The sequence below is a fragment of the Hemiscyllium ocellatum genome, chromosome 22 (genome assembly GCF_020745735.1).
Source record: "Hemiscyllium ocellatum isolate sHemOce1 chromosome 22, sHemOce1.pat.X.cur, whole genome shotgun sequence".
Classification (NCBI taxonomy): Eukaryota; Metazoa; Chordata; class Chondrichthyes; order Orectolobiformes; family Hemiscylliidae; genus Hemiscyllium; species Hemiscyllium ocellatum.
The window spans coordinates 25,066,153-25,129,363 of NC_083422.1; the positions used below are offsets into that span (position 1 = coordinate 25,066,153).

At 40.0% G+C, this 63,211-nt stretch overlaps 1 protein-coding gene across 1 annotated transcript; it reads left to right on the plus strand.

Moving 5' to 3' along the window:
• The first annotated feature begins 19,025 nt into the window (after positions 1–19,025).
• Positions 19,026–53,680, plus strand: bnip3 (BCL2 interacting protein 3). The gene is made up of 6 exons (XM_060841947.1): positions 19,026–19,152; positions 42,414–42,594; positions 47,775–47,859; positions 50,289–50,395; positions 50,911–51,060; positions 51,646–53,680. Exons 1-6 carry the CDS (start codon positions 19,113–19,115, stop codon positions 51,689–51,691), a joined length of 609 nt encoding a protein of 202 aa, XP_060697930.1. The 5' UTR covers positions 19,026–19,112; the 3' UTR covers positions 51,692–53,680.
• Positions 53,681–63,211: the final 9,531 nt, after the last annotated feature.

Here is a 63,211-nt window from a genome sequence, read left to right on the forward strand (position 1 = left end):
AAGAGCCCAGAAATACCTACAAATTATAAATATATAAATTTGAGACATTGACGCTATTAAAGTGATAAGACTGAAAAAAACATATGTCAACTATAACCTCTGCACATCAAATGTTTACAAAATAACGATTTCAATTCAGTTTCCTCCCTATGATAATATTAATTTCAAACAGGCCTACTCCCTTTCTGGTTCTCTTTCAAATCACTGCAGTTTACCCTACATTGGCACAACTATACAACAGTACATCCGACACATAACAATTCTGCGTACAAGGTGAAACATCTTTAGTTCAAAAATTGAATCACTAACCTTAAATGCATGTTCCAAACTATAGTGCACACCCTGCTGTACATGGTAATGTTCTAACATCTGAAGAGATGCAATTTTGTATGCATTGCTATTTATTCTCCCAAGCTATACATTGTCTTTTTTACAAATGCATTTAAAAGATATTTTTCCATGTACACAGAATAGCATTATCCAAACAGAATGATCCGTCCTGATACTTCAGGAATTTATTTAAGGCCCTCAGCCTCTCTAATATAAAAAATGCTGAAGACTCTTAATGATTCATCAAAAACCCCTCTGTGCATAATTTAAAATGAATCAAACAAGATATCTGCTTACCATGTGCACACCCCCAAGTAAAAGAATCAGGCCAGCAGAGACAGACTGAGGATGTATTTTGCAGACGGGCTGCAGCTTCTCAGTGATTCTCTCTGAGCCTTGCTCCCTCCTGGGAGAATGAGCTCATTCCAAGCTGCCAACAGCCGCCCCTCAGCCATTGCAGTGTCACTGCAGATCGTCTACTGAGTGCAGGCACGTCACCAAGGAAGATCAGCTATAAAGCCAACCCATACCAGCCCTTCTCTAATTTAAAAGCTGAATGGGATATCGTTTATTCAGTTGTCTCAAAGTAAGAAATTTAAATGGAAAAGAATCTAAGTGTACTGTTGCAAAAGATTGAAATTGGGACTCCAAAATATCCTTTGCAGCCAGAAATCATTCCCAAATCCTAAAACTGTGAAAGTATTTTATCTACTTGAGAACACAGTGAAACAAATTAGAAGGTTACCATGGCATTCCAGCCAATTGTTTTCATTCACACACTATCTTTTCTGAGGCAGGATTATATAAATGCAGAAAAGCAGAATGTTGCAGTCTGCAGCAGAGACTGTGATCACTGGCATCCTTTTAGAAAAGCTACACCAAATTGATCATGTTTAACATGACCCCCCCAAGATGCTTCCACAGATAATCCTGCTTCATAGAGGTGCAGACAGGCCATCAGTGTTAAGATTATAATTACAAAAGCTCACAATATAATTAGTCAATTAAATGAAAATTATACACATGGCATCCAATTTGATATAAATCGCAATAGGGAAGCTTTGGGGAACACTGATCCAAACCTTACCATTGCTCTAAAATTATTTCTGGAAGAAATCAGCACAATGAATCAGAGCGAAAGAAAGCTAATGTCTAAATATAGAACATGTAATTTTACTGCAAAAGATCACTGATATCATCTGCACACTTAGACGATAAGGATTAAGCAGCATTAATTTCAGTTATCCACACCTGATTCAACAGTGTCTGACTGCACAGAGCAGACATTAACTGACAGTACCTCCATGGTGTCATATTTGTGTCAAAATGCACTAGCTTAATAATTCAAAACCTGAGCCGTTCAAGATTTAGTATCAGAAGGATTATGTTATTTTCGATTTATGAAATTGTTAACCTCTAAAAGCAAACGCTGATCCTGAAAACGCAAACTAATGTGCAGACTTTACCTTTCCAAATCTTGAGATATTAAAAAACATTTGAGATATACACATACAAACACACAGAAACATTATTAATATATGGCCACTAAGCAGTCAGGAAAATGAGCTGAAGATACCAAGTCACAAGGTCTCCAGAAAAGATAGAGAAAATGTAGAGGAGCAGGATTAGCCTAAGAGGTGAAAGATAAAATAACTTCAATAATAAGAGAGAGTAAGCAAGTAGCGGCAATATTACTGGTGGCATTAAGAAACAAAATAAAGAGAAATAGAATTAAGATTGTAGTGGGGGGGGGGTTCATGTGTGGATTACCATGGCAACTGTGATGTAGTAGGCATTTAGGTAGAGAGATTAGTCAAGCACATAACAAAGGTAAAGGAGTTTTAATGAGAGATTTTAATTTTCATATGGATTGCACTAAACAGACTGGCACATGTAAAAATATAGTAAATTGTTTGAGTGTGCTTGACATAGCTTTTTTTACAATATGTCCTGGAGCCAACAAAGGGTGTGCCATATCACACTTAGTAATGAATGATGAACCTGATTTAATTAATTAAGCCTATTGATGCATGAATGTTTATCTAATAGTGATTATAATGTGATTGAATTCAATGTAGTGCCACAAAGGAAAAGTGCAAAATAGCTGTAAGATTCTTGATTTAGGTGTGGTTAACTTCAAATATACTACTCACAACAAAATGGACAAATCAGCTAATGGGTATAATGACAGAATATCAGCGGATAGAGTTAAAAAAATGCAATATGATACAGAAATGTATTTGTATTCATTCATTGGATTTGGGCATTGCTGGCTTAGCCAGCATTTGTAGCCTGTTCCAAATTGCCCTTGAGAAGTTGACAGTGAACTGCTTTCTTGAACTACTGCAATCCATGTGTCATAGGTACACCCAGAGTACTATCAAAAAGCAAGTTCCAGAATTTTGGTACAGTGACAATGAAGCAATGGTAATACAGTTCCAAGTCAGGATGGTGCATCACTTGGGGGAGAATAGCAGATAGTGGTCCTCCCAAGCATTTGCACTCCTTATCCTTCTAGATGGCAAAGATTACAGGTTTTGAAGGTGCTTTAGGAGGAGCCATGGTGAATTACTGCAGTGCATCTTGTAGGTAGTACACACCGGTGAGATTTTGCCACCAAAAAAGTGCTTTGCCTGATGCAACAATGTTCATGTTTCCTCCCGCACTATAACAAACTGGACATGAATATTGTGGAATTGAAGAATCCAATAGATATTTATTACAAACAACTACTATGTACAAGCATTATATTCATCAAACACATATGTGTCTGAACTGACATTAAACAATTAGATTCAACTGAGGAGCACACTTGCAGTGGAGCATGATGTTTCAAGGGATCTGAGGTAAGCTGGAATATGAGAACCTTTATAGCCTTGGGTCACATTTTATGATATATTGGTGATATCATGAGTATATCTCTTACAGGCATATTGAAATTCTGAGCATAAGATATTATACAACACACAGTGCTGGTAATGAGCATCATTGGGAAGGGAGTAAATGTGGGAGGTAATAGATAGGGTACCAGTCAAACAGGTTGCTTTATCTTGATTGGTGCTGAGCATCCTGAGTATTGTTGCAGTTGCACCCATCCAGGCATGTGGATAGTATTCCATTACACTTCTGACATGTACCTTGTAGATGGTGGACATAACTTGGTGAGTCAAGAGGGGAGTTACTTGTCATTAAAAGGTAAGATCACTTCATACCAAAATAAAATATAATGCTAAATTAAGAGATAAGAGAAAACTAAAGGTGAAAGCATATAAAAAATGTAAAAAAAAGAGTTCAAGTTCTGACAAATAGGGGAGATAAGAAGTACTATAATAAGTGATGACAACAAGAGTGCAAAACTGAAACATGAGCTGAACCACAAAAAATCTTATAAGAGGTAAAAGAGTGGTCAGCAGTAATGTAGCCCATTAAGACTGACAAGTGATAGTGTCAATGAAAATTGAACAATGTTGAGTAGTTGAGGAGTTCCTTTGTGTCTTCATTTGGAGTTGAGGAGAATGTCAACTGGTAAAAAATGAGGTCTGCAGATGCTGGAGATTACAGCTAAAAATGTGTTGCTGGTTAAAGCACAGCGGGTAACGTCGAATTTCCTATTCCTTGGATGCTGCCTAACCAGCAACACATTTTCAGCTGAGAATGTCAACTGGACAACCCAAGGAAATTGACATCAAATCAAGGACTCAGCAAATTAATGTAAGCAAACTGCATTAACAAAGAAAATAATAACACAAATAAGTGACAAATATCCAGGAGGAGCAGCTTTCTTTCTATTTTAAGAAGTTGGTGTGAACATTGCAGATGCCTTGATTATGATTTTCCAGACTTCTCTAGATTTGAGAACCTGTCTTTCATTTGGAGATTTACAAAAGCCATCCTACCAATTAAGAAACTTGAGAGAAGGTAATCAGGGAATTATCAACTAAATAACCAATTATCTGTTGTTGGGAAATTACTAGGGTCAATGGGCCAAATCTTCCAATTTCTGGATTGTTGGAGACCACATGAATAACTGAAGATGCAGGACAGGAGCCTGTGGAAGTCCTAATGCATGGATCTATGCAGGATATGCTCAAGTTATTTAAACTTTTGATGCAAGATTTCCTTGCTGTCCAGGATCTTTTGTAAATGTGTCCAACTCTGAGTTGGAGTCAGAGACATTGGACAATTCCACAGTACTTACAGGATAGTGAAATGTTAGAAAGATTAAAATCTGGTTTCACATGTACGTAACTACATAGATGACTCCTTAATCAGTACCTGACCATCCCACGACTCCCCAACCCAACTCTACTACTACCATCCAACTGACTAAAACCCTACCCTCCCAACCAGATCACTCCCCACCCTGACCACTGAGCTAACTGATACCCAAGTTCCAACTAACCTCTATGCAAGCACCCACCTTGCTCTAGCTACTTGCCCGAACCTGCATATCCCTTTATTTAAATAGGCAAGTGTATCTCTATTCAAAGTGGCATAAACTGAGCCAAGTTTAAACTTTTGAATAAAATCTAAGTGAACAATATTGGATTATTGCATGAATCCAGTACAAATTCAGTTATGCCTTGCTCGCATGAGCACAAAATGCTTTGTGATTATATATCAAATGTTAAAAAAAAGATTTGACAAGATAATCCTGGATTAGTCCATAATCCCTGAGTGGTTAAAGTTGCTGATTCTAGTTACTATCCATTACTTAACCTATTAAATTATTCCATAAAGGTTGTGTCATTGAATTCAGTCTGAGGGTTGCAAATATTAACATAATAATAGCTAAAGCCCAAATTTGGTATGTCTTTCACTGAAAAACCCAATGGCTAAACATAATTGTCAACTATGTTTGACATAGTGAGATTTTGCCACCAAAAATGTGTTTTACCTGATGCAACATGCCTTCATGCAATACCTGTCAAAAGCTCTATGTTTTTTCTCCTTACTGTCAAAACTGTCAAAAAATACTACCATTAGAAAACTTCACACAAATATGGTTTCATAGCTAAATGTGTTCTCAACATCATAAAACATGCAGAATAAGAAATGTCAATGTCAGCTTTTGTGTAATGTATGCCATAGGCTGTGTTGAGGGAGGATATTCCTGGAAATACATCCAGGAAAGTTATTTGGGTGGAACTGAGAAATAAGAAAGGGATGATCATCTTATTGGGTTTGTATTATAGACCCCCTAATAGACAGAGGGAAATTGAGAAATTGTAAGGAGATCTCAGCTATCTGTAAGAATAATAGGGTGGTTATGGTAGTGGATTTTAACTTTCCAAACATAGACTGGGACTGCCATATTGTTAAAGGTTTAGATGGAGAGGAATTTGTTAAGTGTGTACAAGACAATTTTCTGATTCAGTATGTGGATGTACCTACGAGAGAAGGTGCAAAACCTGACCTAGTCTTGGGAAACAAGGCAGGGCAGGTGACTGAGGTGTCAGTGGGGGAGCACTTTGGAGCCAGCGACCATAATTCTATTAGTTTTAAAATAGTGATGGAAAAGGATAGACCAGATCTATCCTTTTGAAGTTCGAAATTGGAGAAAAGCCAATTTTGACGATATTAGGCAATAACTTTTGAAAGCTGATTGGATGCAGATGTTTGCAGGTAAAGGGACAGCTGGAAAATGGGAAGCCTTCAGAAATGAAATAACGAGAATCCAGAAAAAGTATGTTCCTGTCAGGGTGAAAGGAAAGGCTGGTTGGAATAGGGAATGCTGGATGACTAAAGTAATTGAGGGTTTGGTTAAGAAAAAGAAGGAAGCATATGTAAGGTATAGACAGGATAGATCGAGTTAATCCTTAGATAGTATAAAGGAAGTAGGGGTATACTTGAGAGGGAAATCAGGAGGGCAAAACGGGGACATGAGATAGCTTTGGCAAATCGAATAATGGAGAATCCAAAGGGTTTTTACAAATACATTAAGGACAAAAGGGTAACTAAGGAGAGAATAGGCCCCCTCAAAGATCAGCAAGGCGGCCTTTGTGTGGAGCCGCAGAAAATGGGGGAGATACAAAATGAGTATTTTGCATCAGTATTTACTGTGGAAAAGGATATGGAAGATATAGACTATAGGGAAATAGATAGTCACATCTTGCAAAATGTCCAGATTACAGAGGAGGAAGTGCTGGATGCCTTAAACGGCTAAAAGTGGATAAATCCCCAGGACCTGATCAGGTGTACCCGAGAACTCTGTGGGAAGCTAGAGAAGTGATTGCTCGGTTTCTTGCTGAGATATTTGTATCATCGATAGTCACAGGTGAAGTGCCAGCAGACTGGTGGTTGGCAAATGTGGTTTCACTGTTTAAGAAGGGTGGTAAAGACAAGCCAGGGAACTATAGACCAGTGAGCCTGACCTCAGTGGTGGGTAAGTTGTTGGAGGGAATCTTGTGGGACAGGATGTACATGTATTTAGAAAAGCAAGGACTAATTAGGGACAGTCAACATGGCTTTGTGCGTGGAAAATCATGTCTCACAAACTCGCTTGAGGTTTTTGAGGAAGTAACAAAGAGGATTGATGAGGTCTGAGCAGTAGATGTGATGGACCTCAGTAAGGCGTTCGACAAGGTTCCCCATGGGAGACTGGTGAGCAAGGTTAAATCTCATGGAATACAGGGAGAACTAGCCATTTGGATACAGAACTGGCTCAAAGGTAGAAGACAGAGGTGGTGGTGGAGGGTTGTTTTTCAGACTGGAGGCCTGTGACCAGTGGAGTGCCACAAGGATCAGTGCTGGGACCTCTACTTTTTGTTGTTTACATAAATGATTTGGATGCGAGCATAAGACGTACAGTTAGTAAGTTTGCAGATGACACCAAAATTGGAGGTGTAGTGGACAGCGAAGATGGTTACCTCAGATTACAACAATGGGCAGAGATGTGGCAGATAGAGTTTAATTCAGATAAATGCGAAGTGCTGCATTTTAGGCAAGCAAATCTTAGCAGGACATATATACTTAATGGTGAGGTCCTAGGGAGTGTTGCTCAACAAAGAGACCTTGGAGGGAAGGTTCATAGCTCCTTGAAAGTGGAGTCACAGGTAGATAGGATAGTGAAGAAGGCGTTTGGCATGCTTTCCTTTATTGGTCAGAGTATTCAGTACAGGAGTTGGGAGGTCATGTTGCGGCTGTATAGGACATTAGTTAGGCCACTGTTGGAATATTGTGTGCAATTCTGGTCTCCTTCCTATCGGAAAGATGTTGTGAAACTTGAAAGGGTTCAGAAAAGATTTATAAGAATATTGCCAGGGTTGGAGGATTTGAACTATAGGGAGAGGCTGAATAGATGGAGGCTGTTTTCCCTGGAGTGTCGGAGGATGAGGGGTGACCTTATAGAGGTTACAAAATTATGAGGGCATGGATAGGATAAATACGCAAAGTCTTTTCCCTGGTGCCAGGGAGTCCAAAACTAGAGGGCATAGGTTTAGGGTGAGAGGGGAAACTTATAAAAGAGACCTAAGGGGCAACTTTTTCATGCAGAGGGTGGTACATGTACGGAATGAGCTGCCAGAGGAAGTGGTAGAGGCTGGTACAATTGCAACATTTAAGAGGCATTTGGTTGGGTATATGAATAGGAAGGGTTTGGAGGGATATGGGCCGGGTGCTGGCAGGTGGGACTAGATTGGGTAGGGATATCTGGTCAGCATGGACAGGTTGGACGGAAGGATCTGTTTCCGTGCTGTACATCTCTATGACTCTATCTTAGTATATTGAGTTTGAGGAGAATGTTTGGATTAGCTTGCTGGCAGACCACAAACTTGGACAGGGATCATCAGAGTCTGCCCAAAATGGGCATTAAATCCATGAAGCAACATGCCAATTTGCCAAGGAAGAGCTAAATCATTTTCAAATTCATGCTTAATTTGTAGGTATCCAGCAGTTTTAGCAAGGTGGGAAATCAGTTTAGCGCAGTTCCAATTGCAGTGTTGAGCTGCCACATTTTTAAGGATGAGATGAATTAAGTATTAATTGTTAAGCAAATCCAATGTTAGATGGCAGAATTACTTTTGGACATTGGGCAATGAGAATCTATCAGTACAACACAGCTTAATTGATGAAAGTTCCACTCAATTTCAGAGAAGTACTTTTACTGTAGGTTCAGTAGATTCCATAGTACATTTCCTCCATTACAACAGCTCCTATACTTCAAAAGTACTTGGTGGATTCTAAAGCTCAATAAGGTGATTCCAAAATCATGAAAGGCTCTATAAATGTAAGTTCTTTTTTTAAAAAAGATATCTCCATTACTTACAATTTTAGCATTAAATCTTTTAGTGAATTGCCTGTAATAAGCCATTTGCATTCACAAACAGTACCTCAAGGCTAGAAAATTGAAAGCAAAGAGAAGTTCCCTTACTTCACATACAACCCCCGAAGCAATATAGACCTCAATTCTTAGCAAGCTGTATTAAACATAAGCTGATCGTTCTCACTTCAAAATCATTGAAAACCGAATGAACATTGCATAACTGTTTCATGCCAACATGCTTAATCTGCTATATTTCTCTTACCAGTAAATCAAGACAGGCCAGTTAGTTAGCTAAATATCTGTCATTGAAGATATAGCATGCAGTTTGGCAAAAGGGCAACTATTGGTGTACTGTATTTTGAATAAAAAGGCATATGATAATCGTTCAGATTAAAGCTTAATACACAGGATAATTCCTATAATGAGTGTGATATAGTAGTGTGGATAGATGATTAGTTAATGAAAAGGAAACAGAGAATTGTGTTAAATGGATAATTTTCAACTTGGTGGACCATAACGCATGGATTGCTGTAAGGATCATAGCTTGGCCCTCCCCTATTTTCAGGTTTTGTTAATTGTTATTATTATGAAGATGTAGGTATACTGTACCTTTACGAGAGCTAAAAGCTAGCAGTGACAGCACCAAGTGTTCTCAACAAGATACAATGTAACATATTCTCCAGCTACTGGGGTAGCTAAGGTAACTGGTTGCCTAGAAATGACAAAACAGATTTAAATTAAGCCAATCAGTTTAAATTGTGCTCCAAAAAAAATACTAAACTCAAATCCAGTTTGAATTGAGTATATTGACAATCTTAAAAGCCAATGACACAATCCAATGCTTTGGGGGTATAAGATCAAGGAAAATTGAACAATTGAGAGGAGAACTGCCAAGCTACCAGCATGTAAAGATCATCTGAAAAATAGCTCTCTTAAAAGTAACCTTTATCAATCAGTAACCTGTGAAGCAGAATCCCCAAGAAGAAGAAAAGAAGACAGGAATTCAGAGAAAACTGAAAGCTGCCTGGTTTTGAGATAAGAAGTTTTGTTTTGTAAATCTTAAACAGGGCTTTGATCAGACTGGTATTATAGAAGGGGAAGGTAAAAGATAGGTTAGAGGAAGGACATGTAAATACTCATTAGTTAATTATTTTCTGTTATACTTTAAGAAATAAAGTTGTTAATTTTTACAGTAAATAGTTCTTGGCTCCTTGAATTTTCACAGTTTACTGCACAGGATAAATCTTTTCTGGGTTGCTGCTTTAAATTAATCAGGAATGTTTACCCGTGTTGTAACCGTTTGGGGCTTGGGTCCGTGATTTGAACTGGTTTAGACAGATTTGGGGTTACAAAAAGTCCCAGCAGATTGAAACGTTTGCAGATTAGTGTCCTAGATCTTTAAATAAAATGCAGGTGAGACAATTTGGTGATTTGCGGTTGATTAAATTGAAAGTGAGAGAAATGGCTCTTAAAATTGCTAAAGAGGTTATGGGGCTTGAAGATGATTCTCAAATTTGCCAAGAAAGTTCAGAAGGAAAGAAAAAGGCCATTCTTTTAGAATTAGCAAATAATTTAGACCTGGGTTTAACGAAGGACAAAGGTAAAGCTGAAATTGTAAGGGAATTACTCAAATACTTAGGTGTATCAGAGAAACAGAAAAGTGCGGTAGAGGTAAAAAATCTTAAATTACAATTAAGTAAAATGGAGTTCGAAGATAAACAAGTCAGAGATCTCACACTTAAATTATGTATCAGAGGTGAGGGAGGGACTAAATAAAGTAGGTGAGTTAGCTAAACAGCACCTAAAGAGGGCACAGTATAGAATGAAGCAGGTGGCAGATAAAAAGCTCTGAGACTTGGATGTTTCCCAAGGGGATAACGTATTTTACTTAACCAGTGATAGGAGATCCCTTCAAAGCCATATTTAGTGGTTCCTATCAAATTGAGAAATGTTTGATTAGAAGATTAGAATCCCTACAGTGTGGAAACAGGCCTTTCCGCCCAACAAGTCCACACTGACCCTCTGAAGAATAACCCACCCTTCTCATTTCCCTGACTAATACATCTAACACTATGGACAATTTAGTGTGGCCAATTCACCTGACCTGCACATCTTTGTACTGTGGGAGGAAACCCACACAGACAAAGGGAAATTGTAAAAACTCCACACAGACAGTCACCCAAGGCTGGAATCAAACCTGGGTCCATGGCACTGTAAAGCAGCAGTGCTAACCACTGAGCCACCATGCCACCTTAAGTCAAGCGAACTATCTAGTAAAGATGCCAGATAGAAAAAAAAAGTATCGAGTATGTCTTGCGAACACGTTGAAACCGTATTATATTAGAGAGAAAGAACTGGAGAAACAGGTGTTAGTTACTGCCCTACAGAGTGAGGAATCAAATCAAGGTGATGTGAATTTTGATGTGCTTCAAAATAGATTTTAAAAACAAAGAAGTCTTTGATGAGTGGGATAGGTTAGCAAGCTATCTGTCTCAGGAGCATAGAATGCAGTTGAAAAATTTGTTACTGCAGTATAAGGACATATGTAAGAATCAGATGAGGAGGATTACTGATATTGTACATGAACTAGATGTAGGAAATACTGCTCCAATAAAACAATACCCCCTGGATTGGTGTTGGGATTCCTGCTTTTCCAGATTTATACAAACAATTTGGAGATGGGTCTCTGAATTTGCAGATGATAGTAAGCTAGAGAGAATAGTGAATTGTGAGGATGATGCTGAATGATTTCAGAGAGACATTTCCAAGTTGTCCAAAGGACAGACACTTGGCAGATGAATTTTAATGCAGAGGAATGTGAGGTAATGCATTTTCAAAGAAGAAATACTGAGAGACACTACAGGCTCAATGGTACATCTTTGAGGGGAGTACAGGAGCAGCAGGACTTTAGGGTTCATGTGCATGATTCTTTGAAGATATTCAGGCAAGTTGAAACAGTTGTTGGAAAAACTCATAGGATCCTTGGATTTATAAATAGAGGCACAGAATGTAAAATCAAGGAAGAATTGCTACACCTGGACAAATCATTGGTCAGACCACATTTGGAATATTACATTCAGGATGCTGAAGTTCTAGAGAGAGTTTAAGGGATATTTAGATACTTTAGATACAACGGAAATCGGGCTTATTCTCCTTGGAACAGAGAAAATTCAGGAGATGAGCTTACTGAAGTGTTCAAAATTATGAACAATTTTAACAAGGTAAAGAGGAATTTTTACTTCCACTATTTGGTATATCAGTGACTAGGGCTCACAATTTCAAGACTGTCAGCAAGACAGTTAGGAGTAAGATGAGAGAAACTTCTGTAGTCAGACAATTGTTAGGATTTGGAATGTGTTGCCTGAGAGTGTGATGGTGGCAGATTCTACAGGAAGTTTCAAAAGTGAGTTGGATATATTTTGGGTAAAAACAATGACTGCAGATGCTGGAAACCAGATTCTGGATTAGTAGTGCTGGAAGAGCACAGCAGTTCAGGCAGCATCCGAGGAGCAGTAAAATCGACGTTTCAGGCAAAAGCCCTTCATCAGGAATAAAGGCAGAGAGCCTGAAGGGTGGATAATCTTTCAGGAGCCAGGACAGACTCAAAAGGTCGAATAGCTTCCTTCTGTACAGTAACATTGTATGTACTTAGTGCATTTAATGCTGTGAATAAATAATGTTCATTATAGAGAATTATTTTTACAGTTTATTTATTATGTTCCAACAGCTGATTATTGAGATTATTTCACAGGCTATGGGTAGTTTTTACCTTCATTGCTTGGCCAGTAAAGTCGTACAACCTATCCATTGTCCAACACTATTTATTTAGATTAAAATCAATGGAAAGAACATCAGGAAATTCAACAAAAGACTGCAAACAGCTGTACCATTTTACTGTCCAAAGGATGAAGGTGATAATGTACTCGGACTCCTCAACCACACACCCCACTGTTAGACGTACTCAACGATAAGCTGGAGACATTGCTCTGGCTGGGCCATGATCATCAAATACTTGACAGCTGTATAACCAAAGACTTTCTGTACAATGCTTATGAAGGGCTTATGCCCAAAATGTCAACTCTCCTGCTCCTCAAATGCTGCCTCAGCTGTGGTGCTTTTTCCAACGACACATTTTTCAAGCGTAACTGTCCAGCATCTGCAGTCCTCACTTTCTCCTTGTTATGTACAGTGAACTGGCCATTGGTCATGATTACTTGAGCATCCATACTTCTAATACAAGGCCAACACCAAACAAGATGTGAAGATGGCCGACATTGATAACTGGGAGACAATTGGCGAATGTGGGAGGAAAGAACTTTGTGGATCTACTTCTCAAATGTGAGAGCAATTGGTGAAGGTAAACGGTAGACGAGAGGAGTATCACGTAGCTTTAGCACAGCTTGTCAAAAACCTTGACAGATCACTTTATGTTGAATAATTGTGGATTTTACAGTACAGGCAGTACATTTTGCAAGCCCATTTGACTGAGGGTAATTGCAGAAGAGGTAATATATTAAACACCTATTTCTTACACATGTTGTGGAAAGGTTCACTTGTGTTCTGCAGACCACTGTCAATTGCAATTAGTTAAAGAACACTGAATATTCTGGGTACGGTAGTCAATGTGTCAACAACAATTGCACTAGTAATACCTTTGATTTGTTGCACAAAAGGCATGTGCTCTGGTGATGATCCATTTGAGCTGGACATCATCAGATATTGAATTAGCTTTATTGTTACATGTACTCAAATGAGTACAGTGAAAAGATTAGTAGTCACCACTTATCGTGCCGTGTTGGGGACAATCCTTAGTTACATAATAGAGAAATGAAAAAAAGGTTACATTACAGCTATGCACAGTATGATCATAAGTCAGAAAAAAACAAGAAGCAATGTTAAAAAGACAAACATCACAATCTCTTTCCAAAGGCTCTCTGCAGAGGACCAATGCAGGGGGCCTCCATGTGGTTGGACTGCTGGCTGCCACCAACAAAAAGAGAAAAAAGAACAGATGGAGCGGAGGAGCTCTAGCTTGAGCATCCTACTCCACTGCCACCTTACTGGATATAGCTTGCTAGGTTGGCTTTGCTGGGCTCTGACTAAAATGAATGCGATCAATGGTATTGTAACTTTAAGATCAGTCTGGAATTCTAGGTGTTGCAACTAATGGGTTTAATACCTTGTAGTAAAAAGTGAGGTCTGCAGATGCCGGAGATCAGAGCTGAAAATGTGTTACTGGTTAAAGCGCAGCAGGTCAGGCAGCATCCAAGGAACAGGAAATTCGACGTTTCGGGCAAAAGCCCTGATGAAGGGCTTTTGCCCGAAACGTCGAATTTCCTGTTCCTTGGATGCTGCCTGACCTGCTGCGCTTTAACCAGCAACACATTTTCAGCTTAATACCTTGTAGGCAAAATATGTAAATCCATGTATATTGATAGCCCCCAAAAAAAGGCCTGCTGTGTCAATTGCATGAAAGATTTTACACATTTAAGCAAAGGAGCTGTATTGACATTGAAGGCAGAATGCATGGCATGTCAAGCCTATTGTTACCTTAGCATGAGTGGACTGCACCACATTGTGCCAAATTCCTGAGTACAGCACTTCTACCACAATTATTCTTGTCATTTAGTGCATATTGCTCATTCCTTTTGGTTTACATCACTTGGAAGAAGGTAAAAGTTTCAGCTTTTCTGACTGCGTTTCTGTGGTGTGTCAAATGGGCAGACATATACCGTCTGTCTGGGGCCTATAACCTGTGATGTTGCAGATATGTCTTGACTTCATTGACATGCTTGCATGCCATGAATGGAACTTTGGAAATGTACTTGACGTTGCTCTTTGTGTAGTACTTCTTCATATGCTTTTGTGTATGTCTAGTGTGTGTCACTGGCATATTGTTTCAATTTACCTGTAAGTATCTTTCTGAGGGGTGTTTTGGCTAAATTAGCTTCAGAGAAATCTCATTCCGTATGTTTGCATTGACACCTGCCTGAGTCGCTAGTTTCATCCAGCTCTTCCCAGTATAACTTGAACTCAAATCCATGTCCAGTTAAATTAATTCAATGTTTAAATTGTTGTTCTTTAATATGGAAAATGTTGCCAGGATTTTTGCAGCCATTTCAGAAATATCAGATTTGACACTTCTTAATTCTTCATTTCAAATAAAGGAGGTTTTTCTTCGTCTTTCATTATCAGCTATTTGTTGATGGAGGAGTAAAAATTGATTTGGTAATTCAATAATTGAAATTCTGACAGAATCTCAATGGAGTGCCAATACATGCTCATGTTTGCTTTCAGTCTTTACTCTGACTTTTAAAATACCAAAAACCTGTATTGTGTAGTGCATTTTTTGGGTTATTTTGTTAATGATTTCTTTTCTTGACTGTTGCTGCTTTTAAAGTAGCAGACTTGTAGGTTGAGATGAATTGAATTGAATTGAATTTATTGTCATGGGTACCGAGGCACAGTGAAAAGCTTTGTCTTGCGAGCAATACAGGCAGATCACATAGTTAAGTAGCATAGATTAGTAATTAATAGGTATCAGCAGCAAAAACAAAAACACAGGTACAGCCAAATGTTAAGAGTTTGTGAGTTCATTCAGTATTCTAACAACAGTAGGGTAGAAACTGTTTTGAAATCAGCTTGTGCATGTGTTCAGGCTTCTGTACCTTCTCCCCAATGGTAGAGGTTGTAGAAAAACATTGCCTGGTTGGAATGGATCTTTGAGAATGCTGGCGCTTTTCCTTGACAGTGGGCCTGGTAGATGGATTCTATAGATGGGGTGTTGGCCTTTGTGGTTGTCCGGGCCAAGTTCACCACTCTCTGTAACTGTCTCCAATCTTGAATGGTACAGTTGCCATACCAGTGAGTGGTACATCCAGACAGAATGCTCTTGATGCTGCACATATAAAAGTTAGCAAGGGTATTCGCTGTCATGCCAAATCTCCTCAGCTGCCTGAGGAAGAAGAAATGTTGTTGGGCTTTTGTAACCAGTGCATCCACATGAAGAGTCCAAGAAAGCTTGATGTGGATGACATTCTGCACTCGTTCCACCTCTGTGCTGTTAAAGTGTAGGTAGGCATGAATAACATCTCGCTGAAAGTCAATAATGTGTTCCTTGGTTTTGCCGACATTGAGAACTAGGTTGTTCTCAGTGCACCATTTTTCCAGGTCTTCCATCTCCTGTCTGTACTCTGTTTTGTTGCCATCTGAGATTCGACCGACTATGGTAGTGTCATCTGCAAACTTGTAAATGGCATTAGTCTGGTATTTGGTGACACAGACATGGGTACACAGTGAGTACAGTAGGGGGTTGAGTACACACCCCTGCAGGCTCCAGTGTTGAGTGTTAGTGAGGATGAAATATTAATCCCATTGGTCACTAATTGTGGCCTGTGGGTCAGGAAACTGAGGATCCGGTTGCAGAGAGTGGGGCTTAGTCTGAGATCATTAAGTTTAGTAATCAGTCTTGAGGGGATAATACTGTTGAAGGCTGACTATAGTCAATGAGTAGGATTCTTACATAGCTGTTCTTGGTGTCAAGAAGTTCTAGGGAGGACTGTGGTGCAAGTGATATGGCATCTGTTGTGGATCTGTTGGTCCGACAGGCAAATTGGAGAGGTTCAAGAGGAGTGGGAAGGCTGGAGTTGATTCCTGAGATGCTGCCTAACCTGCTGTGCTTTGACCAGCAACACATTTGCAGAGTGGAGTTGATTAATGCCATGACCAGCCTTTCAAAGCACTTCATGACCACCGAAGTTAAGGCCACTGGGTGGTAATCATTGAGACATGCTGCATGAACCGCCTGAGGCACAAGGATGATGTAGGCCCCCTTGAAACAGGCAGGGAAAGTGGACTGCTGCAGGGAGAGGTTGAAAATGTCCGAGAAGACTTTTCATTCATTAATTCCAAAATTGATATTCATTACAAAAAAAAAGAGTAGTAACATCATGTGTGTTTTATTTTGTTATTATGCAGTTCCCAAAAAACAACTTTGCATAATTGACTGCTGTCTGGACACAGAAAAGGCCTTATTAATATAGAAAATAATATGTTCTGTGGGTTTTTGTATCTTGTTTCTAGGATTGCTTTGTTAGTTGTCTTTACATTTGCAAAGTTTCTGTATTTTAAATCGGATCAGCTGTGGCCTCCTGTTTTTAAGCGAATACTCAAAACCTGAATTCTTGTTGAGGCAAATGCCTTCAAGTTGGCAAACAATACTATTTACATTGCTATTGTATCACAGATTTACACATAATCTGTACTGTGTGCACTGATGTTACTGTATAATAAAAAATTAACTCATTAACTGAACACATGACATGGAATCGATCAAACTAGGAGCATGGCTGAAGGTGGGCGCTTTATTTCAGAAAGTAACCTGTCATGATATCATGTAACAGTCTTAAAGATACACCTTTTGTCCAGTCTGAAATGAACACAACAAAAATGTTGTTTCCAATATAGAGGTGCTGCGTCAAATCTTTAAAGACTCAAAATAAGGACTAACCACATTATGTTTCAGTGTAACTTTAAGATATTCTGATGAAAGGTCATTTACCTGAAATATTAACATTCTCTCCACAGATGTTGTCTGCTGAGTACTTCCAGCATTTTCTATTTTTCTTTCAGATTGCCATGCAAAATCTGCAATATCCTGCTTTTCAATTAATCTTAACAATAGTTAGCTATTTTTCTATAGAGCCAAGGTTAAAGAACTATGAAAATATTGTTGGCCATTTTCTAATTTCCCTCAGTACTTGTTCATATTCAGAGTGAATAAAAAATATATAAAATATTACTGCAACTGCCCCATCTAGTGGTAACAATGGCCATTTAGTGGAAATGAAGGAAAGCAGAGGTATGTACAGGTACTGTTTCATTTTTGCAAGCTCAAGAATATGAATTTAGGACTTGTGCCTTGCACACATAGGGTGAAAGAGAGTTTTGCCTTGACCTTATTTCTACATTCACAGAGATTATTTTACCTCCTCTGGTTCAGTTTATTTTGTTTCCTTGAGAAAGTTCTTATTTCATTTTGTTTTCATTTGCAGTGGATCATGATTTTATATTATCACACACTGGGTTAAGGCAAGACAGTTGAGGATTATAGAGAATGGCCTTTCAGAACAGTGCAGTTTTCATCAGTTGGGCCGGTGCTAATCCGCATTCATTCAGACGGAATCACCTTAAACAACCCTCTCCTCATACAGCTCTGCCTCTGTGGGCCCCTCCCCTTTTTCTGAGCCCCCCACCCCGGACCTTACCATCCTGAAGTCCAGTCTCTGGGTGTCCCTTAAGTCCCTCCTCTGTAGCCTCCTTCCTAAAGCCCCTGGTCTTTAAGTTTCTCTCCCTGTAGCCACTCCAATCTGAGCCCCTCTCCCTGTAGTCCATGACTCCATTTACCCCTTCCCGTGTAGACACCTCCTTCTCTGCCACCACACTACAACCCCTTCCCTTTGTGTTCCCTAAAGCACCGCCACTTTGTCTCTCTGCACTCATTATAGCCCTTTACACTGTTCCACCACAGTTCTCCTCTTTCATATAGTCCCCTCTAGGCCCTCTAAAGCAGCCATGACCTTTGTGGCCTCTCCCTCTGCCCCACCAAATGGCTCCTCCCTCTGTGCCCCATTACAGGGTCTCTGTAGCCTATATCCTCATTGTAACCCTCAGTGCCTCTATATTTCCCCTCTGTGCTCTCTATATTCCCTCTTTATCCATCATATCCTTCCATGTATCCATATCTCCCCATAACCCATAGTGTATCTATAGCCCTTTATGAATCCCTATATCCCCCTTTATCTCCATTATATCCCCCTCTGTACCCCTAAATACCATCCAAACCCCTATATCCCTGTGTCTCGATATATCTCCCTCTGTATCCAATATATTCATCTCTGTACCCCTATACGCTCTGTAATTCATTATATTCCTCTGTGCCAAGATCCACCCCCCACTGCTGTAACCATTATATCCTGCTGTATCCATAACCACCTGTATCCAGATTCCCTTTCTTATCCATTATATTCCTGTTTCCATTTCCTCCTATAGCCATCATATTCCTCCTGTACCCATTATATCCCACAGTATTCACATCCAAGTCTGTACCCCTATGCCCCCCCGTCTCCATTACATTCCTCTATGTACCCTTATATCCTTCCCTCTGTATCCATTCCACCCCTAACCCCTGATTCCCCCCACCCCCAACCCCATATTCTCCCCCACCCCGTCTCCATATCGCCACCCCACCCCCATATCCCCCCTCCACCCTCTGTCCCCATATTCCCCCCAACCCTCTGTCTCCTGTCTCCTGTCCCCCTGTCCCCATATCCCCATGTCCATATACAGAATCTCTCTATCTCCTCCCGCCCCGCCCCCACATGGTGTTCCCCGGAAGTGCGTAGCGCGACTTCAAGCAGCTCCTTCCGCTCGATGCTGATTGGCCGCCGCTGGCCCTAGGATCGGGGATCAGTTTGTTTACATCGACCGGAGCCGGAGCTGGAGGGAACTTTCCAGAACCATGAGCGAACGGCACAGTAACCAGGAGGAGATCCTGCAGGGTAAGTGATCCCGGGCTCTCGCACCGAGCGGCTTGGTGCAGATAGACACGGGGGGAGGGGGAGAGGCCCCTGACCCTGACCCTGACCCTGACCCTGACCCTGACCCTGACCCTGACCCCCCCAGCCCCAAACCCTGACCCCCCCCAGCCCCGGGGAGAGACAGGCCCCGAACCCCCAGCCCCGGGGAGAGACAGGCCCCGAACCCCCAGCCCCGGGGAGAGACAGGCCCCGAACCCTGACCCCCAGCCCCGGGGAGAGACAGGCCCCGAACCCTGACCCCCCCAGCCCCGGGGAGAGACAGGCCCCGAACCCTGACCCCCCCAGCCCCGGGGAGAGACAGGCCCCGAACCCTGACCCCCCCAGCCCCGGGGAGAGACAGGCCCCGAACCCTGACCCCCCCAGCCCCGGGGAGAGACAGGCCCCGAACCCTGACCCCCCCAGCCCCGGGGAGAGACAGGCCCCGAACCCTGACCCCCCCAGCCCCGGGGAGAGACAGGCCCCGAACCCTGACCCCCCCAGCCCCGGGGAGAGACAGGCCCCGAACCCTGACCCCCCCAGCCCCGGGGAGAGACAGGCCCCGAACCCTGACCCCCCCAGCCCCGGGGAGAGACAGGCCCCGAACCCTGACCCCCCCAGCCCCGGGGAGAGACAGGCCCCGAACCCTGACCCCCCCAGCCCCGGGGAGAGACAGGCCCCGAACCCTGACCCCCCCAGCCCCGGGGAGAGACAGGCCCCGAACCCTGACCCCCCCAGCCCCGGGGAGAGACAGGCCCCGAACCCTGACCCCCCCAGCCCCGGGGAGAGACAGGCCCCGAACCCTGACCCCCCCAGCCCCGGGGAGAGACAGGCCCCGAACCCTGACCCCCCCAGCCCCGGGGAGAGACAGGCCCCGAACCCTGACCCCCAGCCCCGGGGAGAGACAGGCCCCGAACCCTGACCCCTAGCCCCGGGGAGAGACAGGCCCCGAACCCTGACCCCCCCAGCCCCGGGGAGAGAGGCCGTGAGCCCCGAACTCTGGGTCAGTGTCTCCATTCGAGAGCGGGGGTGATGGTCAGGGATTATTGCCCGCCCGCGGCCTGCCCGGTTAGTCCCTGGGCTGAGTCTCCGTGACCTCCTTCTGTAACTAAAGCAGCTTTAGTGATGAAGATAGTGCCGCAGGATATAAACCAAATCCTCACGGCACATCCGCGGATGCCTTTCCCCCTCATTCACATGGACAAAGCGGGTTGTAAACATAGCAGCTACTGACTGTAATTACAGCTTGTCATGGAGCATATCATGTCTGGAGCTTTACTGCGGAACGCTCCTCTCATAAATAAATTTTAGTTAGTTACTCACTGATGAAGCACGCAACGTTATATGCTGCCTGTTTATTCCTTACAGAGCTATTATCTATTTTCCCCTTGATTACGATATGGTCAGTTGATGTGACGTTTAAAATGGTAGCCTAATTGTAGAAGAAAACAAGAATAGCAAAGACCAAAGCATTCCTTTGTTTTCTACTCCAGATACAATGGTCTAGATTTTCTATCCCCTCCCTGCCCTATTCATTGGGGCAAATCACTGCTACATTCAACTTACCAAGGATATGAGCTCCTGATCCCAGGTGATCTTCCTTTGGAGATAGGGTTCCCAGTCTCTGACGTGTGCCAGCCTGGGATCAGAATCTTGCTACAAAAGGCTCCAAAGCTTGCTCACCTTTGACTGGTTGCTTGTGCCAGCATGTATACCAGTCTCAGATCTCACATGGATTGATGTACACCCAGTCTTATCTTTATTCCCCAGCACCCCACTGATTCTTCAGAATGCATCCTTAGGTGCTTTCCAGCAGATTGTTGTAACTTGCAGAATGTATATGGGCAGATTTCTCATTACATGAATCAGTGGCACGTCCCAGATGTACCACCAGTGAAATTATTTTGGACAGCATGTCAGCCTGAATGAACAACACAACACCAAACAGTGTACCCTTTCAGGGTTTCAGTCCACTTTGCAATTTCCTCAGGCTTTGCCTGCACCCCTTTTCCAATCTTGCCTCAGCTTGTACAGTAAGAAATAGTCACCAGCTTCCCATGATGACCTAAACATGACTATAACTATCACCTTGTATCTTTACTGTTTGTATCTGTGGCTGCTACCTCTTGATCTTGCCTCTGACCACAAGCCAGATGGTTATTCTAGCTGTGGATGTATCAGTCTTGCTCAGACTTTGCTTCTTGCCTGCGTTAAGGTTCTTTTGGGATATCCAAAATATATGCTTATGTGATTACTGAGATTTGTATATCAACATGGATTTGAAGCAGACATGCAAATTTTATAGATGGCAATATGAACAAACTGGGATGAATGACATTATTTGTGTGATACTGTTTGATATTGTTACTTTTGTAATGCTTAAAAAGCTGATTCATGCTAACTATCGTACTACTGGAATTAATTAACCAAGGAATACATTTAGAAAATTACCCTGCCAGCGTAGCGGCTAACCTGTCAGGAACACCTTTTGGAGATGTTGTCCTTGTCCCCAAAATTTTCAATCATTAATTTTAATGCACAGATGCAGGTGCATTTTATGAGACTCAACAGCAACAGCTCAGTTTCATAATATTGCCTCTGCAGTACAAACACAGCTTATTTTGAGTAGATGTCATGGAAAAGATTGCATACAGCTTGGCTTTTAAGCACTCTGGAACCAATGTGTCACAAGAAAGTTGTCAGCTGTTTCATGGGTGTGTCAATATAAAATTTTGCATATTGATTTGGAGCTGATCACATAACTATAGTGTGTGATCCTTGTCTTAAGATGAAACTGTTATGTTTGTATGCAAATGCCACTGAGTTGGCTAGACAGGTAGTTTGAACATTGTGGAGTTATTTCCTGTATTGACTGAACTTGTCATGAAGGACTGTTGTTCTCAACCTCTTTCTTTGCCTGAGATGTGGTAATCTTTGGGTTAAAGCACCACCAGTCATTTCTCTCTAATGAAAGAGCAGGTTTGGTAAGACTATGGTGATATGACTTACAAGTGTCTACTAATTTTACGTAATACAACTGAATTGCAAAAGCAAATTTTTCTTGCATTTCTGCCATTTTTTTTTGTTTTTCATTTTGTAGTTTTTCCTTCTAACTATCTCTCTTTATCATTTCATTTACAGCCTTAGACAAGATTAACAATTGGAGGAATGTTTTTAACCTTGGTCGGCTAAACACAAGCCAGATCAACAACACATGAGTATATTTGTTTTGTATAATTCTGGTTGATTAAAATTTGTTTTGTTTGATATACTTGGCCAACGAAATGTAAAATCACTTTTTCTAAGGGATATACTCTGTTTTGGTGCACATGTATAGCAGTCAGTACTATTGATTATTGGAGAAGCATTTCAGTTTGGATCCACTTGTTTGTGCGACAGTTAGAGGGGAATGTACAGATGAGCCCTTGTATATACAAGCGTGGTTCTTCCCTCTAAAACCTTAATAAAATGGGGGTTGTGGTCCTTGGTTTTAACATTACACTGCCTACAAAGAGAGGAGTAAATAATGCTCATTTCACATCACTCTGAGGATGTCTTGGCAACTTTCAGTGCCAAAAAGATTTCCTCTCTAGGCTGAATAGGTAGATGATCTTACTTGGAAAAAGTTGATATTTGGGATGGAGGATGGTGACAAGTTCACATGACAGAAGGTACATCTGTACTACAGTTTAAATCGTAAATTGGTCATTATCAGAAAAGGCAATTTACTGTGAGTATTGGCATTAAATCAAGTAAAAGTGAGGCAAGCACCTTACTCCTCATCCCCAGAAGCATGACTTGGGACTTCCCACAACTTCCTCAGAAACAAAAGAAATGAGAGAAGTATGATCACACCAGTATGTATTACTCACAATATGAAGTTTTGTAATCAACTGCAAATTTAGAAAGTTTGCACCAATTATTTTTACACAGATAAAACTAAATTATCATTGGCTCTTTGCTGATTGATTGTCTCGTTTGATTAGTTTAGAACATCTGTTCTTTGGTAACTCAGTTTCGATGGAAACTTCTTTATCTTATGATTTTTTAAAAATGTGCACCTGAAAAGTAAACAAATGTTCAAGTGACGTATTCAATGTAATATGCTGGGTCACCGTAAGGAACAGAAATAGTCTTTGTAGTAACTGTGTGAAAGGCTCAATTCCTTCCAGTGCAGGGAAAGGGGGGCTGATCAGAGAACACATTATACATAACTTGTATAGACTATTAATCACTGAGATCAACATGTTTGGGCATGTTAAATGAAAATATTTCAACCTGTAATCTGTAAAGTATGGTAGGCTATGCAAAGCAGTGTGGCAGTTGCTTTATTTTCAGTGAGGGACTTGTGTACATAAAAGTTAATGATTACTCTGTAGAGCAGTCTGAAAGGTCTGGATGAGAAACATCCAGGAAGTACATTCCAGCCTCTTTTGCAGGAGCTACTTTTTATTTTTTAAACGTTTAATAATTGCACAAATGTGTCCTAACCTATGCCCTGAGAGTTCCTTAATCCAGATCAGCTCCAGAGATATAGGTGATAAAATTAGTGTTTATATTATTGCTTTAGGCACCAGCTGTTAAACTGGGTCTGGCTTTACTTTGCCGCTATCTAGGTTTGAAATGCTAAATTTAGATGTACCAGAAGGGTTTTCTTAAATGAAAGTTGGTGACAAAAATCTTATTACTGGCCCTGTAAATGAAAGGGGACTAAATCCGACTGCAGAGTACCCATGTTTAGGCACAACATTGCTGCTCATATATGTGAGAATGTGTGTGGGGTGTGCGTAGGCAGGGAGGGGTTGGGTTCTGAGTTTTGTGAAACGAGAGATTCAGCTGAGCGCAGGTGGTGAAAGAGTTACATTCTGAGCTTTGTGAAGCAAGAGGTTTAGCTGAGCATGACTCTGATCAGGTAAGAGTGGGGTGCTGGAGACAAGGGTGATGGGTTAACAGCATGGAGGGACAGTTATTATGTAGAGCCATTTGGCAACGTTGGAAGCATTCAGTATGAGGTCAGTTTAACAAGGTGAAAAGTATTCATTATATGAAGCCAGTTATTCATTACGTAACAACAGATGGCTTGGTCTTTGCTAGTGATGCTCTCTGATTGTAACTGTTGCCCAATTGGTGTGTTTCCTTGTTTAGGTGCTCCTCCCTGTAAAGTGACAGTATGGTTCATTGGGAGGCTGTTGTTCCAGATAAGACCATGGACTCGTGTCTCTGTGCACATGGACAGTCGTTCTCTTTCCCTCCAGGGCCCGGAAAAAAGATGAAGGAGCTAAAGCTATACTGCGTCTCTGAGTGTTTTGCTTCGACTTGGGGCTGGAGGCGGGGATGGGACGGGATGACACAACATATGGAGTCCAGGGTGCACATGGGGTGGGAGTAAAAGAGGTGGAGGAGTGGCATTGCTAATCAGGGATAGTATCACAGCTGCAGAAAGGGAGATGATCAAGGAGGGTTTGTCTATAGTCACTATGGATGGAAGTTAGAAACAGGAAAGGAGCAGTCACTTTATTGGGAGTTTTCTACAGGTTCCCCAATAGCAGCAGATTGGGAGGCAGATTTTGAAAAGCTGCAGAAGTAACCAGGTTGTTGTCACAGATGACTTTAACTTCCATAATATTGATTGTAATTTGCTTAGTTCAAATAGTTTGGATGGAGCAGTTTTGTCAGGTGCATCCAGGAAGGGTTTGTGACACAATATGTAGGTAGGTGGACTATTTAAGGTAAGTATTTAATTGGGGGAGGGGAAATTACAATGCTATTAGGTTGGAAGTGGGGTGCCTAAATTGGGAACAGATGTTCTCAGGGAAATGCATGATTGAAGTTAGGAGGTTGTTTAGAAAGCTGATAGTGCTTGAGAGGTGGGACCTGAACAAGGAGGGGCACCAATATCCTATGTAGGAGGTTTGCTAGAGTGCTTTGGGAGGGTTTAAACTAGATCACTGAGGCAAGGAAGAGATGGTAGGTTGAAAGAACCTTGGGTAACAAGGGACGTGGAACATCTCATCAAGAGGAAGAAGGAAGCTTACTTAAGGTTGAGGGAACAAGGACCAGACAGGGCTTTAGACAGTTATAAGGTAGCTAGGAATGAACTGAACAATGGACCTAAGAGAGCTAGAAGGGGGTATGAAAAAGTTTCAGCGGGTTGGATTAAGGAAACCCCTAAGGCATTCCACACTTATGTGAGGAACAAGAGGATGGCCAGTATGAGGGTAGGGGTGATCAGGAATATTGAATGAAAATTGCACGTGGAGTTGGAGGAGGAAGGGGAGATCCTTAATTAATACTTTGCTTCAGTATTTACTACTGAGAGGGACCTTTAAGTTTCTGTGGACAGCGTGAAACTGACTGATATGCTAGAACAGCTTGATGTTAGGAAGGAGTATGTGATGAAAATTTTAATAAAACTTAAGTGTAGATAAATCCCCTGGACCAGGCAGGATAGACCCTTACAGTAAGCAAGGGAAAAGATTTCTGCACCTTTGGCGATGATCTTTGCGCCCTCACAATCCACTGGAGTGGTGCCAGATGATTTGAGAGTGGTAAATGTTGTTCCCTGTTCAAGAAAGGGAATAGGGATAACCTTAGGAATTACAGACCAGTCAGTCTTGCGTCAGTGGTGAGCAAAGTGTTGGAGAGGATCCTGAGAGACAGGATTTATGATTTACTTTGAAAATCTTAGTTTGATTAGAAATAGTCAACATAGCTTTGTGAGGGGCAGGTCATTCCTCACAAATCATATTGAATTCTTTGAGGTTATAACAAAACATGTTGATGAAGGTAGAGCAGTGGATGTGGTGTACGTGAATGTTACCAAGGCATTTGATAAGGTTACCCATGGTAAGCTAATTTTGAAAGTAAGACAGCATGGGATATAAGGAAATCTGGCTGTCTGAGTACAGAATTGGCTGGCCCAGAGAAGACCGAGGGTGGTAGTAGATGGAAAGTATTCAGCCTGGAGCTCGGTGACCAGTGATGTTCTGCAGCGATCGATTTTGGGACATCTGCTTTTTGTGATTTTTATAAATGACTTGGATGAGGAAGTGGAACGGTGGATTAGTAAGTTTGTCGATGATACAATGGTTGGTGGAGTTGTGGATAGTATGGAGGGTTATTGTAGTTTGCAACGGGACGTTAACAGGATGCAGAGCTGGGCTGATAAGTGGCAGATAAAGTTCAATCTGGAAAAGTATGAAGTCATTCACTTTGGAAGGTTGAATTTCAATGCAGAATGCAGGGTTAAATGCAGGATTCTTGGCAGTGAGGAGGAACAGAGGGATCTTGGAAACCATGTTCATAGATCCCTCAAAGTTGCCACCCCAAGTTGAGAGAGTTGTTAAGAAGGCGTATGGTGTGTTGGCTTTCATTAGTGGGGATTGATTTTGAGAGCCGTGAGGTTATGCTGCAGTTGTATAGAGAGTCCTGTTTAGACCACACTTGGAATATTGTGTTCGGTTATGGTCACCTCATTATAGGAAAGATGTGGAAGCTTTAGAGAGCATGCAGAGGAGATTTACCAGGATGCTGCCTGGACTGGAGGGCATGACTCACGAAGGAAGGTTGAGAGATCTAAGGCTTTTCTCATTGGAGTGAAGAAGGATGACCGGTGACTTGATAGATGTGTACAAGATGTTGAGAGGCATAGATAGTGGATAGCCTTTTTGCCATGGTGGAAATAATTTTAAGGTAGTTGGAGGAAGGTTTAGGGGAGATGTCAAGGGTAGACTCTTTACACAGAGTGTGCTGGGTGCGTGGAATGAACTGTTGGCAGTCGTAGTAGAGTCAGATACATTAAGGACATTTAAGTGACTCTTGGGTAGGCACAAAGAAGACAATGAAAGGTATGTAGGTTAGTCTGATCTTAGAGTAGGATAAAAGGCCGGCACAACATCGAGGGTTGAAGGGCCTGTACTGTGCTATGTTCTATGTACTCCACCTTACTCCAAGACCTCTAGTACATTGTCCAAGAATTTTGATGTATTCTGTCTTTTGTCCAACTGTTCAAAGTATTGCAGCCTATATTCACTTTTTCTAAAACTCCCACCATTTTTTCCAGACTTTAGGTGGTGCTATTCACTTGAAAGGTTAGATCCCTGATGATGGTGTAACCAATGACTAGCAGTAGCTTCATGCAACAATAATTTAAAACTATAAGCTGCACTGATTTGTTACACTGTCTGCAATGCTGTAAATGGTCTTACCGCAATTTGTGTGCCTACTTCCAGAGAGGTTAGTGAATGTTGCCATCTCTACCATGTTCAGTTTATATTTCAACTGAATTGCATCCCAATATGCAGTAAGTTATTGTCTTGTGCTTTTATTTAAGCATTAAAACAAATGTTTGTTTAATAGTTAAACAAGTACAAATAAAGACACTTTTTATAGTACAAATGGTTAACAAATAAACCTTGAAAATCACCTTGTTCTATTTCTAACAAACACCCTCATCTCCCAGCTAAATTACCCTGATCTTATGAAATTCCTATCTTATTAAAATAATGATTACACTTTTTCCATTCTTTACACACAAGAATCAGTGAAATATTGCTTGCCAATCAATAGAAACTGCTATGATTTATTGGTTACATTTCATAATTTGTAAAGTCTATCTGCCTATCTCTAAGTACCTACAGGCACTGCTGCGATTTGAGTTGTTCAGGTTTGCCTACCACAATTTACTTCATTTGATGTCTCCAAAAACATTTGCTGTTTCCCAGTTCCAAGATTATTTTTAATTCTGTTGTTCTGTTATTATCAATTTTGTTCTTGACCTTAGTCTTATTTAATTTTTGATCATAATAGCATTTATTTTATTCCTTGCCTCAGTTATTTAGTTCTCTGGTAGTGTTTTTGGTCATTTGATTTCTGCTCCCAGTACTATATTGTTAATATCATCTCACGTGCCTGATTTCATTTGTTTTTTGTTTGTTTATTTTTTAATCAGCTTCAATATTATTTACTTCATAGATTCACTGGTGTGTCTACTTGCCCACCCACCAGTTCTGTGGCTTTGCTTCATTAATTGTTCTAAACCATTATATTCTGCCATTCTCCTTAGATGGACTTTGTCCCTCTCATACAGGTATTAAAGCTCATTTATAGACACTATCTATAAGTGTTCACAGATACACACTTCACATATCTTAACCTTTCCTCTAACTCTCTCTAAACATATTTCTGTAGGACATAGCATTTTCCCTTAATGGGTTCTTTGCCCGTTAAGCCTCGAACCTAGATACACAAAGAATGTGTTTTTGGTTCTTACCCATCAATTTTCCTAGGTATAAATTTCTGTTTCAGGTGGATTAAAACAAAGACATTGATTTGAATCATACAAAAATCTATACAACAAAAACTGGATAAACAATAATTTGCAATGAACTTCGACAGATAGTAACCATTTTTCAAATTTCAGACTTTGACTTGAAGGTATTAGAAAGTATGTAAAACAAAATAGAAAGGCAATTATTTTGTGCTTTTTTTCATTTCAACCTGGTGTTGATATTTGAAAACATGGGCTGGAGGTGGTGTTAGGCAAAACTTTCATGTACTTCTGCCCATTATAGGTGTTTCAATAGCTTTTCCCACATTTTCTTCCATGTTTTATATCATGCAGTTAAAGTTTAAATAGTTTATTATGCTGCTTTCTTTTCTTGACTTACATGCAGACATTTGTTTTGTCAACAATATGTTTTAATTAATATTACCACTAAAATGGCTGTGTAAGCAGTAATGCATTTGAATTGAATCTAAATTTCACTATCGTAAGACGTACAAGCACATGACAGTTTTTGTCTGTGGAAAGAGATTAGTCTTCAAATATACAGAACAGACTTGCTTTTCTCTAGATTCTAAGCATTGTGGATTATCTGGCATAGAAAATAAATAGGAAGATACTTGAAGCAGGCTTGGCAAGTTACTGGTGCATCTTGCAAGTTGTACACATTGCTGTCACTGTGTGTTAGTGGTGGAGGGTGTGAATGGTTAAGGTGATGAATGGGATACTAAATCAAATGAGCTGCTTTTTTCTGGATAATTTGAGGTCCTTAAGTATTGTTAACAGCACAATCATCGAAGCAGATGGAGAGTTTTCCATCACATTCTTGACTTGTGCCTTGTAAATGGGAGAAGAGTAGCAAAGTCTCTAAATACTATTGTTGCTGGAAATCTGAAATGAAACCAAAAGCATGCTGAAAACTCTCATCAGGGATCTTGCAGCATCTTTTGAGAGGTTGCATAGAATAGAACCATAGAATCCCTCCAATGTAGGCAGGGGCCATTCAGCCCATCGAGTTCACACTGACCTTCTGAAGAGCATCCCACCAAAACCTACCTTACAGCCCTGATTTGTCAAGGTTAATCTACCTATCTGCACATCCCTGGACCCTGTGGGCAAATTAACACTGCCATTCCACCTAATCTTTGCACTGTGGGAGGAAACCAGAACCCCTGGAGGAAACCCACATAGACATTGGGACAATGCGCAAACTCTCACTGAGACAATCGGACCCAGGTGCTGTGAGGCAGCAGTGCTAACCACTGAGCCACCATTTCAACATTAAACTTCCATCAGAATTTGAAGATTCTGCATATAATCAACTTAATAAGCAAACAGTCAGAGAGAAATGACTAGAGTGGTAAGAATAAATGATTGGTCACAAAACTTTACGTATTTGGTGAGATTTTTATGTTATTATAACAGTTAAATGTCATCATTTAATTTTGAAAGAATATGTTCACCTGATATCAAATAAATTTTATGGTCGAGAAAATAGTTGTGATATGAAATTATACTGGATGCATAAAATGTCATTGCTAATCAGAGGAGAATGGCTGGTAAGTTATACGTAATCAGCTATTCTGAAGAAGCCTGTGACTGAAAGCACTGTGGCATATTTTGACCTTGAGTTGTTTAGTTGCATAGAACAGTTGCTAGCTGTCCTTTCCAGCGAAGTGTATTAGGCTTGCAGTGGAATTCTGAAGAGGAACAAGTGTGGCATCACTTCTCTTTATTTCAACACTTCATTTATAAATATCATCAAAGTAATAGTTGCATCACCTGGCAGTTCTGAGATTGGGTGGTTTGATTTAAGTAAGCACTAAACTCTAGCTCTAACGTGACTATCACATGGGTTTAACAGGGTGTATGCAAACCAGGGAACATAATGTACTTTTAAAAGAAAAACAGGAGGGGCTATGTGTCAGCTGGTGAAGTGTGTTCTTCTATAAATTTATGTCAGAAATTCTGAGCGCAGTATTTTGTTGCTAAGTTTTTCTTTTGTTTTTGGTTAGTGAAGCATGGTGTTTGAAGTAGCTTCTTACTGGTATTAAATATAAAGTCATCTTAGTCTTACCATACCATTGGGATGATCTCCCATTAGAGAGAGAGATGACTAGTGATTTAACTGATGGTTACCATGCCTCAGTTAAGAGGCTGAGGAGATTTCTTCATGGTAACCTTAGCCAATTTTTGCCCTGGATGTAGGGTGTTTTAATAATATATGGGAAAATTGGAAGTAAGTGCTATATGCAGGTAAGTGGGTTTTTATCTCCCCATCTCATTATCATGACTTCTGGCTTTCCTGACCAATTATTAGCATCGACAGTGGCGCGAGTCTGTATGACTTTAATCTCAGCTCCAGGGGCAAAGTATGAGTTGCAGGCGAAAGTGTCGTTGTATCTGACTCTGAAGTTTCTGCACACCTGCAAAAAGATCTTTTTGTGGTTGTATGCAGTTACGTTATTGTCGAAGAGGAAGCCTTTACAGTTGACAAATATTCCTAGTTGTTTGGTTGCTATGAATGTGCAGTCAGTGGTGCCTTTCACCTTAGGGAAGCCAGCTAGAGCCACAGACCTATGGCCTTTGACATAATTAGCAAATTTGGCATTATTTTGAGTCCTTACAAACAAGACATCAGTCGCATTATGTATTTGAGTGGCTGACTGAGAGATCCTGGACATGTTTGTATGAAAACTCTGCAAAGATCTGGTGACAAAAGAATTGAGATGCTGATGATATTGACCAATTATTGATAGCACATAGGTGTAAATTTTAAGAGTGGTGAAAACTTTGTGGATCCAGATTCAGGTGTTCTGCCCTCCTTCTGATATATGAATTTTTGCAGTGAGGGGAAATTTGGTGGGGTATGATTCATACGTAAGGGAAGTCCAAACACAGAAGGGGGCCATGTGAAGCCGAGTGCAGAGATCATATAGACACTCTTTTTGCTCAACCATAGAGACTGTAACGTGACATGGGTTGACATGAGTTGGGAATGGATGAGAGTGATGTAATGTGAGTGTTAGACTGCCTAAAATTCAAGAAAAATCTTGGACGAGTTCTCAGATAACCAACATGCATCTTTTAAAAAGCCTGTCTCAACAATCAGTGTTGCTAATGGCTGGTTTCAATTTGCATCCATTGGTGACCAGTCCAAATTCATCTCAAAGCTACAGCCTTGGAGCAGAAATTGTTTCTAATGGGGCACTTTCTTCCAAGATTAGTGTGGCAAGATGGAAAATTTCTCAATTCATACAGTCCTCTTGGGGAGGAAATTCAACCTATAGTTACTAGGTTTATCAAGCTTCTTCAGAGAAGCTCATGTCTGTGGTCAATATGCTGCTATGCTGTTGCTGGTTATTTTGGCACTTATTCTAAGGCAGCAACAATTGTGATCGTCCTGAAAGAACAATCTCTGAAGATGTATAAAGATAACTTGGCAAAAAATATTTTGATGGAACCCCTTCTATTGTCCTCACTTTCTCCTAGCTCTGAATGTTTCGCATCTTTCTGAGATTGATTTAATCCCCAGAGTTGATGTCTTGTACAGAGGTCCCCCTGTATCCATGGGGGATATTTTCCAGGACCTATCGCGGAAGCCTGAAACCTCGGATAGGAACAAACCCATTTGTTTAAATGGGAAACATACCGTCCCAGCAGCATCCTGGTCCCTGGAATGTTCCCTATAATATGTTCAGGCCACGAGAAACCGCAGGTAACTGAAACCATGGAAAACGATTCAGCGAATACGGAATGCTGTTTCTTCCACAGATGAGTTTCAGGAATCTGAAGGGAAATGTTAACCTGAGTTAAACTCAAAGATGTATTGAATGATCACTATAATGAGGTTTTATGTGTTAAAAAAACACCTCCATCATGGGATCTTAAAGAGTAGGAATTCTGAGTGTGGATTCCCCCCAAAAAAAGTTTCCAATGTTTTTTGCATAGCATGTTGTTGTGTACTCTCTCTCTGTCTTTGTCTCTTCCCCTGCCATCCCCCAACCAAAAACATTTATCTGAAAGCTGCTGGATGTACATGGGCAGCATGTTGGCCATTGAATTTAATTATAGCTTGGGCAGCATTGTTTTCTGTAAACAGTGCAGTAACCATACAGGCAGTATCCACGTTGCTACACTTGTGTTTTTACACCAGCCAACCAAAATCAAATTAAAGAGACCACGCATTTAACAAATAAAGTTTTAGTGAAGGTCTAGAGCTTGGGTTGAAGTTGTTGATCAGTTCACTGAGCTGGTTGATTTTCTTGCAAATGTTTTGTCTCCCTCACAATGACAGCACTTCATCCAGAGGCTACACAGCACTGAAGATGTCACCAAGAAGGGAGATGAAATCTTTGCATGAAAATCAACCAGCTCAGCAAACCAACCAAACAACTTCAACTTAACAAATAACTTGTACAAAAAAAAAGTTGAGGGGATGTTGCACCATAATTAAAATATTTCAGGTGAGAGGGAAATAGAGCCAGAGTATGTTTATGCAGGAAATGCACTCCTACCTTAATTCTTCTACGCAAAGTTTTATATAATAAATTCCCCAAAAGATGATTTGGTTAAGCTTTCCAGCATTTTATTTGAAAGTTTTTAAATCCTTTTTTCCACCCCTGGATGCTAGTATGCACTTAATATGACTTCTGTCATTTAAAACACTTAATAGTATGCCTACCCATATGTGATTGGGTGTGGGGGGGTCACTTAGCTAAGTTGGCTGGAGACCTGATTTGCAATGCGCGTGATATTAACATCATTGATTCAGTTTCCACACTGAAGGACTAAGGTTACGTGAAGGACCCTCCATTCCAATCACCTTCTGTCATGTCTCTAATGAGAGAGTAGCCACATAGAATGATGGCAAATTTATCTTTTATCCTTTCATCTTGCATTGTTGGATGTTTTACATACATTCCGTTTCTGATGGAAAATGTTTCAAAATGGTAGAATCCATTGAATCTTCCTGTAGTTCTATTTGAATTGTTCTGCAACATGAATAAAACATTGCAAGCGTTATAGTTCATTTTTTTTTTATAAATTGTCAATTTTCCAAGAATTATCTCTCTACAGCACTAGGTGGCATACTTGTTGTACTGAAGGTAATTCCTTTACTGAAAACAACCTTAAGGCTTTCCACAACTTTGAAATGCTTTACTCAAATTGAATATGATGCTATCAAGTTCAAAAGTACCAGAGATGTACTTATTAAGAGTTATTAATCTCTGCTATTTTGCATAATAATGCAGCATGTTTGATTGGCTGTTTGCATGTTCACATTCTGATGTGGACATTTTCAGGAATTCACACTAACACACTTTGTGCTAGATAGTCATGAACACACATGAACAATCCTTTGAAATGCAGTGAAAGATGTTTTGTTACATTCTGGAGGATGTTAAAGTTTCCCTTTCACAAACTAAAGAAAGTGCCAGCTTAGATACTGGTCAAATTCGTTCTCCAGATAAGTTTGTTTCCACATCCCACTGCTCCGTTGTTCAAGCTTTGGCTCACAGCATCAGTGTGTTGGAAGTTTTACTGAGTTTGGCTCATGTTCTTTTCCATAGATTTTTTGGGTGAATCGAGAGGAAAAAGAATAATTCATCAGTCTAATGGAAAGTTGATGGGATAAGATTGATTTGAGCAGTTCAAATCGAGTGGGTAATTTCATTTGGATGGATATAATGGCCCTGTGAGATTTTACAGATATAATAAATATGGGAATGGCAACAGAGTGAGGAGAAGTGGAATGTTCTAGTGATGAATAATTGACCAAGTCTCCTGGAATGGTTTCTTTAAAGGCGTTTGACCAATTTTAGTTGAGCATGGCAAGGACAGCATTGACCCTCCTCTCCCTGATTGCACAGTTCCCAAGTAACATCAAAGCAAGTAAGATCCAAAAGGTACCAAAAGCAGGAGCTGTACTGGCCGCAAAAGCGGGAATCCCTAACACACAAATAGACAATCCATATCAAAGTAAGTTCTGTCTTTGGACAGTATGCCATCTGAAAGATGCCAAGTAGATTTTTAAAAAGAAACAGTAACCCAAGAATCTGTTTGGAGGTGCACTCTATGTTATTTATAATAAGATAGCTATTTAGTTCTGTTTATGATTGTAGGACCTTAGAGCACAAAATATTATAGTTTTCTTTTCCAAATCTCTTGCCCCATCCTAAGGACATGAACTGTTATTGAGTATTTTTCTGCACACAAGAGTGTTTAACTACAGGTAACCCAAATTGTATAAATTAATTACATTATCTCTTGCAAAAAGCTGAGAAATATGATGTGAACAAACTTCCAGAAATGCATCTGATTCACAACCCAGTATCCAACTGTGAAACACTTCAACAATCAAACTTAATTATCCGTCCAGTTAATGCCCTCACATCGCGATCTGGATCTTTAACTCTCAACGTTCAAAGTTACACATGAGCAATGAAACAAGTTGGCAATGGTATTAATTCTCCAGCAACATTGCTCAACAGCATTGGATTGTTGGGTTTTCTTTTTTTAATGTCTTGTTCTATGAGAGTGCATAATAATAGTAAGCATGCCCAAATTCAAGCTCTAGATAGATACACTTAGCACTAATTAGATAATTAGTGCGGATCATAGTTCTGATGACCTGAAATATTAACTGTATTTCTGTCCATAGCTGCCTGATCTACTGACATTTTACAACATTATGGTGCTTGTTTTTGCTGAGTTCAGTGAACTGGTATAGCTCTATAAAATTTTTCAGTTCTATCAAAAATAAAAAAAACTACACCTGATTCCAGTCAAGTTTCTTAACTGTCTGCTAGACGCAATGGCATTAAATTACAGTGCAGTGTTACCATGACTTAGTATCAACAGTCCTGTCATCCTTGTTTGCAGATAGTAGATTGATTGCCCTGACTTTAGACAACAACTTTGTTTAACTTGTTTCTTCAGTAAGCATAAATCTACTTGCATGAATCATCTTAAACTGTTGCAAATGGTAGATGTCAGTGTTGCATACCTGTTCTCTGACTGATCTCATTCTTTAACCTCTACTAACATATCTTTACTTTAACCTACAATTGGGGGTTCTCTACCCCCTTGATTAGTAGTGAACGTGTGCAGCAAATAGCCTTGCTAGTATGCAATACTCAGTGAAACTGAAAAATGCTATTCCTTAAGATCAAAAGTTAATCTGTGTGCCAGAGCAGGAGAGGATGATTTGAGACTGTCAAGAAAGTTTCGTGGAAATGTAATTCTCCCATACTTAAGATGTATTCATTTGATTGTGTTGCTTCTTCATTTCCAGATTTGGTAATTCATAGTTTGAATGCCTGTTTATTATTCTGACAGCAAAGATATAGAAAATCTTGGTACAATTCTCATTACCATCAAACCAAATGTTTAAAAATGTGGACCTGAGGAAGTGTTTGAGCAATTCATTAGATAATGCTTATTAAAATGCAAAAGCTTTGTTATTTGGTACATTTAGACATGTAGGCAGAGAAAAACGTAACTGATTATTTAACTGAGTCATTGATAGTATATTGGATTCCAGCAGAAAGTTGTCAGGTATTTGGCTTATTATGTGAAGCTTTTATGTTTGCACAGAAAAGTAGCATTTTATTCAGTCAATTTTGAACCACTGTATCTTTGTAAATTGTTGTGGTTCTGTTCACCGAGCTGGAAGTTTTTGTTGCAAACGTTTCGTCCCATGGCTAGGCGACATCATCAGTGCTCTGGAGCCTCCTGCGAAGCGCTTCTTTGATGTTTCTTCCGGTATTTATAGTGGTCTGTCCTTGCCGCTTCCGGGTGTCAGTTTCAGCTGTCCGCTGTAGTGGTTGGTATATTGGGTCCAGGTCGATGTGTTTGTTGATGGAGTTTGTGGATGAATACCATGCCTCTAGGAATTCCCTGGCTGTTCTCTGTCTGGCTTGCCCTATGATAGTAGTGTTTTCCCAGTCGAATTCATGTTGCTTGTTGTCTGAGTGTGTGGCTACTAGGGATAGCTGGTCGTGTCGTTTCGTGGCTAGTTGATGTTCATGTATGCGGATTGTTAGCTGTCTTCCTGTTTGTCCTATATAGTGTTTTGTGCAGTCCTTGCGTGGTATTTTGTAAACTACATTAGTTTTGCTCATGTTGGGTATCGGCTCCTTTGTTCTAGTAAGTTGTTGTCTGAGCGTGGCTGTTGGTTTGTGTGCTGTTATGAGTCCCAATATACCAACCACTACAGCGGACAGCTGAAACTGACACCCGGAAGCGTCAAGGACGGACCACTATAAATACCAGAAGAAACATCAAAGAAGTGCTTCGCAGGAGGCTCCAGAGCACTGATGATGTCGCCTAGCCAGGGACGAAACGTTTGCAACAAAAACTTCCAGCTCGGCGAACAGAACCACAACAACGAGCACCCGAGCTACAAATCTTCGCACAAATCTTTGTAAATTATCTGAATTATAGATAAATTATAATACAGAGTTCATGACGCGGTTTGAATGTGTTATGTTTATGCAGAGGTCAAGTCTGAGATAATTGTAATACCTAGATTGTACTACCTCCTCTCTGTACTTTAGATAGGGATCCACTTTTGAAATCCAATTTCATATAAATATATCAAAATTGTTTGAATAATATTGCATTATTTTATAACAATAGTTTCATGAAAGAATTTCAAGGTTTGAGGACAGATCGAAAGAAACTCTAAGGTAGATTGAAGGCATTTTGGTTATGTGCCTCCTGATTTGATTTATTGTTGTCACATGTTCTGAGATACAGTGAAACATATTGTTTTGCATGCTATCCAGACAAATATACCTTACATAAGTACTCCAAGGTAATAGACCAGAGCGCAGAATATAGTGTTACATCTACAGAGAAGGTGCAGGGAAAGATCACCTCTAAAATATGAGAGGTCTGATAGCAGCAGGGGCAAAAGCTGTTCTTGAATCTGGTGGCACAGTCTTTTGAAACTTTTGTATCTTCTGCTCGATGAACAAGGGTGGAAGAGCATGTAACTGCCATGGGAGGGCTTTTGATTACATTGGTTGCTTTCCTGAGCCATCAAAGTATAGGCAGAGTCAGTGGAAGGAAATCTGGTTTTCATGATGTGCGCACAGCCCAGTCCAATTTTCTGTAATTTCCTGTGGTCTTAGGCAGTGCAGTTGCCATACCAAACTGATATGCATCTGGATAAGATACTTCCTCTGGTACATCAAAAGAAAAATTGGTAAGATTTGCTTTTAAAGTTGTTGCTGAAATTAACCAGGAAGAGTGGATGCTTTTTCAGCTCACCTTTGTTATAGAAGTCTGGAATTATAGTTTATTGCATAAATTACTCCCATTAAGCTGAGTAAAACGGTTACCTGTTGAGAGCAGAGATAGTTTCTGCTCTGTGCTTATGTGGCATTTAGAGTTGGGGAAGGTAAATGGCATTGATCCCAAATTGCTATTAGGAGAGACATTAGAGAGTTTTAAGTGAAATATGAAATCTTTTGTTGCCTTTGGACTATCACTTACAGAATGGCAGCATGGCATTGCAAACTTTTGGCAATATCCCAGTCTGGAACTGCAATTAGAGTCAGTCATAGTCATAGATATGTACAGCACGGAAACAGACCCGTCAGTCCAACTCGCCTATGCTGGCCAGATGTCCTCAATAAATCTAAGTAGAGCTGACCCATTGTCTCAGCCTGCTCCTGCCCCACCGAACTCATCTCCGCATACCTGGACACGGTTCTGTCCCCTTTAGTCCAAGAACTCCCCACCTACGTTCGGGACACCACCCACGCCCTCCACCTCCTCCAGGATTTTCGCTTCCCCGGTCCCCAACGCCTTATTTTCACGATGGACATCCAGTCCCTGTACACCTCCATCCCCCATCACGAAGGACTCAAAGCCCTCCGCTTCTTCCTTTCCAGCCGCACCAACCAGTACCCTTCCACTGACACCCTCCTTCGACTGACTGAACTGGTCCTCACCCTGAATAACTTCTCTTTTCAATCCTCCCACTTCCTCCAAACTAAAGGAGTTGCCATGGGCCCCAGCTATGCCTGTCTCTTCATAGGATATGTGGAACAGTCCATCTTCCGCAACTACACTGGCACCACCCCCCACCTTTTCCTCAGCTACATCGATGACTGTATCGGCGCTGCCTCGTGCTCCCACGAGGAGGTTGAACAGTTCATCAACTTTACTAACACCTTCCATCCCGACCTCAAATTCACCTGGACTGTCTCAGACTCCTCCCTCCCCTTCCTAGACCTTTCCATCTCTATCTCAGGCGACTGACTCAACACAGACATCTACTACAAACCGACTGACTCCCACAGCTATCTGGACTACACCTCCTCCCACCCTGCCCCCTGTAAAAACTCCATCCCATATTCCCAATTCCTTCGTCTCCGCCGCATCTGCTCCCAGGAGGACCAGTTCCAACACTGCACAGCCCAGATGGCCTCCTTCTTCAAGGACCGTAGATTTCCCCCAAACGTGATCAACGATGCCCTCCACCGCATCTCCTCCACTTCCTGCTCCTCTGCCCTTGAGCCCCGCTCCTCCAACCGCCACCAGGACAGAACCCCACTGGTTCTCACCTACCACCCCACCAACCTCCGCATACAACGTATCATCTGCCGTCATTTCCGCCACCTCCAAACGGAGCCCACCACCAGGGATATATTTCCCTCCCCTCCCCTATCAGCGTTCTGCAAAGACCACTCACTTTGTGACTCCCTCATCAGGTCCACACCCCCCACCAACCCAACCTCCACTCCCGGCACCTTCCCCTGCAACCGCAGGAAATGTAAAACTTGCGCCCACACCTCCTCCCTCACTTCCCTCCAAGGCCCCAAGGGATCCTTCCACATCCGCCACAAGTTCACCTGTACCTCCACACACACCATCTATTGCAGCCGCTGCACCCGATGTGGCCTCCTCTACATTGGGGAGACGGGCCGCTTACTTGCGGAACGCTTCAGAGAACACCTCAGGGATGCCCAGACCAACCAACCCAACCACCCCGTGGCTCAACACTTTAACTCTCCCTCCCACTCCACCGAGGACATGCAGGTCCTTGGACTCCTCCACCGGCAAAACATAACAACACGACGGTTGGAGGAAGAGCGCCTCATCTTCCGCCTGGGAACCCTCCAACCACAAGGGATGAACTCGGATTTCTCCAGTTTCCTCATTTCCCCTCCCCCCACCTTGTCTCAGTCGGTTCCCTCAACTCAGCACCGCCCTCCTAACCTGCAATCTTCTTCCTAACCTCTCCGCCCCCACCCCACTCCGGCCTTGACCTCCTTCCACCTATCACGTCTCCATCGCCCCTCCCCCAGTCCCTCCTCCCTACCTTTTATCTTAGCCTGCCTGGCACCCTCTCCTCATTCCTGATGAAGGGCTTATGCCCGAAACGTCGAATTTCCTATTCCTTGGATGCTGCCTGACCTGCTGTGCTTTAACCAGCAACACATTTTCAACTCAATAAATCTAATCCCATTTGCCAGCATTTGGCCCATATCCCTCTAAACCCTTCCTTTTCATATACCCATCGAGATGCCTTTTAAATATTGTAATAGTACCAGCCTCCACCACTTTCTCTGGCAACTCATTCCATAATGCACCACCCTCTGCATGGAAAAGTTGTCCCTTAGGTCCCTTTTAAGTCTTCCCCCTCTCATCTTAAACCTATGCCATCTAGTTTGGACTCGCTCATCCCAAGGAAAAGACCTTTGTCTATTCACCATATTCATGTCCTCCATGAATTTATAAGCTTCTATAAGGTCATCCCTCAGCCTCCAGTGCTGCAAAAAAAAACCCTGGCCTATTCAGCCTCTCATAGCTCAAACCCTCCAACCATGGCAACACTTTTGTAAATCTTTGCTTAACCCTTTCAAGTTTCACAATCCTTCCTATATCCGGGAGACCAGAATTGCATGCAGTATTCCAACAGTGGCCTTACCAATGTCCTGTACAGCAGCAACAAGACATCCCAACTGCTGTAGTCAATGCACTGACCAATAAAGGTCCTTCTTTATCATTTCTTTCTGCGACTCTGCTTTCAAGAAACTATTTGTTCATGTATTTAGCCTTTCAATATGTCATTTTGTTTTTAAGCTTCCAACTACACTACTGTAAGTGACATTGCAAGTTTATTGTTATTGCCAAACTTTAAATATGTGGCTTTCTCTCTCATCATTAAGTAATCAAAAAATATCTCTCACAGTTGAGATCCCAACCCAGAATATTGTGGAGCGCATATATTAATTATATCCTTTTGAATTAAGGTGCCTGCTCAATATTCATACTCTGCCTCCTACTGCTCAGACAATTTCCTAACAAAGTAATAATTTGACTTCAGTTTCACAATCATCAACACTAGGTAACTGTTTTATGAGGAACTTCATCAACTACCTTCTGTTTATTCAAATAAAGAACCTATATTAATACTTAAGAGGCCTCTTTAAAAACTTGCATCAGACACGACCTAACCTTTACAAATCTATGCTGGCTCTCTAAATAGTAGGAAATTCTCACTCTTTCCAGATTGTTTCCATTATTTACAGAATTACAGAGCTGAATTTTATGCCAAGGTAAGCCTGTTTGCAGGCATTTTATGATCGTTTTATCTGGCTTGATGTGGAACTTTCATTCAGAGAGGAAGCCCCACCTCTGAGATTGGCTGGCAGTGCTCTTATGAGAGTAGGACTACCAGATATGGTGAACATTGCTGGAACTACAGTAGGTCCCCTGAAAAGGATGAGACAGAACAAGGTGAGTCTGGGGTATGGCTGAAGCCAGTTGTGGGCTCTAGATGGACAGGGCAGAGGTGCATAGGGAAACCTTCAGAGGGTGAGTAGCACTCTCCTTTTCCTCTTCAAACAATCTTCCCAGCTTTTACTGGCAGCCTGAGCAGTCAATGTTGGCTTTTCTAAGCACAGCAATATTGTCAGAGTTGCCTGGCACCTCCCCAGTTGTAGAAATAATAGCTATTGGAACGGACTGATGACAGACATAGTAATGTTGTCATGGTGCTCAAATGTATACCCCTGCACTCTGAAGGGACCCATAAAATTCAGGCTCTTTTCTTCTGACTTAAATTGATCAGCTATTTCTCTGCTCTGTGATTTAAAAAAAAAGCAGGACACTTTATGAATAAAAGTTCATCTTTAGATAGTAATTCAATTTGAAGAGTTTCTGAAAATATTCTTTTCTGCACTGATAGTTTGCATAATGAATATAGTGCAAGTCCTTTAAACAAAGGAGAGTTCAGTTTTTTATATTAAGACAGTTTTATTTCAATATAGTTTAATAAATTCAACTTATTCTCTTCTTTAAGCAAATTTGTAACCAAGGAATAAATTGTAATGCAAAAGTACAAAATGAATAATGATTTGCTGCATCATCTTATCTGAGCCATATTTGTAACCGCTGTTTAAGTAAAAGTGAACTGGAGGTCAGAGCGAGTCACCAGCTTATCATCTAAACATGGCGACATCATGAATAAACCTTCAGGCTACAAGAAGATGCCTTTTTAGAATACTGTAGAAATGTATTTACAGGTCCAAAGTTTATGCTAACTTAGATGCATAAACATGCATATCCTGTGTGAAATTATGTAATGTTATACAATAATGACCGACAAGACTGAAGCAAAGAAGGAAACATAAGATGAACTGGGGGAATCAGTTGTGTATCTTGTTTTTTGTAACCATTAATTGTTTAATTTTTTTTTCTTTGAGATCTCCCCTTCCCTCTGCCCCAATGTGGAACTGTTAATGGAATCCTGTTAATCCTGCATCTTATTTGTGTCATCAACCCTAGATATAACAAGACATCTGCACATTGTTGACTTTGTAAAGAGTAAAAATGAAACTTGACAACAATTGAGTTCATATACCAGAATACTGTGGGATGTCACTTAATCCCAGACTACTTAAACAGGGATTTGACAATAATTTACTTTTAATCCACTCAGGATCTTGGGTAGAGTTGCACTACAATAACAATGGCAGCAATGAAAGCAGCACACAAAATGGAGCACAGGAACAGGTTCCAGCACCCGCTTCAATCCTCAATGGGGAAATGGAAAAAATACTTCTAGATGCTCAACATGAATCAGGCCGAACCAGCTCCCGAGGAAGTTCTCACTGTGACAGGTATATGCAATACGTAATTTTGTGACAAACTTAAAGTCATGAATACATTTAGCTTATATTGTTAAATAGTTATGTTTGCAGATTGGATATTCTGTCAGCTGTGCTGAAGTGCACAATATCCAAAATGGGAAAGATGGGCTGCTCTGCTTCTAATTAGCCTTTTCACAAAATAATCATCTGTAACTTAAAATATCTTCTCTGTGCAATGTGGCAAGAAATGTGCATTGAGAGCTTGAGTCTTATATATAATGTATCTTCATGGGGTATTCCATGGAATGGTACTGCCTTGTATATTTTTAGCAAGACTTTCGTATTTTTAGGAGAAAGTGAGAACTGCAGATACTGGAGACCAGAGTTGAAAAGTGTGGTGCTGGAAAAGCGCAGCAGGCCAGGCAGCATCCGAGGAGCAGGAGAATCGACGTTTTCGGCATAAGCCCTTCTTCCTATTTTTATACTTCATTCCCTTTGAATTAAATGCCAAAATTTAATTTGCCTTCCCTATTACCAGCTAAACTTGTATACCAATTTTTTAGATTGGTCCACATGCACTCCCAAACTCCTCTGTGCTGCAATTTATTGCAATCGCCTGCTATTTAATTTCTTTATTTCTACCAAAGTGCATAACTTCATATTTTCCCAAACTATATTTCATCTGCCGAGGTTTTCCTTGCTTGCATAAACTACCTGTAAATTCTGCAGACCTTCATCTTGATATTGCTTGCAAGTTTGCCCTCAAAGTTTATCTCCTCCCCCATTACCTTTTTTGATGTTTTCTATTGGTTTTTAAACATTCCCAATCCCCTGTCTTACCAGTAATCTTTATCGTGATGTTTATTTTACAATTGCAATGTTTAAAAGGCAATTAGATGGGTATATGAATAAGAAGGATTTGGAGGGATATGGGCCGGGTGCTGGCAGGTGGGATTAGATTGGGTTGGGATATCTGGTCGGCATGGACGGGTTGGACCAAAGGGTCTGTTTCCATGCTATACGTCTCTATGACTATGACTCTATTTAATGCTATCCTTAACTTTCCTGGTTAACCATGGTTAACTTATCCCCTTCCTAGAATCACTGTTATATCTTTGTGAGCTGTGAACTATTTTCTTAAATGTCTGGCATTGTTCCCCATCTCTCTTTGCTGCTAAATTCCTTTCCTAAGCCACTTCACCCAGATGTGCTCTTATTACTTCGCTCAGCATATAGAAGGGTAAATACAGTATTATATCAGACCCAAATTCCTCATTGGTTTGAACATGGGCAAGAGGGCTGAAGTCCAGAGGTGAGGTTAGAGTAACTGCCCTTGACATCAGGGCACTTTTGACTAAGCTTGACATTAAGGAGCCTGAAGTCAATGTGAAGCTCTCCCCCTATCTCCCCAGTGCCTGGCCACGAACTGCAAGACACAAGTGAATTCTATGGCAGCATACCGTTCACTTGCCTGGATGGTTTCAGCTCTAACAACTTAAGCTTGACACCATTGAGTACAAAACATCCCACGTGATTGTCATTCCTTTCCATCACCTTGAACATCCACTCCCTTCACCATCAACACAGTGGCAGCAGTGTGGACTGTCTACACGATGCACTTCTGTGACTCACCAAGCCTCTAGTATCAGCATCTTCCAACTGTGTGACTCCTACCAACTAGGACATGTGCAGTAGATGTATAAGATCTCACAACTACTTCCAGGTTCACCTCCAAATCATACACCATCCTGGTATGGAACTGTAACACCATTCCTTCACAGTCATCGGGTCAAAATTCTGAAACTTTCAAACAGCATCATGGGTTTCTCTATATCCCAAGGACCTCAGCATTTCAAGAAGACACTTTGCTAGAATTTCTCAAAAAAAAATTAGAAGGAGCAATAGTGTTGACCTGCCGAGCGATGCCCACATCCCATGATCAAATAAAAAAAATTAAAACAAAGATTGATTTTTTTTGGGTATGAAGGGTAATAGGATAGAATAGGAAAGTGGAATTAATTCAATATCTTATTCTGCGACAGAACCGGCTAAGGGCCTACTTGTGGTTTTTAATGTTCTTACTTAGTTTATTTGCATATAATAATGAGCTCAAAATGTATCCACATTTGTATTAAATCACCTACTGGTGTAGTTTTTTTGCCCATTTACTTTAGAGTTTTCTTTGCTTCTTAATTCCTCTACCTAGCTGTTAATCGGTCAGTTCAGTATTGCTGGAGAACAAAATGAACAATTTAAGTTGAAGATTTTTTTCAATCCCCTCTTGCTTTTTATCCCATTCATTTTAAAAACTGGGTTGTTTATGTCATCTAGTCATAGATCTGTTATTTCATTCACTTTCTCCAGTGAGCTTGCGATTACAGCACTTTTCTGATGTGATGGAGCCTAGTTATAAATGGTACAAAGAAAATCTGTATGCAAATTAGGGACTTCTGCTTTTCACCTTGTGATCTTGATTTTTTTCACTCCAATCCAGTATCCACAATGATACCTTTTTATGCATCCTTTCTCTATTCAGTTCACCAGGAGGAGCTGGCACCTGTTGCTGACATCTGATAGTACTGTCTTGTTGCTTTGGGCATGCTGTTGGAGGTGCCTCAGGAGCAGCAATAAGTTATGCATAAAAGTTGATGTTGTGCCATGACAGATTAACTGTTTTCCCATGCACAGGTTTGCAAATAATTTGGAAAGTCAGCGCATCAGTATTATTGCACAGAGGGCAGATTGGACTGCTAGACCCTTGATTTTTGTTGTTGCCTTGACATGTTTCAGTGAGCTGTTTAATTTTCATATCCATGACCCATCTGTTGTTCATTTACTATTGAGTACTTGTAAATTGTGGGATTTTTGCCTAAAATTGTACCTAAGAGTCTACTAAATTTTCTACATGACACAATGTTGAAATTGTTCCACACATGCTATTTGATCATTGTCCACATATTTCCTGTATACTAAAAATTCTAATAGTTCTTCTGCAAGTAAGGAAGCTCTTTATAATTTAACAGGCAAACTAGTCAGTGTTGATCAAGTGCTGCCAGTTAGTGTGTTTTCATGGACAAGACCATAATCATGTCTCAAATTCATTCCACAACAAATGTTTTGTTTCATACTTGAACGATAAATAATAATGCAAGAAAATGGCAACCATTAGTAAATCAGTACTTGTTGCAAAGGAACTCAAAACAAAAAATGCAAAAAGGCAGCAAGAGAATATTCTGGTTTTTGCACAAGGCTGCACATCTCAGTTTAAAAAGCTAGACATTTTATGAACCCAGCGGTGTGTGGATTAATGTACTTTCCTTTTACTTCTAAGAGCTGGACTTAAGGCAATGCTAGGATAAAACTACTAAATATGGCATTAATTTGTTTAGTGTAAAATACATCACAAAAGTGTTAACAGCATTCCTCTTGGCAGTCTCAAGGATGGATTGAGTAGGTAATTCACTGAATGTACAAGTATGGACTGACATTAGAGTTGTCAGATTGTAGACTGAATTACTTTGTATGAAGTGTTTCAGACTTGACAGTAAAGTGCTTATCTGATTGTTAAATGTGGAAAATTATAAGTATTGTTTTGCTCTCAACCCTTTGTTCTTATTTTGTTCAGGCCACATGAGTCTCCAAACAGTGAGCTCGTGATGTCCTTGCAACCAAAGAGATGCATTAAGGGTTAAATTCATTAGCATCCTGCCACTTTTAGAGACAACACATACTTGCAGCAATTCCAGCATTATCAACATGGGTCTTTCTCATTGATATTGTTTGGAAGATGCAGCATGGCCATGCAAATAATGGCCTATAATGCTCTCTACTGCTGAGAAGTCTTGGTTGCAGTGCTATGCAAAGGAATTTCTTCTCCGTTAATCATTAAAGCTAGAGAAAAACAACTGAACAGGTTTAGGCTTAGTCAGTTCACCCTACTCTTGTGCTTCACAGCCACTGTTTGCTTGTCAGTACGAACAATGCCTATGAATTCATTGCTTGCTCTTTTGGAATGAGGAAAGAGATAAAAGTGGTTCAGAATTTAAGTTTAGAAACCATAAGGAAGTGGACCATCCAGCTGAACTGACTGGGCGAGCTTTAATACACATATTAAAACCATCTTACTGTGTGGCGGTGTAGGAATAATCTCACTGTTTTTGAGGTATGAGAGTGTCACGTTGTATATTGGGGACAACTAATTTTCATTAAATAATGCATTGTACTGAAATTCTTTTACAGTGAGAGTTTTATTTGTGCTCTATACTTTGTGATAATACCACCTGTATGAATCATACAGTAAACACGCCAGGTGTTGGCTGGGATGACACTTGTGCCAATTTGTAAAGTTAGTGAAAATGGAAACTTTCTGTAAATTCATTGAGAAGTGCTGCTTAGAATTTTAAAAGTTAACTTAAAGTAATTCTTTTCTATTTTGTATGGCTTCATTCATTGGGATTGGTTGAAAGTGAGTAAACAGGGCTTTCAAACAAAAGTTTCAGATATTATATAATAAAAAATAAACTCCAGCCTAAGTTACTTATGGCTCTTCTCAATGTGCCTGTCGGCAAAGCCTGTGTTCGATATAACCTTTCTAATTTGTGTATACTTTTAAGTAAAATGTACCCAGGTTAGTGATCCAATGTTTGTTTTTCTTGATGCACAAAGATTGTAAAAATCTGCTTTGGCTCCTATGAATGTATATGGATTTTTTTATGAATAAAGTATAATTTTGGAACAAACAAAACCAGCTCATGACAAAAATGCTTTAATTACAAGAGGAAATAATAAAAAAAAGTTGCAGAATGTATGCACATGATTGATAAGATATCTGCACTGTTATTTTCACCTGGATTCAAGAAGCCAAAATCTATCTCATTCTCTCCAAATTTATATAGGTTGTCCACTGTATAACACGATTAAATGTCATCTCTAGAATACGATTTCATCTTTATTTCCTGGTTGGTTAGCTGACAAATGACATCTTACCTTAATTAAATTTGCTTAAGTATCATTGCATATCATTAATACAATAAAAATCAAGAGTTTTCCTAAAGGTGTAGAATCCAACTCTCAGCAGTATCAGTGAATAGCAGGCATTCTTGAGTTGTTGAGAAAAATATTATTTGTTCCAGTAGTCATGAATGAAAGAGGACAGCTGATAGTTTTGGTATAATTTGCAATTTTGATTTGTTTCCTTTTATTGCTTGTAGCCCTCCACGTTCGTTGACTCCTCAGCAGCCTCGCTGCAATTCAGAAATAGATACACATAGCAATGGAGAGAAAAACAGCTCACAGGTATGAGAAATTGAGTAAAGTATTTGATCAATCACATGTCACATGCACCTGCAATAGAATTGTTCATGTTTTCATTGAAGGTTATTTTGATAAGATTTTAATCAATTTGTGAACTTGCAAGTAGCTAACACTGTTGACAAATAGATGATGAAGTACAGCTGACATAACCAGTAAGGCTTATAACATTCATAACTACATAATTATGTTCTTTATACTTAGTCTGTTTATTCTTTAAAAGATTATAAAGAACATTCTGCCTTTCTTGTGTTACTTCCAGGGAAAAAATTCCAGACTGCACATGATGTCTTTTAATCCTTTAAAATTTTTTTGTCATTATTTGCACAATAATAACTTAGCATTAGTATTATAAACTTAGAAAATTAATCCTCCATTCACAGTGGAAATCTGTATAATAAAATGAGTCAACTGTAGCTATAAGGAAAGTAAATTGACAGTCCTAATAAAACACAATTTGCAAAAATCACAAACATTTTGAAGATGAAGAGATGGCAAAGTGTATGATAATAGGAGCAGATAATTATAGTGAGACAATTTTGCTTGGGCCATTTTTGTTTTAAATATGAGCATTGGAATTTATAATGAAAAGCAAAGTGCACACGTTTGCAAGGTTTTTGCAAGGTGTTGCAAATATGTACTAGCTATTCAGTTGTGTTTTTAACTGTAGCCATTGCAAAAGAAGGGGTCAAAGTTAAAGAGACATTGTCATCATTAAAACTGTTAAGAGTGAGCTTAGAAAAAAGTGATCTAATGACACTAATCAGGTAAAAGTATACAGTGTCAGCACTTGCGCATGTGCTATATTGATTCTGCACAAGTTTTGCATAACCCTTATTTTTCTTTTCTCAACACCTTTTTAAAAAGTGAAATTAGGTGCATTAAATAAATTAGCCAAAAATTCAGGAGAACAGTCAACATGAAATAATCCATTATCAAGAGATAGATGAAAGGAAATATTTGTACAGAAATATGCGCCTGGATGCCTAAAAAGTTAGAACGTATAGGACTGTTGGGAGAAGATGGGGATGTGGCATTTGCACATTCTCCTGTGTCTGTGTGGGTTTCCTCCGGGTGCTCCGGTTTCCCCCCACAAGCACAATGTTGTGCAGGTCAGGTGAATTGGCCATGCTAAATTTCCCCTTGTGTTATGTGCATTAATCAGGGGTAAATATAGGTTAGGGGAATGGGTAGGTCATTCTTCAGAGGGTCAGTGTAGACTTGGGCCAAATGGCCTGTTTCATACTGTAGGGAATCTATTCTAAAAGATGGACTGAATGGATTCTTTATAAACCATTCTAATTATTAAGTTTTGCATATACTTTGAAATTATAGATTTCAAAATATGAGTAATGTATCAAATTACTTTAGGTAGAGTAGATTTTCACTCATGGGCCGTGAGTTAAGACAGGAGAAGGATGGCATTTGAGAGTACTGGATGGTAAATGTAATTCCAGTGCAAAGGATGAGGATTCAGAGAGTCAACAGTTCATAGAAGCAGGCCTTTAATTTTGAAAGGGACAGAAGCCTAGTACTAAAGTGATTTGCCCGATGGTCATTGTAATTGCATTGGAGCCTTAAATTGTCCTGGAGGGTTTGTCGTAGTCATTAAATTAAACCCATTATGAGGAGGTTAAAATAAATGGGTTAGTAAATGACTCTTTTATGTTTCATTCTGGGATACCTTGATAGCCATTTTCCAGGCATAAAATAATATGATTTGTTAGCACAATTTGTTTGACGTCAGCAAACATTACTGTTTGATACAGGCCTCAGTTGTCTAAGGTTGTTCTCCTCAAAGCTTTCGAGCAGAGAACCAGCTGTCTCATGGATCAAGATTAGTCGATAATAAAACTGATAGCAAATGACTTCTATTGAAGCGGTTTGTTTTTGAGCTTTATATAAATTTGACCTGTTTAAGATTGAAATTCCTTCATGCACTGTGGTTTTAAAAAGTTCTTCATGGATGGATCATCATTTATTTGAATTATAAATGTTTTGATTACAGCACTGTGCTGAGATCATTAATTTCTGGAGGTTGTTTAAGCCAATGAATGTTTATTAAACTGCTGCCAGGTAGTCTCGGTGTATTAGTTAACTGTACTTAACTATTGAAATGGAATTCATTATCAAAATCTGTTTTGTTGAAGTACTTCATATGGGAAGTAGTCAACATAGGAGAATCCAGGTGATTGTAGCTGCTTATAAGCTCTTTGGGTTAATTAGAAGATAACTGTATCCTCTGTAGAATTTTGACTCCAGGTTTGAAGACCTCAGCATCAAGTAGTTGTCTTTTGTTTTCAGCAGTTATTCATTTGCTTCTATAATCAAGTAACCTGAAGGTAATGAATTTATCCAAGTCTGAAAATTGTTATTTTTACAGCCGATTCTATTTTCATTATCTCTTTACTCAGTCTGAAGAAGATTATCTTGAAAGAAAGAGAGAAGTAGAAAACATAATGAAGAAAAATGCTGATTGGATCTGGGATTGGTCAAGCAGGCCTGAAAATATCCCCCCAAAGTAAGTACGCTGTTGCTTATAATTCATTATTCATCTTTTTCTGTATGTCATGCAATTGCTTTTAATAACATGATCTACAGATATACAATGAGCAAAGTTAGGACAGTCCTGGGGAGTTAACAATCCTATCTGATAGGGATGTCCAGAATTTTAAAGCATTCTAGTGAGGCCAATAATTTCTGTTAAGCAAGATGATGTTGATGGGACATAAATTTAAGATGTGGCCATAAATATCATTGACACACATTTGATTTTTAAAAAAGCCCTTTACACAGATAGTGGCTCTGCCAAAAGCTACAGAACACACAACATAAATTATTTTGAAGTAGTTTGTTAATTGCCTCAAATAGTGGGTTGGCACAGGCAGGAAAGTGAGATTACACCGGCAAGTTCCATAAGAAAATCCAGTATCTTGATGGTCCAAAAGCCTTGAGTTTTGTTATAATGTACATCATTTAGGTTACTGTCATATTTTTAACACTTTACCACTAATGAAGATATGTGTTCTGAAATAGGGAATTCCAGTTTAAACACCCAAAGCGTTCTGCCACGCTGAGTATGAGGAATACTGGAGTCATGAAAAAAGGTGGCATTTTCTCAGCTGAATTTCTGAAAGTCTTCCTACCTTCCTTGCTCATCTCCCACATGTTAGCTATTGGTTTGGGGTAAGTATTCATTCAATCTGATCATTGCTTGTTAGAGCTTGCAGAACTACATCAGGATCTATTCACTGGAGTGATCCAAATATTTTCTACTATCAAATTCAAAGTTTAATTTGGTACTCAGTAATTAAATTGTAATTGAAAAAATAATCAGTGAAGTACCCTGCCGTGATCAGCTTCTTGACTTCTTTTGGTCTGTTGGCAATGGCTGTACAACCCATCTATGTCCCATAGCAGATCTGTGGTAACCCATTCTTCAGAGTTATAATCATATTTACAGTGGATATCAAAAAACCAGTACCACATTTCTACCGTTTCATCTCTTTGCTACTAAACTGTAAAACAAAAATAAATTGGTCCTGTCAGGAAGTAATTTTCTAATATCCGTCTTCTATTTTAATTATTCATTTATAATAATGAGTTCAAATCAAAGCAGGAAAAAACGTTAACTATTTGTCAATTTCTCAAAACGTGCTCCATATTCTATATAGCTAGAAAGTTTTTGATTGCAATCATTTCTGATCATGGCTAGTGCTGTAATTACCCAGAATGCATCTAATTCTTCTATAAATTTATCATTCTTTTTAGAATCTACATAGGCAGACGCTTAAGTACCCCATCCAGTGCTGTTTAAGGATATCCAAGTGAAGGTGCATGCTTGTGATATGTGGCAGATCCTGTGAAGAAATCTTCAAAAGCAGCCATTGGCAATGGTCTGTTCGCCTTTCCTGTAGCTCCTCCCCAAGTGATAATTACAATTTCAAAGACTGTTCTTTATTGATTAGCCCCATCCCCTCTCTGCCTAGTTAGACTGTATCTATTCAAAATAATTTTCATGTACCACAAATATCATTGACATTGGGATTTAATTTTCATGGCAACCATTTCATGAGTTGTGAAATATTTTATATGGAAGTGAGACTGAATAAATGAGAAATTTTGAGTGATAAGAATAACAGTTCAACATATCGCTGAGACAGTTGGATGTGTGACAATTTTTAGGTTAATCTTCCCTCTGGGATGGATGTGTAGGCATTCATCCTGCTCTCTATATATTTCTTCAGTGTTCCATCATGGGGAAGAATTCCTTCTTTAAAACATTGTAACTGATCATGAAAAGGAGCTATTGTGTGAGATCCATTGTTATTTCTAGTGATGAAGAAAATGTAGAAAGGACAGATTTACAGTATTTAGTTAAAGCTGTGAATGAACTGAAATACATGCAATTAAAGCATGATGTAGCTGACACTTATAATTGAACTTTGGGGTGTTTGAAAAGTTGAGATTTGGCATTACATTTGAAATCATTAAATGGGACAAGATCAATAATTGAAAATTTTGTTTATGAAGTTTTTAAATCTTTTAAAAGCCAATTTATTAAGTATACTTTGTGTGTAGTTACTTGATTTAATTTCAGTGCACAATTTTTCATTGATTACACTTGTGTTTGTCTCAGTGATAAATTACAGTAAATATATCCCAAGATATGACTACATCCACAAATGTACTGGATCATATGTGAAATTTTAAAAGGTAGCTTAATACTTAATGTACTAATTAGTATGATTATAGGCTTGTTTAGACTATATGTGAAAATAACAAACCTACAGTGAAACATCTTGATCATTACATTAGGGGGTAACCCACCTGCCTGTTGGATAACTGGAGGTCCCAGAATTTCACTCCGATTCTGGTGCATTAATTCTTTAGGTAAAGATATGAAAATATATACAATGTAAATAATAAATGAAGCATTTGCAGGCTGTGTTGGCAGTGTTTCACGGAAGCATTGTCACATTAAAAAGTCTAGTAATTATAGTCCAAACCTTTTACAGCAGGCATTTATGTGCAAATGTGATTTACCCTCTCTACCAGATGCTTAGGCTGGCATGATAGCATTAATAAAATTAAAAATCACTTCAATTCCAGTTAGTTGGCCTTGAGTGGCTGCAGAGCAGAATTTGTATTTTACAGTTTTAAAGACTCCCATGAGGAGAATCAATAAAATTTCAGTGCTGCTTTTTAGGGTAGGTCAGCTTTCTTAATCTTTACTATTTTGCTAGATTAAGGCCAAAGTCATCAATGTGGTACATGGAATACATGAATAAGAAAGAAAGAGAAATTTGGAAGCATGTGGTGGTATCTTTGGTGATGCTCTTTTAAATTGTACAAACAATTGAAGTTTAAAGGCAATAAAATCTGTGAGAGTAAGACTTCTGTTACATTCAGTGCACCTGAATGAAATGTGATCTAATCATTGTTGGTTCTGTTTGAAGTAGAGTATCCAAAATGTTATTACAAAAAGCTGTGAAACTGTTGTTAATGAAAATGGATAGCATTGTTCTTTGGCTAATATAAGCAACTTTGATTTAAACAACTCTGATTTAAACATGCACATATGAAGTGGTGGGATCTGTAATTGGAAAAATACATAATTGGAATGTGATTAATGGTGCTTTCACTGTTCTTTGATTTGAACTATTGAGGTGACAAGCTAATATGTCAAATTTTGCACCATGTTATGTTGTATGTTTAATGCTTGTAATCCACATGGACATTTGTCTAATAATTTGCTTTAAATGCTTGCAACATAAAAATAAAAACATTGTATGATTATATTTCACTTAGAGTTTTTGTTAATATTGAATTAATTTTGTAACAAGTTAGACAATTCTGTTTGTCATTAGAAACGCCAGAGTTGGTGTACAAAGCTTATTGAGATCCAATCATTGAAAAACTAAAGGCACTATTACAGGGCTTAGACCATCACACTGACAGTTTTTCATTGTATAAAGACCATCCTTCCCAGATTGATAATTTCATTACTCGTATATCAAAAAAATAACCAAAGACTTTCAAGAGGCAGAATTAGATAACATATACGCAAGTTACGCAATGGCCCAGATTTTGAGGTTGAAGTAATAGTGGGTGAACAGCACTTTAAAGTGGATAACAACCATTGTGTTTTCTGGGTTAAATATGTAAATCAGTCAGTTGCTGCCCAAATGGGACCTGTTCTTATTAGAAGTTGCACTACTCCAGTATATTCACACCCTTGAAATGTATGGAACAATGCAAAAACTTTGTACTTCAGTTAATTTATTTAACCTAAAGTTAAGATTTGTTTCCCACTAGTATAACCAGGTTTTTAACAGAATATTAGGTGTGGAGTCTCAATTTCTTTAGATTTTAATTGCTATGGGAACTGTACTTTTAAAAGAAAACACCATTTTCCCAGTGAGCAACTGACAATATTTGGCAAGAATCGTGGGAAAATACAGTGGGGAAAAAAAACGGAGTCTCAGATTTGAAGAAACATATTACAATAATTATATTACAAAATAGCAGAGGCGGCAAGGTAGGAAGTGGTCAGACTCCCGGGCTAGTATGCTCCCTTTTGCGTGACTGATTCACCTTTTTTCCTCCTTTTAACTTTTGTATCAAATTAATCTTTTCTTCCTTCTGCGGCTGTGAATGTGGAGAGAGATTGTGGGGGAGCTTTGACAGCAGATCCAGTTCATTCTTCGTGGCCATGGTGGTCGCAACTTGAGCGACTGTCGCAGTGTCGGTGAATTGAGGTGTGTTGTTTTCCTCTGATGTTATGGCAGCGTCTGCAACAGAGGCACAGTGAATGACCTCTCGGGAGTTAATTTGCATGGTTGATTGGTCCTCGGAAGTTGAGATTGGGCCACAGTTCTCGTGAGTCGGAACAATGTCCTGGTCATGGTAATGGCTGGAGTATCAGCACTGATGAGGCGGCTTTGGTAAAGACAGCGTTCTGAATCCGATCAACGGCTGTGGGGGGCTGCTTCAGTGTGCTTCCCCCTCAGCGCTGCAGCCTCAGGGACAAGCTTTGACGGTTGCAGAATGTGACAGCATCCCATATCCACTTAGTAAACCGAGAAACTGGATAGAACAAGACAATGAAATTTGCCCTAAGTTTGTATGATTAATTTCTTTTAGGATTAATACAATTAAAATGGGGCCAGATTATAGTGACATATACACATTTTACTATATTTTCATGTATTTGTTTATTCTTACAAGTATAAACTCTTATTTCCCTTTAAGATTTAAATGTTTAGATAAAAATCTTGCTAATAGGCAGTGAGTACCACATTTCTATGCAGTTGTCTTATTAGCTAAGCTTGCCTTACTTATGATGAAGGGCTTATGCTCGAAACGTCGAATTCTCTATTCCTGAGATGCTGCCTGGCCTGCTGTGCTTTGACCAGCAACACGTTTGCAGCTGTAGTTTACAATTCTTCAGTACGTGGTTGAGACAGTAGATGGAGCTAATCCGAGTCTTGAAAATCACAGCTCACCACTAACTTCTCTGGGCCTTTATCTTGACCCATTCATCAACATCGCTTGACACGCTCCATGTATAATGACCAATTTTAACCCTTCGTCCACATCAGCAAATTACCAGCCTCACCAAATCATTCCATACATGCACCACTCTTTGTGAAAAAGTTGCCCCTTAAAAGGAATCTATGTCTTTCCCCTCTCACCTTAAACCTAAGCCCTCTAGTTTTGGACTTGCCCCATCCTAGGGAAAAGTCCTTGGCAATTTACCATATCCATGCACTTCATGATTTTATCAACCTCTCTAAGGTCACCCCTCAGCCTCCAAGGCTCCAGAGAAAATAGCCTATTCAGCCTCTCTCCATAGTTCAAGCCCTCCAACCCTGGCAACATACATGTGAATTTTTGAACCCTTTCAACTTTCACCACATCCTTCCTCTAGGAGGGAGGTCAGAATTGATAGAGTGCAGAAATGATGTAGAAGAATGGGAAACCTAGTTTCGAGATAAAATTGAAGATGTTGGGACCATTCTCCTTGGAAACAAGAAGGGTGGGAGATAACCTGATTGAAGTTTTAAAAATCATGGTCAGTCTCCATCAAGTAGATGGGGAGAAGTTTTTCTTGTCTGTTACAGAAAGAAATATGAGGGCATAGATTTAAAGTGCTGTGCAAGGATAAAAGAGGCAAAAGCTTTTTTAATCAGAGAGCAGTTAGGGTATGGAACACTGTCTGGAAATATGGTGGAATTCAAGAGATTAGTGGATGACTATTTGGGTAGAAATGGTGTGCAGAGATATGGGGAAAAAGGCAGGAAATTGGCATTAGATAATACAACTGGTGCAGACAGGATGGCCACTTGACATCTGACTCCATGATCTGCACAGGATACATCTCATAGCTCTTAGCTGGCTTTCTTGGTGTTCATTCACTTTCTGCTTGCTAGGATGCTCACAGCACTTCTGGTTTGCCATACCTTTTGACAAAGACAAAGGTAGGCAGTTTGTCATGTTTATCAGCACTCAACAGTCAAAGGGATAGGCATGTTGCTATATGGCTACATGCTACATCAATGTCACATCTGTAGAATGTGGCAGCAGCTTATGCACGAAACACACCATTTCTTAAAGTAAATGACCAAGAGAACAGTCCTTAATGGAGTGAAAGGGAACAATGGTTAGTCATGGGTTGCCACAACACTCATTCAAGAGGATTGTCTGATCCAGGTTGGCTGATGCTTGATAGTTGGAATGCTTGATGAAATAGAGACCTGGTGAATTTAACAATTGGCCGAACAAGGGTGCATGCACAAGTTATGTGTGGACTGAACCTGACTGTGATTGACTTGTTTTGTGCCCAAAAAACATGCAACACATGGTGATATCTACTTCATAGAGTTACTGTGTGACCAGAGTTCAGAGATCCATAATTTTTGCCATCTAGGATTTAAGGCATGGTCAGTTCTGCAGGTTAAATCTAACCTGCCTGCAGATTACAATTCAGTCAGTCAGAAAGTTGTGGAGATATTGGTTCAGGAGGTATTCCTCACAACTCAATTGGGAGGGTGTGCCACACTCAGTCTCCTGAATTTAGGCAATAAATTCATGCTGTACAGTGGAAACTAGGAAGCTCAAGTCTGGGGATGGGTTGCATTATGCTGGATGCAGAGAGTAACTAACAATGAAAAGGTGTGATATGGTATGGGATGGGATGCTCAGACAGAGTTGTGTTTGCAAGTCAATGGGTAAAAAGTAGACACTAATGGCGGAGTGATAATGGAGTGAACCAAAAGCTGAAGAGAATATTTGGGATATTGACCAGTAACTAAAAATGTTGGATGTGCACGCATAGAATGTGAAACCTGATGGAATTGACAAGGCCAGCATGACTAAAGGTTACATACAGATTGTGGGGGCTTTGACTGTCAAGTGGAGCCTGAAATTCACTCAGAATAGTGTGACTTGGTTAACCAAACCTCAATTATACAATAAGGAATGATGATAGCTGTAAGACATTCTCAGTGGATGGAATAAGTTTCCTTTTATTTTGTTCTGCAGAGTGTCATGTACATTTGCACAATATAACAGAGTTCAGTTTTGGATATTACCTGTCCTTGAATGAGTGCACATTCCTTTGTTCAGCAAACGGCTAAAATGAATCTTTAGCTCCAAAGAAGAATTTTTAATCACATTCAAAAACACGAAGTGGCCGAAAGCATGAAACTTGAGTGGATGCAAGACACTACTTCATGGCAGTCACATTACCATTGACCTCAGTGATCTCCTTCCTAAAGTGCTAAGCCCTGCTGCAGTCTTGACTAAAAGGATTGAAGACTAGCTGAAATCTGCCTCATTACAATAACCTCAATGGGATGTACAGAGATGCTGCTTAAATCTGACATGGTAGCCACAGGTCCGACAGCTAAAATAACAGTTAGTTAGACATGTGATGATTGAAAGTTTATATATATTTCCAGATGTGAATGTTTGTTTACAATAATCTGTCACTTGTGCCAACAATACATTTATTTTTCCTTGTCCGGCATGTCCATGTTCTGCAACCAGTGTGGAGGGAGTGTGCTCTGTGGTGAACCCTGCTGTCCTGGAAGATTTTGGAGGCAACCCTAGGACAGGAGGGCACGATGTAGGTTCACCCTACAAGCAGAGCTGAAAATGTGTTGCTGGAAACGCATTTCCAGCCCTTCTTCGGGCTCATGCCCGAAACGTCGATTCTCCTACTCCTTGGATGCTGCCTGATCTGCTGCACTTTTCCAGCAACACATTTTTAGCTCTCATCTCCAGCATCTGCAGTCCTCACTTTCACCCTACAAGCATACAAACAAGGCCGCTTAGCCCTGTGAGTCTGCTCCATCATTCATTAAGATCAAGGGTGGTCTGATTCTAACCTCAACATTCCTAAGTTTACTCAATTATCTTTTATCCCCTTGGTAATCAAGAATTTATCCACTCCTGCCTTAAAAATAATATTTAAGGATTCTGCATCCACTGCCCTTTTAAGGAAAGGAATTCCAATGACTCTCAACCCTTCTGAGAGAATGGTTTGTTCCTAATCTTTGTTGTAAACAGGTGACACCTTACTTTTAAATTATGACTACCTCGTTGTAGATTCTCACACAAGAGGAAACATCCTTTCCACATCCACCCACTCAGTCCCCTCAGGATCTTGCATGTTTCAATTAAGTCTTCTCTTAAATATTCTAAGCTCCAGCAGATACAGGCCTAGCCTTCCCAGCCTTTCCTCATAAGGCATAGGTATTAGTCAAATAAACTTTCTCTGAATTGCTTCCAATGCATTTATATCCTTTTGTCCACAATTGCTATCTTACTAAAACCTGTCTACCTGAAGCATAATCTTTCTACTCTTGCATTCAGTAAAATGGCAATAAAATCTTACAATCTAATGGCTTTCCTGAATATCTGCAGATTAACCTTTGGTGACTCATTCACTCAGACACCCTGATCTTTCTGCAATTCTGAACCCTGCAACCACTCAACCTAGAGATAACTTGCTTCTTTTTCATTCTTTCAGCCAAAATGGACAATTTCACACTCTCCCATATTGCAATCCTTTTGCCAGATCTTTGCCGATTCACTTATCTACATCCCTTTAAAAGCTCCTCATGTTCTTTTCACAACTCACTTTTCTACTTGTGTTATCAGCAAATTAAGCTAATACACCTTCAGTCCTCCTCTGCAAATACTCTTCCTGTTTATTCATTCATGGGATGTGGCCATCACTGGCCATTTATCGTCCATTGGTCAGTTAAGAGTCAACCACATTGCTGTGAGTCTGTAGTCACATGTGGGTCAGACCAATTAAGGATGGCAAATTTCCTTCCCTAAAAGACATTAGTGAACCAGATGGATTTTTTTCAACAATTGACCACGGTTTCATGGTCATTGGCAGATACTTAATTCCAGGTTCTTTATTGAATTCAAATTTCACTAAATCAAATTTCTCTGCTGTAACTTCCACAGGGTTGGGGATCACAGGGACGGTGGCGTAGGAAATGCCCTGGCCTCTCTGAAGAGACTTCTGAGGAGCCTGTGTTTGGTTCCAGATCTGACTGGGTGTGCTCCCACCAAACCTGTCTCCTGGAGAGGAAGCACCATCTGAGATGATGAGTCTCCTTGCCTTGCTGCTGATGCTGAGCACCAATGGCTAAAGTGATGGTCTCCAGATCCGTGTGCATTGATGGCATCTTCTGACTGACCCAGAATGAAAAATAAAATATTGTAGATGCTGGAAGTCTGAAATAAAATCAGAAAGTGCTGGAGAAGATCCACAGGTCTGGCAACATCTGTAAAGTGAGAAACAAAGTTAGCGTATTGAGTCCAAAGACGACTCTTGGTTTGAATTCTCACCCAGCTGCAGAGAGTTGCCGGTGATGTACTCACCAGAATGTTCCTGTGGCTAGTTAGGTAGATAACCTATCGGGTATAAGTCACAAAGCTACCGGAGAATACAGCATAAAGTCTTGCTGATGCATCCTACAGAGGTGGTAGAGGAGCTGATGGGGTGAGAGGCTGGCTTCTTCCAGGCCATGACTGGATGGATGCTGCATGGGTGGCTGCATCAGAAAAGAGAGGCTATCAGATTTTTGATAGGTCCAGAAGCTTGCAGAGTGCGTTACGGCTACATTTTCAGTGGTAGTAGTAGGAGGGTAGTGCAGCATGGCACAATGAGGTTTACTAGGTGACATGATAGTCTCAATCTAAAACAATGGTTAACAGTGAAGAATAAATGTGTTATATTTACCTTCTTGGGTGATCTTTAAATACAGCAATTTAAGTGATGGAGACCATAACCATTAACAGTAAAGCCGCTGAACATTTTAAAACATTTGATGTTACTGAAGTGGTATAAGCCAATGTTTGCTAATGTCACTTTAAGCAGTGACTTTTTAGCCTCTCTTGCCCAGTAGAAAGAGAGTGGCGGTTTCATTTGATTGTGGATAATTTTAAGAGTACTGAAGACTTGGATAGGCCTGCACCAAAACAACATGAGACCATGATTGCTGGCTCGTTCAACATTGAGTGGAGATGGCCTTCTAACTTTGGAAAATCAGGATTTGACAATTTTAAGGGGAGGTGTTGAAGTAACAGTTGTAATCAAAACTGTAGTCAGTTACACAGGCTCAACTGCAAGCATTATGATAGACATGTTAAATTTATTTAGAAGTTAAGTTCTAGTTATACAACTCGTGCATCTGACTGTGACAAGTCACAAATCTAAGGCAAGATCAGATAGGACAGCACAAATGAACAGCTCATCTTTCCATCTTCTCTTTCCTTTGCCTTCTCAAAGTTTTTCACCAGCTTCCCAAGATTGTTAGACCAAAGTCAGCACAGATTCCTTCTTGATTGTCAATCCACTACTAACTGCAGTGAAACCATTCCTTTATAGCATCAGGCCTGGTTTGAACATTGAGAAGACCTCACTATCATATAAAGATTCTCTTTAAATAACTTCCAAGGACATGTCAAGTTCTTCATTTAAACCATGCAGTAAAAGCCCAGTCATTTGCTTGTTCCATGTTTTCAGGCTCCAGTGAGGTCCTTACAACATCTTATGGGCTACTTCCTTTGTCAACTGCCCATATTCCTATTTGTTGCCATACCTCTTTGTTCTTGATGTTAAAAAAAGGTCTTGGTATTAACTTTAATTTCTAACATAACTAAAAGAAAAGATAAGGAGGTTAACAATCAAAAGAAGAGCCAACAGTAGCACTTCAGATGAAAAGTTCGAAGGTCATATTCCTCAAGAATCAGTGCTTTAGAGAAATTGAAACATCAATCTTAAGAACTCAAATCTAAAGCTGCCATGAATAAGGTTGGAGGAAACAATGTGGTAAGAATATGCTAGAAGTAACAATGAACAGTTAGATGATATGCAACTATGAGAACGTCAGGCAGTTGCTATGAAAAGAAAGAGATGGGGTGCTACAGGAAGTTAGTCTTCCTCTTTCATTAAATTCACAGTAGTTGCAGGACTTCTATGAGAAACAGTAACTGCCAGCAGCTTAAATTGGAAACTGGTCTCACTCCTCAAGACTTAAAGTAGAAAAGTGTCCGCACAAAAGATTACAAATAGATTTCCTATGATATTGCTTCAGTTGAATTGGAGAATACTGTTATGGTAGAAATTTAGTTGCGAATTTATTGTGATTGAATAAGATAAACTGTGTTTTATTCTTAATGGCTAACCATTGCTATAATGTTGATCCTGCAGACAGATGTCATGAGTTAGACTCTTGTGCTCCCCCATTCTCCAGCGAGAATCCACAATGCAAACTGAAGGCATTAGATGATGTTTCAGTGAGCACTGTGACAAAACACAAGTGTGAAATCAGTGATACATATTCAAGGTGCTGGGTTTCAATAAACACTGGAACAACAGATTTGGAGGTGCCAGTGTTGGACTGGGGTGTACAAAGTTAAAAATCGCAACACCAGGTTATAGTCCAACAGGTTTATTTGAAAGCACTAGCTTTCCGAGCACTGCTCCTTCATTAGGTGGTTGAAAGTGCAGCGCTCCAAAAGTTAGTGCTTCCAAATAAACCTGTTGCACTATAACCTAAGACCATAAGAAATAGGAGTGGAAGTAAGGCCATTCAGCCCGTCGAGTCCACTCCACCATTCAATCACAGCTGATTGGCATTTCAACCCCACTTACCCGCAGTCTCCCCGTATCCTTTAATTCCTTGTGAGATTAAGAATTTATCGATCTCTGCCTTGAAGACATTTAATGTCCCAGCCTCCACTGTGCTCTGTGGCAGTGAATTCCACAGGCCCAACACTGTCTGGCTGAAGAAATGTCTTCTCATTTCCGTTAAAGGCTATGCCCACAAGTCCTAGTATCCCCGCCTGACGGAAACAATTTCCCAGTCTTTCTAAGCCATGCATTATCTTGTAAGTTTCTATTAGATCTCCCCTCAACCTTTTGAACTCTAACGAATACAATCCCAGGATCCTCAGCCCTTTATCGTATGATAGTCCTACCGTTCCAGGGATCATCCGTGTGAATCTCTGCTGGACACACTCCAGTGCCAGTATGTCTTTCCTGAGGTGTGGGGCCCAAAACTGGATACATTATTCTAAATGGGGCCTAACCAGAGCTTTATAAAGTCTCAGTCTCACTGCTTTTATATTCCAACCCTCTTGAAATAAATGACAGCATTACATTTGCTTTCTTAACTACAGACTCAATCTGCAAGTCAACCTTTAGAGAATTCTGGACTAGCACTCCCAGATCCCTTTGTACTTTAGCTTTATGAATTTTCTCACTGTTTATAAAATAGTCCATGCCTGTGTTCTTTTTTCTAAAGTGAAAGATGTCATTTTTGCTCACATTGAATTTCATCAGCCATTTCTTGGACCATTCTCCTAAACTGTCTAAATCTTTCTGTCATCTCCCCACCTCCTCAGAACTACCTACCTGTCACCTAACTTCATATCATCGGCAAACTTCGCCAGAATGCCCCCCAGTCTCTTTATCCAGATCATTTATATATAAAGTGGACAGCTACAGTTGGTGTTGTGTGATTTTTAACTTGGAGCAACAGAACATTTCATGCATGTAGGTTAGAAATATTCACCTTAGAGGGAGTGCAATGTAAGCCAAATGATCCCTGGCTTTCAAAAAAAATTTTTGTTTTTACTCATTCACTGGATATGAGCATTGGTGGTTTAGACCCGTATTTCTTACCCATCTGAGTAACTATTTGGAAGGTGGTGGTGTGCAGCCTTTTGAAACTGCTGTTGTCCATTATGTGTGTCCCATAGTGCTAGTAGAAATTGAATTTTGAAGATTTGATCCAGTGATGCT

Excerpts from the sequence above, each read along its gene's own strand:
- bnip3 (XM_060841947.1), top strand. The coding sequence starts at position 19,113 with ATGAGCGAACGGCACAGTAACCAGGAGGAGATCCTGCAGG. Across the intron at positions 42,595-47,774 it reads GGAAGTTCTCACTGTGACAG|CCCTCCACGTTCGTTGACTC; the intron begins GTATATGCAATA and ends TATTGCTTGTAG. Across the intron at positions 47,860-50,288 it reads GAGAGAAAAACAGCTCACAG|TCTGAAGAAGATTATCTTGA; the intron begins GTATGAGAAATT and ends CTCTTTACTCAG.